The sequence below is a fragment of the Phodopus roborovskii genome, unplaced genomic scaffold (assembly GCF_943737965.1).
Source record: "Phodopus roborovskii unplaced genomic scaffold, PHOROB, whole genome shotgun sequence".
In the NCBI taxonomy this organism is placed as follows: Eukaryota; Metazoa; Chordata; class Mammalia; order Rodentia; family Cricetidae; genus Phodopus; species Phodopus roborovskii.
In genome coordinates, this window is record NW_026126417.1 from 5,458,414 (window position 1) to 5,519,361 (window position 60,948).

The 60,948-nt window shown below is 38.8% G+C and overlaps 1 protein-coding gene across 1 annotated transcript; it reads right to left on the reverse strand.

Annotated features, from left to right (window-relative positions):
• Positions 1-26,806: 26,806 nt before the first annotated feature.
• On the reverse strand, positions 26,807-60,392 carry Ccdc34 (coiled-coil domain containing 34). The gene is made up of 6 exons (XM_051183799.1): positions 60,002-60,392; positions 56,758-56,890; positions 48,753-48,860; positions 31,082-31,240; positions 30,407-30,548; positions 26,807-27,272 (listed from the first exon to the last, which is right to left on the reverse strand). Exons 1-6 carry the CDS (start codon positions 60,346-60,348, stop codon positions 27,058-27,060), a joined length of 1,104 nt encoding a protein of 367 aa, XP_051039756.1. The 5' UTR covers positions 60,349-60,392; the 3' UTR covers positions 26,807-27,057.
• Positions 60,393-60,948: the final 556 nt, after the last annotated feature.

A 60,948-nucleotide genomic window follows, 5' to 3' on the forward strand; every position in this document is an offset into this window, starting at 1 on the left:
TAAAAATATTTAAATTTACTTTCCACAAACCAAATTCAGATTCACCATTAAAAGTTAGAAGAAAGAATCCAAATGGCAAAGTTTTTTCTATTTAAAAAAAAGTATTGATGTGCACCTGGAGATAGCTTCCTGGTTGAGAATGTGTACTGCTCTTGCAGAGGACCTGAGTTCAATTCTCAGAGCCCACAATGGGAAGTTCATGACTGTCTGTAACTCCAGCTCTTTGGGGAATCTATTGCCTCTGGCCTCAGTAGGCACTGCTCAACATACACAAATGCACACACACACACACAGACTCTCACACACACACATAGGCACACACATACACACATAGACAGTCACATATACATTCACTCTCACACTCACACACACTCACTCCCTCTCACACACATATATACAAATACTGAAGCACACACACTCACTGTCACACACTCACTCACACACATGTACACACACAGAGGCACATACACTCTTTCACACACAGGCACACACACACACACACTTACTCTCTCATACACACTCTCACACACATATATACATAATCACATGTGCGCACACACACATACACACACCCTCACTCACACACAGACACTCACACACAAACACACAGAAGCATACACACACTCACTCCACACCACATTCACTCTCACATCCACACAGACTCTCACACACACATACACACAACTGCACACACACACACACACACACAGAGGCATACATACCCTCACCCTCTCTCATACACACAGAGGCAGATACACACACTCTCTCTCACACACACAGAGACACACACACTCTCTCACACACACAGAGACACACACACTCTCTCACACACACAGAGGCACACACACACACACACACACACACACAAGTACACATGCCACGGTGCACATATGGAGGTCAGAGGATGACTTTGTGGAATCCGTTCTCTCCTTCCACCTTCCCATGGGTTCCAGGGATGGAACTGTTAGGCTTGCATGGCAAGCCTTTGCCTGTTGAGCCACCTCACTAGTCCTAAAAGATATTTGTTTGAAAAATGCCAAAGTGAAACCTAAATTGTGTACAGTAAAGAGAATTACCATTTTAAAAAAGACAAATTCTGTGCGCTATTGGGGAGGAGTGCCATAAAAAAAAAAAAAGAACTGTAGCAGTATTTGCTTTTACAGACTTTTGACTGAACTCTAAAAATTTAAATGCCTCTTTAATAAACTGCATTTTTCTTTCAAAAGAAATGATTTTTGTAAAGGCCTTAAGCATTCAAGAATAGATACCATTGGCTTATCTCTCCCCTGAATCCTAAAGCTCCCTCTAGTGACCATGAACATGTGCCAACTGCAGGTCTGGATATTAAACACACTCTAAAGCTTCCTGCTTTAAATAACACCTTACTTCTATAGCATTTCCACAAATGTCAGCTCATTTAACACAAGTCTTGTGAACTGTCATTTCTCCTAGTCACCTTAGTGAGCTGAGGCTGAAATGGGGGTCGGTCCTGCACAGTCACTTGGCTGATGATAAGGAAATTAGTGCTGGAAGCTAGGCCTTCTGGAGCCTACCATGCTGCATTGTTCCATTTTCCACAGCAAGCACATAAAGTCATCCATGCATATTCTCACAGGCACTGCGATCCTTTCTCCTTAGTGGAAGCATTGTGAAGAGAGTTGCAGACATGATTCCTGACTTTCAAGATGGGAATTATGGACCTCTACTTACAAATGATTCTATGCAGTATCAGGAATCTGGGGACCATGTAGGACTCCAAAGACCCCAACTTAAGATGCTTTCAACATGTGAATGCAATTTTGAGATACTGAGAAGTTAAGAACGATAAAATTTGAAGTTCTTACGCTTTCCCTTAATTAACATGGTTTCCAGGCTTATCTAGTTGGCTTTTCAGCCCATTATTCAGACTACTTTAAATGATGAAACAAATTAGTATATATTTGCTAAGATTTAAGAAGTGAGTGGATGTTGCCATCAGGGAATCCAACATTCCCACAGGCATGTCTAGGATTAGCAGAAGACTAAGGCATTTCAAGAAAAATAGCAATTTGGAAGCATTTTTTCAAATGTAAGAGCATACCGCAGTCTAACCAGTTGGTTCCATCTAACTGAAACAACATCTCAAACACAGAAGGGCTTTATTTAGTGAGGAAAACTTAGTGTTGCCTCTAAATTCTTAGCTCTTTTCAATCTGATATTTCCAACAGCTCTGTAAAAGCCAGAATGAATAGCTGTGGCTCACTAATTCACCTAAATGTCTCCCCCCAAGATGCCTGAGTCCCATTTCAGTTTTTTGAAAGGTGGACAGAGTTTTGCCATGTAATCCAGACTGGCCTCCAACTTGCTTCCTATTGCCTCTGATTCCCGAGTGCTGAGATCATAGTGTGTGTTCTTCCCAAGTCTCTCCAGGTAAAGTCCATGAGAGGAGGGGCAATGTATTACAGCAGCTCCAAATGTCTCTGGCACTGGTACACATCCAACAAATATTTAATGATTGAATGTTTAAATGGCCTTTATGGGGTCAACTTCTCTGGGAGCCTGTTCATTTCCTTTCCCACAGCCAGTCAGTGATTCTTGATTACCTAAGCCATATCCCTAGAATCTGCCACATAGGTAATCTTAAGATATAGATCAGTGGTTCTCAACCCTCCTAAAGCTGTGACCCTTTAATATAGTTCCTCATGTTATGGTGACCCCAACTATAAAATTATTTTCATTGCTACTTCATAACTGTACTTTTGTTACTGTTATGAATGATAATGTAAATAGCTGTGTTTCCCATTGGTCTCAGCAACCCCTGTGAAGGGGTCATTTGACCCCCAAAGGTATCACGACCCACAGGTTGAGAACCATTGATGCAGCTACTTGGCCATGTTTATAAATAGGTCTGTTCTCAAGCCAGAGAGATGGCTCAGCAGAAAAAAGTGCTTGCTATGCATTCCTAAGGACCTAAATTCAATACCCACTACCTACATAAAGAGCCAGATGTGGTGACATGCATCTGTAATCCCAGTACTCTCCAGCAGAATGGGAGGTGAAAACAGAACTGCCCAGACCCTCAAGGACCAACTAGGAATATACTGTACAGCAGCAGAAACAAGACAGACTATTCTTCAACAAAGTAGAAGACAAAAGCTAACTCCTAAAAGTCAGCTTCTGCCTTCTATACTAATGCTATGACGTGCAAGAGCATATGCTTGTGTATCCCATCAACCCCCCCCACACACACACACATAAACTAACTAAAAACTTTAAAAAGTTTTCTTCTCTATTTTATGGCACACTTCTGCAGCCTAAATCAGGGGAACAAAACATACCTAGACAATAACCCCATCTTTCTTCTTTAAGCCATTCTATGCACAGAGCTGAAAACATACCTTTGCTTACTCCTGTCCTTTCCTCTTCCTGTTCTGTCCCAGGTAGAGGTCCCAGAAATGTAATACACTTAACATTGCACAGCCTCTGCCAAGGTGCTGCCTAATGGATTTTCCTCCACCTATGACCCCTCTTGCTTATAGATAGAAAATATGCAAATGACCATTCACATTAAATAATAAGCCAGGCATAGCATGCATATCTGTAATTCCAGGCTTTAAGGGTTGGATGCCATTGCATAACAGTTTTCTCCAAGAAGGAAATATTTTATCCTTAAACAGGAAGGTAAACAATTCAAAATACCTTCAGGAAGTCCCTGAAACTGACCAGATTCACTAGGCCCCTCCCTGCCAGGATGAGCAGTAGTAGCTGCAAAAAAAGATTCTCAGGAAGCCAAACCACAATGTAGACTCACACCAAAGCATCTGTCTGGAAAAAGCAGAACCTGCTGGATTGCCTGAAAGAGATTTAGTTCAACTGAGCCTCCTGAAAAGGACAGTCTCCAACCTATTGAGCTGCATGCAGGCTGTGTATCATGCTCCAGGTTCCCAGCTTTGCAAGTTGACATCCATGCATGGATGGGCTTTGGTGATGTAGCTGTCTTTCAGTTATTTCTGCTTCTGTAAGTAATGCCTCATCATATTCCTGTAGGTAGCTACAATAAAACTCATTGGTACACCAATTTGGACTTAGGTAGTTATTTGTACATTGGTCTGTCATGGTCTGGGGTGAGTTGATGTGTGTGTTGTGTCTCCCAAGGAAAAATTTTGTCACACAACAAATGCAGAAGATGATAAGAAGCACAAGATCATCTTCATGCATGTTAGGGACCTGGACATGTCCCATGAAAGACCACCAACCACATATGCAATGAGAAGAGTGTTTAGTATTCCAGCATGCAGGGGCCTGCCATCCCATGCAAAGGTAAGATGGCAAAGAACCCAAGAGGTACTCACAGTCTCCTTTTAAGCATAGCCAAGAGAAGGTCTTAAGGCAGTTAGGTCATTTTATCTACAATTGGCTTAAACAAATGACAATCATATTAGTTCTAATTGGCTAGGGCTAGTTAGGGGCTGGCCAGGGATATAGTTTTCCAGTTTGGGGCAGGTCTGGACAAGTCCCAGACTTTGCCCTTATTTGGTTGTTATCTTGAGCCTATTGATTGTAGAGGCTGGGTGGCCTAGTACTGTATATACCAGGCGTCCTTGTCCTTGCTGTCGGGGTATTGGAGATTGACTGTCCTTTGTTCTTGGCCCTTCCTTAGAAACTGCTTGCTTAGTCTCAGGAAACTGAAACTTAGGCCTGATCTCCAAGAGAAGATTGAGCAGCCCATTATGGCATCTGCTTAGTCTCTAAAAGTACATAGTAAATCTAAGGCCAATCTTGACTTCATGAGATCCTACCTCACAAAAAAACTAAAGGCAACAAATTACTGTCTATGATGATTGTGGTGGTGGTGGTGGTGGTGGTGGTGGTGGTGGTGCAGGCATATGTATACCAATAATCCAGTTCTTAAATCTTTCTTTGCATCTTTAAATGTGGTTTGTGCATATACATACATACATACACTTCCTGCTCCTTGGCAGACTCTAGCCTTCCTCTGTTCTTCCAACACTCACACATGTGGACTTAATAGATACATCATTTATCTTTTTTAGTTTTAAACTGTGTGTAAACATACCATAGAATATATCCAGAGGTTTGTCTTTGTCTCACTATATTTGGAATATTAGCCCATTTTGGTATCTATAGCATTAGTTTCTTTTTTTCACTTTTGCTAAATATAGCATTGCTAATCTACAATGTTTCTTCATTTTAATTTCTGTAGAAGATACCATTACATGGATAACCCACAGTCTGTTTATTATGTTACTGTTGTTGGATATTTGAGCTATTTTTACCTTTTTGTTATTAAAAGAAGTACTATCACAGACATTCTTGTCATTATGTCCTGGCGTATATGAGACTTTCTCTGGTAGAAGGTGTCTCTCAAAATTTTTTGAGCCTAATTAATGCTAGGAAATATTTTTACAAGGATTAATAGAATAATAGGAGCCACATTACTAGTATATTACAGACAAGAATCAAGAAAATGCTACGTGACCTCACATGTTAGCAATATACTGTGATCATCATTTCTATCTCTATTCTTACTTGTTTATTTTGGCTTTTTGATGTAGGCTCTCATATGATCCAGGCTGACTTGAACTCTTGATCCTCCTTTCTCCACCATCGCATTACTGGGATTCTGTATGTGCCACCATGCCTAGTTTGTTTTATTTAACTCTGTCCTATCTTATTCTAATTCATTTTTTAAAATGTTGGTTTAATCAGTCAATCTGACTATAATGAAAATAATTTAAAACTGCTTTGGTTTGCATGTAATGGAACTCCGAAAACCAAGGGAGGAGGAGAAGAGATTCTGGGGCAGTCTCAATACTTAGTGAGACTTTCTCAGGAAAACAAACAAAAAAAGCTGAGTATGGTGGCTCATACCTTTATTTCCTATATTGGAATGGCTGAGGCAGCAAGCTAGCTATGAATTCAATGTCAAACTTTTCTACTCAGTGAGTTCTAGGCCAGCCAGAACTACAGAATTAGAATCTTCTTTCTAAAGACAGTTTCAGGTAAAATGGTAGATTAGACGCTCCAAGTCAGTGAAAGAAAATGGTCAGGCTAATACTGAATGGTCTCTACGCTTGCAAGAGAAAATAGCCACACATGAATTTCCTAAGCCAGGTGTGGTCTCTGTGGGGAACCAAGCAAGGATAGCTGCAGACCTGTGCCCTTCTTCCCTGTACAGCTCTATGTAAGGTCAGTGGGCACCACTAGAGGAGTGTTCCTTCCCTATACATACTAGCACTGAAGGAACAGACAACTGATGACCAAGGGCTGGACAGACTTTTGATGGTGAGAGCAGGGCCAGTTCAGGGCTGTGAAGTCTGGAACTGAAAAGTTTAAAGCAGAGATTGAACCCTAGTGTGGGAGACTCTGACTGAGATCAGAGGGGACAGGAAGACAAAAACATGTACCCTCCTTCCTCTCCAGTACCAGTGCAAATAAGGAGAAAGGGATACTGAAAAAATTAAATTGAAATGTAATAAATGAACAATCCCAAGCTAAATAAAAACTCAGTAGAAAGCCATACCAACAGTACAAAGCAGACAGAAGCCAGACTACTTGAAATGGAAGCAAGATGGATGATTTAAAACATTCAAACACTCACAAATAACAAGAAGATCTGAGCACAAGATATGAGATATGTGGGGCATCATTAAAGAACACAGTTATGAATCATTGGGGTTTATTAAGAAGAACTGTAGATAAAACATAAATGATGTATTCCATAAAACCATAGCCAAAATGTTACTAAATCTAGGGAAATTGGTGACCATACAGCTTAAGGAGATATTTAGAATGCCAAATGTATGTGTTGGAAAAGAATCTTTACATGCCATATTGTAGTTGATACACAAAACATTGAGAACAAGCAAAAATATGAAAGCTACAAGAAAGAAGTAAAAAGCCACATATAACTGCATATTAATCAAAATCATATCACATTTCTCTAAATGCCAGGAGTACTGAAAACTCTGAAAGAAATAACCATCAATCTAGGTTACAATACCCAATAAAACTATCCTTCATAATTAAAGGAGAAAGGAAAAAAATTCCATGATAAACACCAAATGAATTCAAAGACAATAAGCCGGCACTGCAAAAGATACTTTAAGGGCCTATGACACTGAAGAGACAGATACACATAGGTAAGGGGTGTGGTGGTCTGAATAGGAATGCCCACCACAGGCTCATATTTGCATGCTTGGTCATTAGGGAGTGACACTACTTGACAGGGATTAGGAGGCAAGGCCTTGTTAGAGTAGGTGTGTCCTAGTTGGAAGAAATGTGTCACTGGTGGTAGGAGTTGGTGTTTCAAATGCTCAAGCTAGGCCCAGCTTCTCTCTTTCTGCTACCTGCAAATCCATATGTATATAACTCTCACCTCCTCCAACATCATGTCTGCCTACATGCCACCATGCTTTCTATCATGATAATAATGATCTAAACCTCTGAAATTGTAAGCCAACCCCAGTTAAATGCTTTCCTTTACAAGAATTGCTATGGTCATTGTTTGTCTCTTCACAGCAATGGGACACTGACTAAAACAAGAGACTATAGAAGAATAACCATATTAGAAGAGTAGACAAGCAAATGAAGAATGTGAAACCACCAGCTTGCAAAATAAACTAAATGACAGTGATTAAAACATACAGAAATTGATAAATATAATACACCACATAGACTCATGGACAGAAGACATACGACCATATTAATACAGAAAAATATTTTTGACAAAAATCTGACACCCTTTATGACAAAAGCTCTGAAGAAATATAAATAGAAGTATACTGCATAGAATAAAAACTATATATGACAAACCTATAACCACCATTACAAAAAACGGGGAAAGCTCATTTTCACGAAAAAAAAATCAATTAACAGTGCTAAATTTTCACTATCCTCAGTTATTCAATATATTCTCAAAATCTTGGCTAGAGCAATTAGACTAGGGAAAGAAATGAAAGGAAACCATTAAAGAAGGAAGAGGTAATTTTCTTTTCTCTAAACAACACAGCCTTATAGAAAAGGGGCACTAATAACTCCTCCAGAAAATACTTAAAGCTCATAAACACTTTCAGCAAAGTAGCAGAATGCAAAATGCATATGTAAGAAATATGTTGCTTTTATCTATACAAAATGTTGGACATGCTAAGAAAAATTAGGTAAACAATCTCATTCTTAAGAGTTTAAAGAAATACTTAGGAATAAATTAACCAAGGAAGTGAAGAACCTTAAGACACTGAGGAAATTAATGAAGCTTTTAGAAGAGAAGACCACCATACTCATGATTAAATTAAATTAAATTAAAATAATAAAAATGACTATTATTAAAAGCCATTTATAGATTCAATGTAATCTTCATAAAAATTACCAATTGTGTTCTTAAAAAGATAAATATCAGACTAAAATTCATGTGGAAGCACTTAAGACCCTGGATGGACAAAATGATCCTAAGGAGGAGAAAAAAAATAGAGATATCGCAATACCTAAATTCAATTCTACTTGAAAGAAATAATAGCAGAAAACATTATGGTAATGGTACAAAACAGATACTTTGATCAATGGAGTAAAACAGAGGGCCCAAAATTATACCTACATAGTTACAGACATATGAATCCTTAAAGTTTATTTCTTTATTCTATGACATAAGTGTTTTGCCTCCGTATATCTCTGTGTAAGTGTGTGCCCAAAAGAGGGCATCAGATGCCCTGGGACTGGATTCATGGATGGTTGTGAATCATATATGAGTGCTGGAAATATAACATGTGTATTCTGGAAGATGAGCCAGTGATGTAACCACTGAGCCATCTATCCAGCCCGCAGCCACCTGATTTTAGACAAAGTTGCTAAAAATACAAATTTTTAGGAATGACAACCTCTTCAATAAATGATGCTGTGTAAACTGGAATTTAAGAATGAAATAGGATCTGCAACTCATCTCAACTCAAAAATCAATTTGCAATGGGTCAGAGACCTTATTGCAAAACTTGAAAGCCTGAAACTACTGCAGGAAGAAAGAACACTGCAAGGTATCGGAATCAGTAAAGACTGAATAGGACCCAAGTCACACAGGAAAAAAAGCCAACAACTGACAAGTGGGAACTTATGAAGTTAGAAAAGTTTCTTCACAGTGAAAGAATCAGTCAATTAAGTGAACAGAGAACCCACTATTGAGAGAAAAACTTTGCTAGTAATAAATCTGATAGAGACTGATTATCTAGACTACATAAATAAGCTAAAATAAAAGAAACTAAACTCACATAGTGGAAGAAGAGAACCGACTCCCTTAAGTTGTTCTCTTTGCCACCACAAATGAGCCATGGTATGCAACTCACACACACACAAAACAATAATAAATAGATATGCTCAAGGATAGATTGTGTGGTCACTTCGATACTGAATTTTTTAAATAAAATCTAATATCTCTTCCTGTTCACCTGAGTTAACCCAGAATAGAAAAAAATGTAACTTAATATAATAAAAGTGACATATGACAAACCTGTAGCCAGTACTGTATTGTAGGAGGAAATTCAAAGCATTTCCACTAAAACTAGAAATAAGAGAAGGGTATCCATGTTCTCCAATCTTACTCAATGGAATAGTAGAAGATCTATCCATAACAAAAGCAAGAGAAGCAAATGAAAGGAGTACAGATCTCCCCAGCACTGGGATTGCAAATAGACGCCAGACTGGCTGACTTTCTATGTTCTGGGGATTGGATTCATGTCCTCATGCTTACAAGGCAAGCATTTAGCCAACTGAACTATCTTCCCAGCCCCTACACAGTGGAGTTTTGTTCAGATGTGAAGAAGAATGGAATTATGCCACTTGCTAGAATATGGATAGAACTAAAGGGAGTTTGATAAATTAAATAAGCCAAGCACAAAAAGACAAATATTGTAGGTTTTCTCTCCTTTGTAGATCCATGTTGGATATAGATATATAAAACCATATTCACATGAAAACAGAAGGGATACTCCAAGAAGGGGAGAGAGGAAACTAGCAGAGAGGCAAAGTGTGGGGACGGGGATGTCAGGTCTTCGGGTGGGTCTGGGGAGTGGATGTCATTGGAATATGTAGTGCAATGTTGTACTCTTTGGCCTTTTTGAAGGGCTGGCCACCTACATTCCAAATAAATCACACATGGAGGCTTATTCTTAGTGATTAATGCCTGGCCTTAGCTTGGCTTGTGGCTAGCCAGATTTTCTTAAATTAGCCCATCTACATTTGCCCTCTGGACTTTTATCTTTCTTACCTCTATCTTACTTTCCTTCTTACTCTGTGGACGGCTGGGTGGCTGGGTGGCTGGCCCTGGATGTCTTCCTCTCCTTGTTCTCTTGCTCTTTTCTCCTCTTCTTCAGTTCTTCTTTTGTTCATACTCTGTGCCTGCCAGACCGGTCTGTCCTTGCTCCTGCCTTGTTATTGGCCATTAGACCGTCAGGTGTTTTAGGTAGGCACAGAAACACAGCTTCACAGAGTTAAACAAATGCAGCATAAACAAAAGTCACACACCTTAAAATAATACTCCCCAACAGGAGTCTATGAAACATACTGTCTTTATGGAACTCATTATATAGCACAATATCTATTTACCCTGTGTGAAGATGTATCACTGTGATTGGTTTAATAAAGAGCTGAATGGTCAATACCTAGGCAGGAAGAGGTTTGGTGGAGTTTTGGGGACAGAGAGGTCTCAGGGAAGAAAGGCAGAGTCACCAGCCAGACACAGAGGAGGTAGGCCATGCAGGAGGTAAGGGCCACAAGTCACATGGCAGCAAATAGCTTAAAATAAATGGGTTAATTTACATTATAAGAGCTACTGTTTGACAAGCTTAGGCTAAGGACAAACGTCTATAATTAATAAGTCTCTATGTCATTTTGTGTGTGTGTGTGTGTGTGTTGTGTTGTGTGTGTGAACTGGCAGCATAAAGGAAAGTCAGCCACATACGTACACATAGGCCTGAGAAAGCTTAAAAGGTTGGAATACTGAATAAGACATAACTTCCCGGTGACCATGGTGTCTTGGATAGGCTGGGAGGTCTACAGATATGTGGCTCCCAGTCATTGCCTGTATTCCAGCCACCAGTGCCATGTGTTGATGCTATACTCTAAGCAGAGCCATGTGGTGGCTAACATAGTAGTTTAAGATTTGTCTCGCATGGTCAGAGAACACTAAAGGTGCTCAGTAAAGACAGATCCAAGTAGAAAAAAAAATGTGTGTAGACTTAAAATCAAAAGAAAATATGCATAAAATACAGAAAGTCTGGATCCTATATGATGTCTTGTTGACTTTTAAGTTTCTTTTATTGCTGATGAGTGAATGACAGGTGCTAAGAGATATGGGATTGTAAGAGGGACTGCTGAATTAAACCAGCCTAAATATTCTAGGACTTTTAAAATGGAATTTTAAAATTGTATAACATTGGGGGAGAGGTTATGCTTTGGTTTCCACAGGAAATGAAAGACTGGATTCTTTCAAGGCTTGATTAGGGCAGACCTGGAAATCTTGCTCACAGATATAAAGATATAAACAAACAGACAAACAAAAAAACTACAAAATAGGTGACATATATTTTACCTGATCAACAACAACAAAAAAAATCATCTTTGGTTGGCTTGTGTATAACACACAGTCCATTCTTGTGTTGATGCAGATATGTATGTTGCCTTTGAAATTTTGTGTGTTTTCAGAGCGAGGGGGCCAGAAAACAATGAAAGCAGGTAGTCCTGATGATCCAGCCTCTCTATGTGCCTCTGTTGAAGCATCCTCAGAATTCTATATTCAGGACAGCTTCAAGGCTCCTGATTGAGATAGTGTAGCCTCATACTATTCTATCCAGGACTGAAGGTAAGCCTTGCACTTTCCCTTTGTATAGAAACTGGACAAAAAGTTTTACAGATCCCATGATTTGACCACTATTTTAATTTTCTCAGGGTCCCCCAAAGATGCCATTTCTCACAGACAATAGAAATCAGTTTAGACAAAACAATACCCACATTCCCAAGAGGTGGAGCAGGTGGGTGGGTTTTGGTCATTTAATAGGTTTTAGATGTTTGTCATGGTTTAGGGGATTGTTCATAAAGTGTTATTGGTTATGGCCAAGAAGGAAGCTAAACAAATGAAATTATATTCAGGGATCTCGTTCTGAAGGGAAAAAGGGGGATATAGAAAAAAAGAAAAAGGATGAGAATAAAGGGTGGTTTGTTGAGTCTACTTTTGAACAACCACTAGTCTCAAATATTTTACATTGGTATGGATTTTTGTATGTTGATATAAATTTTAGGGTAATTTTGTTAAAGTGTGTATATGTCTCTATTCTTACTTAAGGTATTGTACCTATGCAGCTCTTTTAAAAAATATAATGTGAAATTTTAGTCCTTGAAAACTATTTAGGATAATTTAAAAATGCAGGTTAATAGCAATCTATAACAATCAAACTTATAGTCATATAAGGTATGTTTTTAAAGCCATAAAGGCATACATTTTATATGTATAGGTGATCTTCAAACACTTAAAAGACCTATAGCATATGACATTTTTAAATGTTATAATAATATAAGGTTTTTTTTTTTTTTATGATAGTGAGACACATCTGATCCTGGCAGCACCAATTTACTTCAAATAAAGATGATGGGCATCAAAGAATCTTAATATGGAGCTTGCTTTCTTTGTGTTAAAAGACAGTCATTAGGAAAGAAACTGCTGACAGTATGCTGTCCAAACTGAACAAACAGGACATGAAAGAAGGCGACTGTCGAACTTTGCCAAGACAGGATAGGACAGTCCTTTAAAAGTCCTGCTTTGCGGAAAATTCTATCAGATATTATAGGCCTGTAGGGGAAAGATGGATGCCCTAGTGTTATAGAGGAACCTTGGTGCGAGTGACCAGGCAGGCAGATGCCTCTGTCATTTTCTAGTTTTAGAATTTACTTGCTCTGCATTTCCTGTGTACACAGCTAATGTTATATCCTTCTCAGGTCTTTGATGGTTTTATAGACTAGATAGTTATAGTTACAGTTTCCCTTAGTCATGATAGATAGTAGAGTAGGTGCAAAACTTTGGACTCATCAAGAGAGAATAGATAACTGAGTATTTTTCTCTGAATTTGACAAATACAAATGGATTGGACATTGTAAACATAATTATTGCCTGATAATTTTTCTTATCATTTATAGTTTTATAATATTAGAATTAAACCTTTCCTTTTTATTTGGAAAAAAAGGGGAAATTTTGCTAATTATTCCTTTACTGTGCAAAGATGTATCACTGTGACTGATTTAGTAAAGAGCTGAATGGATAATAGCTAAGCAGGAAGAGATTGTGTGGAACTTTCAGGGATAGAGAGGTCTCGGGGAAGAAGAAAAGAGGGAGTCACCAGAGCCTGATGCAGAGGAAGCAGAATATGTAGGAAGAGAGGTAAATGCCTGGATACACATGGCAGCATGTAGATTAAAATAAATTATTTAGTTTAAATTATAAGAGCTAATGGGACAAGCCTAAGCTAAGGCCAAGCTTTCATAATTCATAAGAATTCTCCATACTTTTGTGAGCTGGCGGGGAAAAAAAAAAGGTCTGGCTACCATAAATATATGCCAATAAAACTAAAATATAAATAACATGAGCCTATTTTGTGCTTTTGTGATTTGACAAATCACTTGCTCTCTTTGAGATACACTTTTCTGTTTGCTCATATACTTAATTCTTGTCTTTTAAATTCCAATTCATGTATTAACTCAGTCAGTTTGCCTTGATGTCTAACCATCCTTTCTGTGTAAGTCCAGCCAAAATCATGTGGTGAATAAATGAAAATACATGTTGAGAAAATTAGTAAGTGAAACATAGTAGTTCAAATGATTTTCAAGAAACATTTTATTTTAAAACTGACAAGTTAAAAAAAAAATCTATTTAAGGCGGGTGTTGGTGGTGCATGCCTTTAATCCCAGCACTGGGGAGGTAGAGGCAGGTGGATCTCTATGAGTTCGAGGCCAGCCTGGTCTACAGAGTGAGTGCCAGGACAGCCTCCAAAGCAATACAGAGAAACCCTGTCTCGGGAAAAAAAAAAAAAAACAAGGAAAAAAATGTATTTTAAACAACTTCTGACAGATAAAATTTTCTAATCCCATGAACAGGCTAACAGTAGCAAGAATGAATAGATAGCATGAAATAGGGAAATAGTTTTTTGAAGGTGCTTGGAATATAATAAACATCCTGCTAATTTCAGTTCTCACAGCAATTGATATTATTAATGTATATTTATGTCATGAAGCACTGGAAATAGCTGATGAAGGTTACAGAACTCCTCTGGTGGTGGGAAGAACAAATCCCAAGGCAATTTAAGACATGGCAGTGACAGGAAATTTGTTTCACAAATGTGACTAACATGGAGTTTCCTTCCTGAGAATGAGTTCACTACATAGCTTCTCTGCATCATGAACACTGCCTGGGACTGGAAGATAGCTGTTCACTGGAGTGAAGAAATAAGGGTCACAAAGCTATGTGATCTTCTAAATGAAGATCCAAAAGTCTGAGTCTATTCAGAAAACTCAAGCTAGTTCAGCTTTGGTGTTTTCATGCACTTATGTAAGTGTATGCATAAGTGAGGTGATGAAGGAAGGACATGGGAGGAGGTCCGTAAGAATTCAAACAGCAGACACATTGTCTAGAACTTTCTTTGAGAGTAAAGGAATGATGGCTAACAGCTTACACACAGATGTTGGCACAGTAATTATCTTAACAATTGATCCTGGGTTCCCTGTTAATGCCCAAGATTCTTTTTTAGAGGGTGATAAACCTTTTTGGCTTCCACATACTGTTTCCAAACATTCCTTGGCTTTTAAAAGGTTTTTTTTTTTTTATCAGAATCATATGTTTTTAAAACTTTATTTTTGCATAGTCTCTCCCCCACTGTCTCCCTGCTCTCCTCTGCTCTCTCTCTCTCTCTCTCTCTCTCTCTCTCTCTCTCTCTCTCTCTCTCTCTCTCTCTCTCGTGTGTGTGTGTGTGTGTGTGTGTGTGTGTGTGTGTGTGTGTGTTATTAAAACCACAGAAAAGACAAAATAAGAGAACACAGACTTTGGAGAATGGTTGTATTTTAAATGTAAATTCAAGCAATAACTATTCAAGGGCCCAAAAGACAGACAACAAAATCTGCCAAAGGAAAACAGCCCCCAAATAGAATTCAGGATTCTTTACTAGCGCAATTCAAGTCAGTGACAAAGCTTGATCACACACAAGTATGTGGACACACATGAGGATATGATTATCTGTTGCTCACCATATTTTATTTAGGTGTGCTCATTTAGCTTGCCCCATTGATGCAAAACAGTGGAGGCTGTCTTAGTGAATCACTGCCAGAGTGGAAATAAGATTTGTTTCCCTCTGATTTCATCTTGTAGATGGATTTAGATCTCCTAGGCATCCAATGTTTTCTATACCCAAGGACTATCCTTGTTAGTAAATGTATTATGAGAAAGAACATTATGAAAGAATGGCCATGACTGACATAGTGCAAGCAATTCCCTTCTCCGGCTGCTGCTAACAGTTACTATTATCAAATGCCTTTGGACATTAGGTGTTATGCTAGGTATATGGAAAGCCAGTTCTGTTATTAACTAGCAAGTTAGCTTCTCTGTGCTAATGTTTTCTTGTTGAAAAAAAAAATGCTGATAAGAGAAAATATTTATGTAATAGGGTGATTGTAAAAACTTAGCAAGAAATGCTTTAAATAACAGGTACATAACAGATAATACGTTTCCAGTGTTCTGAATGTATGTGACAGTTGCGTAGCTTGGAGTGTTTGAGAGACTAATAGCAGTGGGATTAGTACCTGTCTCTAGCACTAGAGATGGTTTTTGGAAACTGACTCCCAATACTGGATTGTCTCAACCAGCTTTGATGCAGGGGGGGAGAACTTGATTGCCATACTTTGTTGATGCTGATGGGAAGCCTGCTGCTTTCTGAAGAGATGGAGGAGGGGTGGATGGGGCAGAAGAGATAGAAGAGAGGCAGAGAGGGAAGAAATAGGGAAGGGAGTGAAGGGAAACTGTGATTGGAATGTAAGCTAGATGAAAAATTAATCAATAAAAAGTGTCCAGTGTTACTATTACTTACAGCAATTTAATTCAACCACCCTTTGATGTAGAATTACTGATTCTATTTTACAGATGAGAGGATACTTAGCTTCAAACCTGCAGAAAACATGCTGTTACTAAGTAAATGATGGACCACTTAGACTCCAATCCATTTCTTCTTTCTTTTGACACTCTTTGCTTTTTTTTCTTTTTTTAGTATTTTTTATTATTATTTTCTTATTTTACATATTGTTCCCAGTTCCCTCTCCCTCCCGCCCTCTCATGCCCCACAACACCCCTCCCATTCCATTCCCCACCCACTCCCCAGGAAGGGTGAGGCCTTCCAGGAGGGATCATCTCTCCTGCTTTAGGCAAAGGGAGTATCCCTCCATGGGGAATGTACTCCTGAAGTCCTTTTGTGCACCAAGGATACATCCTTGTTCCACTGTCAGATGTCCAATAGACTGCCCAGGCATTCTAACTGAGAACCATGTCCAGAGAGAGGGTCTGGGTCGGTCCTATGCTGGTTTCCCAGCTATCAGTCTGGGGGTCTATGAGCTCCCCTTGTTCAGGTCAGCTGTCTGAGCAATAGTGGAGAGGCTACCTTAAATGTCCTTCCCTGATAATGAGATTGATAACTACTTTATATGCCATCCTAGAGCCCCTCATCCAGTAGCTGACGAAAACAGAAGCAGACACCCACAGCTAAACACTGAGCCAAACTCCTGGAATACAGTTGCAGAGAGAGGAGTGATGAGCAAAGGGGTCAAGACCAGGCTACAGAGACTACTTTTACAATGCTTCTTCAGTCTGATACATTTTCATTCTTACCTTGAATAGAATGACCTACGTTTCTGTGCCTCTGTTTTCTCATCTGTAATACCAGTGCCTAACTCCTGGATCTATTAGTGTCATTTAATAAATATCATTCTGAAGTTTGCCCCATCAGCATTCCTTTCTGAATGTAGCACTAGCTTCAGACATTATACACAAGGAAAACAAAGGTTTGGCTGCACAGTAAAGGAATAACCAGCTTGAACCTCATCTTTCACAGTGACAGGAACATTATATTGAAGGTCCTTTTAATCTGTTTAACATTTTATTTCTAAATCTCTCTTTGAACCTCTCTTGGAAAACCCTTACCATCTTTATGTAAGAACAACAGACTCAAACCACCTGAAATAACAGAAGTGGGGATTTTTAAGGGGAGATCTGTTTGTTCTGGAATACCATGAAAGCAGTCAGCTAATTCAGCAGATTAATAGCTTCAAAGCAGTGCAATTGGAGCAACTCAAAGCCAAAGCAATCCTCATGGTCAGCATGCAAATGTTAACTAACGGCTGGCCTGACCAGTACATCATAAAGCTTCATGAAATACAAGAGTAAAGTGAGGCCAGGGATCATATGGGGTCGTCTTGTGTCTGATTGTTTTAGCAGTTGTATTAGTAGTTGAGGCTCTGCAGTCCAGCTCAGGTTGTTAGTTCCAGCCAACTTTATCTTCCCCCTCCTCAGCCGACACTTTGAAATTCTTTTCTGAAATTCAGAGGACTAAACGGGGATACTGTCAAAAATAGTCTTGTCAGAACTAGCAAACCTCTTTATTTCTGCAGGGAATTAAACACCCAAGCCCTACTCAAAGGGCCCTCTTACCAAACATACCATCAGTGTTTGATTGAAAATGTTAGCAGAGGTGACCAGTGACCCAGATAATCCAAAAATAGTTTATTTGATTCTGAGATGTGTCCTGGAATTTGCATTTGATCCTGGATATATCTGGAGTTCTTGGAATAGGGAGCTGAAACAAAGTAATGAGCTCACTCACTGTTTAACCAGGATTTTGATTCCCTTTCTACCTTGAACTTGACCTCACCTCTACCTGCTTTCAAGTCCATCCAGAGTTGTGTTGCCCTATTCCAGACAAGCAACTTCAGTAGGCTAGGGTTTTGTTTTCTTTGTTTGTAACACATAAGGGAGGGAAATTTGCAATTAAGAATAGAATATGGCTGCACAATGTATAAAGCAAGAATCAGACAGGTAAGGGGTAAGCTTTGCTAGGTTTCTGTTGTTGCTTCCCCCCTGTGCAGACTAGTTAAGTGAGGTTTACACTGGTAAGGGATACACCGCATGGTGAGGCCGAGCATTCAGCCTATGGCTTGCTACACATTTATATTGAGGTTAAAAGAAGCCTTGCTATGTCAAGTCACAGGGTCAATTATCAATACTATAGAATCCCATAAAAACCATGTTTTAAGGGTATTTTCAGAAGAAAACACCAATGATTCATGACCCAGTGACAAACTATACATAGTTACTTTGTTGATATTGTTGCTGTTGAAAAAGAGTCTCATATATCCCTGGAATTTCTACATAGCACAGGATATTCTTGGACCTTTATGATCCTTCTGCCTCTACCTGCAAATAATTATAATTGTTTGCCATTAAGCTTGCTTTATATTGGTAATGAGGATCACACAGAGGACTTGATGCATGGTTGCAGGGTACTCTACCAACTCACCTGCATCTTTATCCCTACAGCATTGTTTTTAAAACTTCTGTTACATTTTTGGTGTGCATGTTTCCATGTGTGTGTGTTCACATGTACATGAACATGAATGCTTGAATAGGTCATAGAGTAACTTGGGAATTGGTTCTCCTGCTATGTGGGGGGTCATAAGAATAAAATTCATGTTGTCAGGCTTGGTGGTAAGTGCCTTTGCTGAGCTAGCTCACTGATTCCCCAAAGGGTTATTTTTAAGAAGCACACAATGTCTAATGGTCAAGAGATAGAAAACCATTTTGCTGTAACAGCCAGAAAACTCAATTTGACTATCAAAAAGCCCTTGGTCAATTGCCAGCAACATATTTCCTTATATTATCTAGAATATAACAAACACCAGCTGCTTGCTATCAGCAAACACCCCATGGTGGTACTTTTTAATGGTTATTTCATTATTCTATTCTATTATTTATCAAGAGCTTTCATGTTTAATTTCTAGGACTCATTGTCTATAACATCTGAATTCAATGCCTTGAAGAGCCTTGTCTGACCAAAGGCAAACACAAAACTTCATAGTAGCAGTAAATGATGCAGGGGATATTTTAACATTTATCAATACCAACAATAACTTGAAGGGTATAATTCAGTAGGTGTCTTCAACTACAGTGTTATCTTGAGGGTAATAGCACTATCATCTAATATTTGTGTTCTTTGGAGTGGCCTATGCATTGACCCGAGTTCAAATCCCCAGAACCAAAATAAAAAGCTAGGACAGTGTGGTGGTTTGAATGGAAATGGCCTCTAGGGGATCATGTATTTGCAGGCACAGCCCCCAGTTGATAAACTGTTTGGGAAGGATTAGGAAGTGTGGTGTTGTCAGAGTAGGTATGGCCTTGTTGGAGGGAGTGTGTCACTGGAGGTGTGTTTTGAGGTTTCAAAATCACAAGCAAGATCTAGAGTTTCTCTTCCTATTGCCTACAGATCAGGATGTAAATCTCTCTGGTACTCATGCTTCCCACCATGATGATAATGGCTTAACCATCTGAAAGTATAAACAAGACCCAATTAAATGCTTTATTTTGTAAGAGTTGCCTTGATCATAGCACAGCATAGAACACTTAAGACAGCATGGTTACATTTGCCTGTAACACTAACATTGGAGAATAGAGATAGGCAGAACCCAGAAGAATGGATAAAGAAAATGTGATTAATTTACACAATGGAGTACTACTCAGCGATAAGAAACAATGACATTGTAAAATTCACAAATGGACAGAACTAGAAAAAAAAAATCTTGAGTGAGTTAATCCAGAATTTATGTGGATTGCATTGAATCTGTAGATTGCTTTTGGTAGGATTGCCATTTTTACTAAGTTGATCTTACCTATCCAAAAATGTGGGAGATCTTTTCTGTTATCTTCTTTAATTTCTTTCTTTAAAGACTTAAAGTTCTTATCATACAGGTCTTTCACTTGTTTGATTAGAGTTACCCCAAGATATTTAATGCAATTTGTGGCTATTGTAAAGGGTGATGCTTCTCTGATTTCTTTGAAGGTGTTCATCAGTTGTAGGAGTTCCCTGGTAGAATTTTTGGGGTCATTTATGTAAACTCTCATATTATCAGCAAATAGGGAGAGTTTGACTTCTTCTATTCCAATTTGTATCTCCTTGATATACTTTTGTTATCTTAATGCTCTAACTAGAACTTTGAGTACTATATTAAGTAGATATGGAGCCTAGAAGAATCATCATTAAAGAGACCAGAGAGACTTTACCCAGCAACTGATGGGAGCAGACACAGAGCTCACAGACAAATATTAGGCAGAACTTGGGGAGTCCTGTGAAGAAGGGGAGGAAGGGTCAGAGGAACCAGAGTGGTCAGAGACACCACGAGAACATGGCCCATAGAATCAGCTGACAGGGACTCAGATATCAGGGAGCCTGCAGGGTTCTGAACTAGGTCCTCTGCATATGTATTATGGCTGAGTAGCTTGGTTTTCTTGTGGGGACTCCTAACAGTGGGAACGAAGGCTGTCTCTGACTCTATTACCTGCTTGTGGGACCCTTTTACTTCTACTGAGTTGCCTTGTTCAGCTATGATATGATGGTATATGCCTGTTTTTTTTTTTTTTTGTTTGTTTGTTTTTTTCCTTTGTAGCTTGTTATACTGTTTGGTTGATGTCCCTGGAGGCCTGCTCTTTTCTGAGGGGAAGGGGGAGTTAGTTCTGGGGGAGGGGGAAGGAGAGAAGGGAAAACCTGCCAACTGGATGTAACATATAAGGTTTGGCTTTGCAAAGCTTTGTATAAATGTTCCATAGTAGCTAAAAGACATAGGCTGCTGAAACTGACCTAAGTGTCTCATAATCATATTTGGAGGCCTATAGTTATATAGTCAAGAGGAATGAAATGAGACAATCTAAAAGCTGAGTACTTTTGCAGTTAACATACTGCAACTCATCCCCCAGGAGGAACAAGCATGCTAAAAATCATTGTACAGCACTCACCCAAGGATCTGTGTTATGATAGTCAATGCTGTGGTTGGAGCAAGGGGAAAACCTTAGAGGACCTTAGAAAGGTTGGAAGCAGAGCTGCCATGAAGATAAGTAGTAGGGGGATAAGATTAGACAGTGACCAGACAGGAAGCTCATGTGGTGATCTAAGTGAGAAAGGACTGGTGTGATAGCCGCAGGGGGAAGTGAGATCTGAAAAATACTTGTTGGTGGTATCATTTGAGAAGTTTCCAAAGAGCCTTGTGATTTCACGGGTCTGAAGTGTGGAGGCTAACAGTGCCAGTGTGCTGGTATGTGCAAGGAGTCACTGAGTTGGGGTATTAAAACACCAGAGATAAGTTACTAACTAGATGAAGGTGAGAAAGTAGGTGAAGGCACCAAAGACATACAAATTCCATCTTCCCAGCAAGGAAAATTTGGTGAAGCTGAGCCACTAAGTTATCAGGACCTTGTACTGCTGAAGGCCCACGGTATATACGGTATGCACAGTATAGCTCTGTTGAGATAACAAGATGACATGAAGGTGAGACAATTATTTTAGTCTGATATACTCTCAACTTGGAGGTATAGGTTCCTTTCCTAGATCTTAGGTTGACTTCTTTCCAAACCTACCTCATCTACCCTAGCTTGGCACTTGTTTCCTAACATACACTCACTCATTTGAGACCCTCTAAACTCACCCCCCACTGGCTCCATGCTACAAACCAATGTCAGATTAATTCTAAAATACAACTTTCATCTAGTCCCTTCTTGATTCAAAATCTTATTTAACATAATGTGTTGCTTAGGCCGATTTAGAAAATCATTTTGGCTCTGCCTTACTTTTCTAGTATTGTTTTCTACTCCTACCCTAAATACATCTAGTAAATGATGTTTCACCAGAGTTCACCAAATTGCATTAGGTTTTTCATGTAATCTTTGTTATCCATCTCCTAAGGACCCAGCATTATTAAGCTTGTGTTTTAGTTGTAAAGTGACGCTTAAAGAAGTTAAAAGCCCTGCCTAAGTTCCTGTAAAGCATATCATCCAACACAGATGAGTCTCCAGGGTTGTTCTGATCCTGGGAACCTCCTCCTGAGCATAGCTCATAAGATGACTCTGAGAGGCAACTGTTTCTAATTCTTGCTCATTCTTCTAAGGGGGAAATAATGTTCCCTACTGGCCTTACTGGATATAAGTAATGACCAATGTCTGCATCCCCAAATAAAATGAACCACACAGAATAGAAGAAAGTAAACAGTAAAAAGAGGCCTACAAGATCAATCATAAGGTCTTCATTGGACAGACAGATTGGTGAGCATTTCCTCTATTGAATGAATATCTCTGATGAACATTGATGCAAAAATATTCAATAAAATACATCAGAGAATACATCAGAGAAATCATCCACCATGACCAAGTAGGCTTCATCCCTGGGTTTCAGGGATGGTTTAACATAGGAAAATCTATCAATGTGATCCACCATATAAACAAACTGAAAAAGAAAAACCATATGATCATCTCCCTAGATGCTAAAAAAGCCTTCGACAAAATTCAACACCCTTTCATGATAAAGGTCTTGGAAAGATCAGGGATAACAGGAAAATACCTAAACATAACAAGATTTTATTATTAAAACCAAAGAGAATTCATGTTACACATGATGGTGTATTTTTGCCATCAAAATTCAAAGTGTATTTTCACTTGGAATTCTAAGTTTTCTTTGCAAATTACTAAGAATTTGGAAACCTCTTATAACTTTGGAGTAATGGGTCACTTGATTCAAGTTGCCTGAAAGATACTTTGATTCCAAATGTCTGACCTCCCACCTACAACTGGCCTTTGAAAGACTATATGTACAACCAACAGCACTCTAAACCTACTCTTTTACCCCCTAGTCTTCAAAATGATCACATTCTAAGTCTTGTTTATTTGGGAGTCGTTCAACCTGTGTTTCGGCTTGTTTCTTCCTAAGTGCTTATCTTGACCCCACAAAAAGGCTAGTCACCTCCAAATATGTCCTGATAGCTTGAGCTTCAGGTAAACACTACTTTAAATTTCACCTCAGCCAGCATGCAAGCTCCAACAGGTTTTAGATTAGTCAAAATTTTTAACCAAGAAAGTACTAGGAATGTGGTGCTAGAAGGTGTCACTTAGAATACCCAAGCCGTGAGCAGTAAGTACTAGATGTTACACTCTACCAGTCATTTCTCCGGTAAGCTAACCTGGCTGGTGGTGAGAGCCTTGGTCCTCTGCTCTCCCACAAGCCACCACTGCCATCGCTTCTCTTTTCTTGCATTTCATTCTAGTCCTGCTTTCTTGCTAGTAATATGCTAGGTACTTGAGAAACACAGGTTGAGTAAATAAATAAAGAATATCATAGTTCAGATTCAGACTCCTTGAATATGCTATTCATCTCCATAGCTTCAATAATTAAATTAACAAGGCCTAAGAATCTACCATTACAATACAAGTCTTTAATCCCAGCACTTGGGACACAGAAGCAGGCAGATCTCTGAGTTCAAGGCCAGTCTGGTCTACACAGCGAGTTCCAGGACAGCCAGGGCTACAGAGAAACCATGTCTCTAAAAACAAATCTATCAAACAAGAAATCCACCATTACACTAAATTTCTCACCTCAGCAACAAACCTGTAGTTCTACCAGCACCTTGATGTTGCTATGTTCACACTAAACACAGCACATCATTCTCACACAGGTATCTCTCTCTTCCTACTTTTCTAAAAATCTAACACAGGAATTTCTTTAAGAAAGTTGAAGTCCACATGGGCAAAGAGAAGAGGGTACAATCAATGGCTAACAACAGATCCCAACAGATATTTGAAAAGTAGGAAAGTAAATAATGACAGCATAATAACTGACCTTGAAGAGAGTATGGAAATAGACCTTTTCCTTATTTTTAAGAAAATGATGGTAGGTAAATTTTTTCTTTCTTTTTAAATTAATCATGGTTCCTCTAGTTGCCTATATTTTTATCTGTTCTTATTTACCATTTAAACATTTCTAGATACTGAATTAAATGCTTTTAAAATGGGGCAAGGACCAGGAAGATTGCTTAGTTGAGTGATTTGCTTGCTATACAAATATGAGGAACTGAGTTTTGATCCCCAACACCCAAACAAAAAGCAGAGCAAAGAGGCACAATCCCAGTGGTGGGAAACAAAGACAAGAGGATCTCAAAGCTCATTGGCCTGGTCAGTTTAGTCATTTGTTGAGCTCCCAGGTTCAGTTACAACCCTGTCTCAAAATAATAAAGTAGAGGGTCAATAAGATGGCTAAAAGTAAAAGCATTTGCTGTCAAGACTGATGGATCCAAGTTTGATTTCCCCCAGAATGCACAGTCAAAGGAGAGAAGTGACCTCTACAGGTTGTCCCTATGACCTCTACACTCAAACTGGTGGTTGCATGTATTTGTGAGCCTGTGTGCATATGCACACACACACACACACACACACACACACACATACACACACACACACACAACTTTAAAATAATAAAATAAATTAAGCCTATAGAAACCCCAAATAGCTTAGAATACAGATATCCCAACTCCCATCCCAGGAACCGAGGAGAGCATAGCTTATATACTAGCTAGAACGAAAACTAGGTAAAGTGCATTTGCGTAATTAGCTTTGATACACAGAAGCACCTCCCTAGGTCAGGCAGGCTTCTATCAGCAAATGAATACCCTTAGGAGGAAAGGCTTTCAGGTATTTGATGTCTCCAGAACAACCTGAAATCCAGCATCAATCAACCCTTCCCATACCTAGACACTTCTATTCAGCTCTTTCATTATTACATACTGGGGGGGGGGATTTACACTGTTGAGTGTCAAATGAGGTAGGGATTAACAAACATTTGAGGGAAATCTCCAAAAACAAAAATAAGAGTGATGAAAGAAAGACCAGGGTTCCAGAGGAAACAGATAATTAGAGAAATAAAAGAGTATTTTAGCTAATGTCCTTAGAGAAGATATGTCCACAAAGTAAGTACAAGTTATGACATAAAAAAAAAAAAAACAGAAGAATGCCTAGAATTTAAAATGAGGAAACATCAAAATTACTCAAGAATTAGAATGACCTTTAAAGAAGTCTCACAGAAAGATATTCTCCCTAAACACAGCAGGGTGGAGAGGAAGGGGCAATGAAGGCCTGGGTTTTCTTCTAATTTATCAGATGCTCATTTTTAGGATCTTTGGTAGCTACTTAATATCAGCTTCTTTTTACTGTCTTAAATTCTTCTTGGGTAACCTGATCAAGTTTCTTGTTGATATTGCTATTGCAAATTTAACAATATCTATGACTGATTTCTTAAAGGCCTCCCTAATTACCAAATCTATTCCCACTTATTACCATTTAGCTGCTGCCACCTTGATCCAACCATTATGATATATCCTGTAGATACTGCCAAGATCTCTTAAATGTCTTTTCCTGCATCTGTGCTTTATCCCACTACAGGCCAACTTCCTCATAGTAGCCAGTATAATCACAAAGTATACACAAGATCTTGCCAATATCCTGGATAATCTTCCAGAGACTTTCCATTACAATTAGAATATAATTAAGCTTCTGATTTAGTGACTAATAGCTAAATAACTTCTTGAAAAGTATTATGATTTATACTAAAGAGTTAGAGCTCAGAGGTATTCTAGGCTTTGAAAAGGTTTACAAATGTGTCTAAAATTTCTAGGAAGTCAGGTGCATGTATGTATGCAAGCACATGTGTTCAACCATAAGAATATTGCCACCCTGGAAAATTATTCATCTTTCATCTTCTCTATGAAAGTAAGTTTGTTCAAATAGGCCTCTAAAACATTGACCGAATAAAACTGATTCTTAACTATGTGTTCTTAGATCTGTGATGTGTTCTTAGATAGATCTGTGATGACATGAAGATACTTCAAAAATGTTACCGGTATTTCCTTACCAACTACTACTATCAACCACCAGAAACTTGACACTAGCAATCTAGCAAAAACAGAATATATTCCAAATAGAAATCACATTAAATAAATTTGTTATTTCTTGCTCATCCCCTTAAAAAAAAAATGGAGATTTTTTAAAAAAAACTTATCAGAAAGTTCTGAGTTTTATTTAACATTTAAGGTAGCCAGTAGTACAAATAATCTAATGATACTTACTTCAAAGCTAGCAATCCAGTTATAATTAGTTATAATTAGTATTTTATATAATGTGACAAAATATTATCAGTATCTGGACATTATGAAAGCATCAGTCTCAGAGCTACAGCACAAAACTGTATTTTACATTTTCTCTTAAGAACTCCAACCCTTATTTCTGTGTTGTAGTGAAGTCTTTCAGTTTAAAACAAAACAAAACAAAAACAAAAAACAAAATTTCTCCACAGGGTACCAGTGAATGAATGATTTGGATGCACAAATCTGACAACCTGAGTTCAATCCTTGAGACCCACAGTAGAAGTAGAGATCTGACTCACTCCAAGTCATTCTCTGATCTCACACTCACGCTGTAGCACATGCATGCCCACAATTATGCACATGGTCACAAAGAATAAATGTAAAAAATAAAAGACAAATTAAAAAATACCTTCATGGAAAACTGTACTAAAAACCATTAACAAACACTGCAAACACTGAAGTTTATTACTCTTGGTTTTTAGCCCATTAAAGTAAGCTTTAGAAGGGCTTGTGTGAACAAATTAATCTTATTCTCATAGGTATAAGTCACAAGCAAATAACAAAGAGTACAAAAGAACACAAGAAAAACTGTTGGTTTATTGATATTATAGTTAGTTTTAATATAAACTAAAACACAACCATTAATAAACCATAACAGCTTATAAAAATCAAAATGTAAAAACTATTTCTAGCTCTAAGGATCCATATACAAATTAAAAGTGGGGTACCTGTCAATTATCACATCAAATGTTGACTTACTGATTGAGAAGTGTTAACAAAACCCATTCTGAGTGAGCTTTAGAAGCTCCAGGTAGAAAGGTATATGCTCTATCTCTGTACTCGGCACAGAGTTCCAAGGGAAAGGCTGTTCTTAGCTTTATGAACTACCAGAGACGATGATGTGAGTGGCTGACTCGACGCAGATCGTTTACTCTTCTTTCCTGACCCACTCTTAGCTTCTTTTGGAGGGGGCATATGAATTGGCTTCCATGGAATTGGATTATAAAAAGTTGGTTCTGGGTAGGAATTTCCACTGTAAAAACCTATAATTATTAAAAAAATCAAAATGAACAAGAAAAAAATTAGATCAAAGAAATCAATTATTTTTAATTGCCAGAAAAATATTAAAATGGCAACAGGACAAAGTATCATTGAAAAATCAATATACTAACTTAAAACTTGAAGTCTCAAATGTTCTAAAAGAAATAACATTGTTCCAATATAGTAACCACTGTAGGAAACATTAAGATTTCAGAGATTTCGAATAATACTGTGAAAAGCCTATCCAAGTTCAAATGCTTTCAAAAGCTTTACTATACAATTTATTTTATAACTCTTAAAAACAAAAACGAAAAAAAAAATAACAACTTTATGCTCATTTCAGTCTTGGAAATAGCTACTTGTATGATAACTTCCCTTATCAGATACCAAAGTTTATAAAAAAATAAGAAGACTTTACTTTGTGTAAGTGTCCACAATAACTCAAGGCTCCTACTTAGAAACACTCAGCTTCTACATTACTGTCGAGTCTGGATTCTGACCACTAATTGGCATTCATTCTGCTAATGCACATGAAGTGTTTACAGAATGGTGACATCTGACAACTCATAATGGTGTGCAGGAAGAACATATCATGAACTGGCTTTGAGTCCTCCAGTCACTGTGGAGACAGAAATTCCTGTACTGTGCAATTTGTAACAATGACATGGACATAAAGGACGGAGACAAGAGAAGTACAGCGTTTGCTGAAAAACAGGCTTCATGTGAGAATTAAGTTCATTCAAATTCAAAAGCATTGAGATAATAATCCATTATTTTGGTAATTAACTTCTAGTCAGTATCTCCATTCTCACTTTATTATTTGGTCATTAGGTTAAAATAATTGCTTATCACCATTTTTCAAAACAAAAAAATTAATAAAACATTAAAGGAGAATGTCATGCCAGTACTCAGCATCCATAATAGATGACACTGTGACATACAGAGAGGCCTAGTCCTGACAGCAGGAATGTATCCTTCAGACACTCCCAGTCCACTGTGACTGCAAAGACATGTCAACACACACTTCACCAAGACAGTCAAAACAAAGTCTGCAGTATGTTCTAGTGTGTGAACAAAACAGAATGGGAGTATTTAATAATAAATCACTTAAACAAGTGAAGGCAGCTGTCAGCAAGGTATGAGTTTCCAACATGAAGCACAAAGAAAAACATGCACTGCCATTATAATCAGACCAAGCCTAAAGGCAAACTGGGTATGTTTGGTCATGTAGTATCTAGTAGTCTATTCTTCAAAAAGAATGCACTGGACCCGTACTGGTAGAAAAAGCAAAAGCAAAATGACCTCAATTTGAGGTTTGATGAAGTCCTGGGGCCTGAGCTCAGAGTCAAGTAAGTATATGCTAAAGGGATGCTCTTCCACTGAGCAACACTCCAACCATGAGAATTTTTGTTTGCTAACATTAGAAACCATTGCTTTAAAATGTAAGTTTGTGGCTAAGTGGTGGTGGCACACAACTTTAATCCCAGCACTCAGGAGGCAGAGCCAGGTGGATCACCGAGTGTTCCAGGCCTGCCTGGTCTACAGAGTGAGTTCTAGGACAACAAAGGCTACACAGAGAGAACGCTGTCTCAAAAAACTAAAAACAGGCAAAATAATGGAAGGAATAAAATCAGAGCCCCTTTTCTCAACTTGAGAAAAAACAAAAGAAAACAAAACAAAAACATCCAAAATGGACAAGAGGACTTAATGTAAAACCTGAAACTTTCACCCTGCTAGAGGAAAATAATACAACACTTTAGGATACTGGAATAGGCAAGGACTTCCTGAAAATAATATATCAGCCCAGGAAATATCCCAAGAATCAACAAATGGGATGACACAAAGTGAAGAGGAAATGAAGAGCACTGGGAACAAGGAGGGGGTGAAGAGGCAGCAAGCAGAGCAGGTACATTTCACTAACAACACATTGTACATGGAATATTCACAACTGCAATCTAAGAAGAATTACAAAAATAAATCACCCAAAGAACAAAACATTCAGTCAATAAATGGGCTGATGAACTGAATAGGGAATTCTCAAAATAAATACAAATAGCCACAGGGATTTGACAAAGCTGCCCCGCTTGCACATCTTAATTGCAGCACTTGGGAGGCAGAGCTGGGTCCTCTCTTCTCTGAATTCTAGGCTCACAATGAGACATTGTCTCAAAAATATCCTTAGTTTTGAAGCAATTAAAATCACTTTGAGATCTATCTTACTCTAGTCAGAATGGCTGCCATCAAGAAAACAAATGATGGCAAGGGAGTGGGGAAAGGATTCCTCTGACGGTAGCAATGTAAACTGATACAGCCAGCCATATGACCCAGCTCTGGAGTATACACCTAAACGATTTAAAGTCAACATACCATAGAGAATCTTGTATATCCATGTATATTGTTGTATGAATCACAGTAGCTAGGGAATAGAATCAGCTTAGATGTCCATCAAAAGATGAATGGAAATTTTATTCAGACAGAAAGGAAAATGAAGTCATGTTATTTTGAGGAAAAAGGATAAAACTAGAAATCATGTTAAATGAAACACACTATCCTAGGAAAGGCATACACCTCCTGTGAACCCTTAAATGTGAAGCCTAGATTTAAAACTGAGTATATGGGTCTGCTGTATACATACCCGAAAAGGTGATCATAAGAGAGAAGAACTAGATCTAAATGGGTGAGAGAGAGACAAAACAATGGAACACTTGTAACACAAAAGAAGAAAATGAGAAACAGGAACAAGGCAGGAAGATATCAGTGGGGACAAGGTATCATGATTCATATGTGTAAGCCAAGTACTCAGGAAGGTGAGGTAGGAAGGTCCTGAGTTTTAGGCCAGCCTGGGCAACAAAGGAAGACTGTCTCAAAGAAACATAAACAAACAAACAAAATAAAATAAAATGTAAGTGTGTGGTTTTGTAACTGTTGCCTTTGAGAAATATAGTTACATATGAAATGCAGAGTAATAAATTTATAGCACTTCTTCAGCAACATATAGTTAACAATATTCTAGAAAACAATAATCTCAAAGAAAAATACTTTTATGCATTTTTATTTCTATCAAAGGGAAACAACTTTTATATAGCATTCCTTCTGCAAACCATACTTATGGAAGCCACACGACATAAAAACTAACCTGTAAGCTTCCCACTGGCGTAACCATAGCTCTTGGCAGTTGGACGAGGTTTATTTTTTGCATTTTCCAACCATTCTTTAAACTTTTTCTCTGCTATTTCCTTTTTCTCTTGTAATTCTGCTTGCCGTTGCTTTTCTTTTTCCTTAAAATGACAAGACCAAAGAATTCCCTGGGATAGTCTGTAACTAAATATTCCAGCCAAGTCTTAACTGTTTGTTTGTCTTCCCCAAGTTGCTTTCTGCCCCAATAACACACTGGCCATAAAACTGAACTATGTTTCTATAATCAAAGAGCAAAAGTAAACATGATCAAAGGTTTGGCATTAAAGTGTCAACCAATGAACAACAATAAGATATCAAAACCATAAAACAAAAACTGCAAGTCTGTCTTAGAAGAACAACTTAACAACCAGCAAAATGTCTACTATAAAACTATCAAAAATGGTTAAAAGCAGTAACAAAACTTCTGAACTTAACTGATAAATAACCACAGGCTTACTAATAATTTTCAAGGAATACCACAAATGCATATTCAACTTTGAAGCGTAAACATAAAATAACAGGATAGTTTGTACATTTTGTACTAAAACAATGTTAACTAATTATACTTTTGTTTCTAAAACATACACATAAACACTAACGTATGTTTGTGTTTGGTCACTTCAACTAAAAATACCTTCTCTTTTTTCTTTTTCTCACATTCTTCAGCATTTTTTTTCTTCAACCATTCTTGATATTTTGCTTTTGATTTTTCTTGCAAATGTTCTTTCTCCAGTTTCTTTGCTGCTTTTTCTTCCATTTCTTTATTAATTTTTTGTTCCCTTTCTTTTCTTTCCTTCAATAAAAATGAAGGAATTTTAATTGAAGTATCTGTAATTATTTCTATAGAAGGAAGACTACTCAGAGCTTGGAAAAGTGAACGGCAGGTACTGGCTCCATTAATGCACAAAGACTACAATCTACTGATCATCCTGAATCGTACTATGGTTTCATGGGCATTCCTTGCACTCTGAATATGAATCACATATGCACATATTCCCTTAGCAGTCTGCCAGTGCAAATACTTGGGTAACTCATCACTATCAGTGAGGTACAAAAGACAAATCAACATTATTTATAAGGGCAGAAACAGGTAAATGGCTACACAATTCCTACGTAGATTCAAAGTCAACAGGCAGCACATTCTTGTGATCCCAACATTTAGGAAGCAGGGGTAGGACTAACATAAATCTGATGAGAGTCTGGGCTACATAGTAAGTTCTAGCCAAGCTGGGTTATAGAGTGAGATAGAGAAAGTAGGGGAGGGGAAGGGAGAAGAGGTTAGCAAACGAAGGCATAAAAGTCAAATTTAGTCTACAAGCCTCCTACAATTGTTTCATTGAAAACTGCTAGATGCAGACAAATAAACAATCACTAGATAAAAAGACAGCTTACAGAATGAGGAAAATCAAACTTTGTCAACTGCACACCAGATAGGAGATTCACAATCTAGAATCTATAAAGAAGTGCAAAACTGTAACATTCAAAGAACAAATCCAATCAATAAATGGGCTGATGAACTGAGCACACAGTTCTCAACAGAACAAATAAAAGTGACCAGTAAATACTTGAAAACACTTTTAAGCATCCTTAGCCATGAGGCAAATGGATTGCAACTGCCTTGAGATTATCTTATTCTAGTCAAAAATGGCTGTCATCAATGGCATTGATGGTGCATGCCTTTAATTCCAGCACTTGGGAGACAGAGGCAGGCCGATCTCTGTGAGTTTGAGACCAGCCTGGTCTAGAGGAGCTAGTTCCATGATAACCTCCAAAGTCACAGAGAAACCCTATCTAGGAAAAAAAGAAAGAAAGAAAAGAAAAGAAAAAGAAAAGGAAGAAAGAAAAAAGAAAAAAGAGACAAATGCTGGCAAGGCTGTGAGGAAAGAGGAGCCCTCCCTCATTGATGGTGGTAATGTAAATTAGTACAGCCACTATGGAGATCAGCTTGAAGACCTTTCAAGATACTAAAAACACAAGTAATATGACCATATCTGTAACTGCTGGGTATATACCCAGAAGTTTAAGTTAAAATACCTTAGAGATACTTGTACATTTATGTTTATTGCTTCACTATTCACAACAGCTAGAATATGGAACTAGCTTAGATGTCCATCAAAAGATGAATAGAAAAAGAAAATGTAGTTCATATACACAGTGGAATTTTTATTCCCGCATAAAGAAAGATACAATGTTTTCAGGAAGATAGAATTGGAAATCAAGCTAGATTCAGAAAGGGATTTGTAGCACAAAAAAATAAAAGACCCAGAGGCTAATACTGGCGTTTAAGCTTCAAGCTGAAGATCAGAGAAGCAAAGCAGACAAGCCAGTAGATCTTACCTCTATCCAGCTGAAATGGCAATCCTGTCTCCACAAATCCTCAGAGGCAAAAGCTCTCAGTTCCAGTCTCCTCCTGCCTTATATTCCTTTCTGCCCAGCCATATCACTTCTGTCTCCATCTCCCTAGTGCTGGGATTAAAGGCATTTGATACTACATTTGGGGATCAAAGGTGTAAGCTCTGTTTCTTTTAGACTGATTCAATCTGTGTAATCTTGGCTGGCCTTAAACTGTGAGAGCGCCATCTGCTTTTGTCTCCTGAGTCCTGGGATTAAAGGTATGTGCCACCACAGCCTGGTTTCTATGGCTAACTAGTATGGTTGTTTTATTTTAATCTCCAGTGGCTTTAATAAATCATAAACAATATAACAATATATCACTGCAGGCATTTATCACATGACAACTCTTATAAGTGGAACCTAGATGTAAAATCAAATAGGTAGAGGTGTGTGTGTGTGTGTGTGTAGAAAGGGGATCATGAGGTAGGAAGAATAACCTTAGGGGAGGAAGAAGAGAGACAGCAAGAGCAATAAATACATCTGATATGAAAGAGAAGTGGGTAATATGAAGAAAGCAAACCAACCAGAGGGCAGACTTAGGAGTAGAGGGAGGACAGTCAGGCAATGGGGATGAATTAGAACAACAGGCATTGACTCATATATATGAAAATAGTGTTAGGAGACCCATTATTTTGTATGCTAGCTTTAAAAATTAAAATAAAAATATAAACCAGGGGCTAGATTGATGACTCAGAGGTTAAGAGCACTGGCTGCTCTTCCAGAGGTACTGAGTTTAATTCCCAGCAACCACATGGTGGCTCACAAACCATCTATAACAAGATCTGGTGCCCTCTTCTGGTGTGCAGGTATATATGTAGGCAGAACACTGTATACATAATAAATAAATCTTAGGGGGGGGAAAAAAAACAAACCCAAAACCCACAAAACCATTAAACTTCAGATCTGGAGACACTAGCACTAGCTGTTTCTCCAGAAGACTCAGGTTCAATTCCCAGAACCCACATGGCAGCTCATAACTGTCTGTACTCATTTCAGTAGATCCAATTCTCTCTGCTGGCATCTGTAGCCACCAAACATACATGTGTTGTACAGGCATATATAAAGACAGAACACTCATATAAACAATATATATTACTTTATATATTAATATATAAGAATATACATTAATTTTAAAAGAAAAATTAAATAGTAGGAAGTATTTGCAGCACATATATTTGCCAAGGGACTTGTGCCTAGATAAAGACTTTCAGGGCCAGGGATCTCTCTCAGAGCCTGCCTGGCATGGGTGTATTAGAAAAACAAAATCCATATGAATTAACTCAGAGACAGCTATGGTAGCATGAATGTGTATAGTATAGCTGCTCAGAAGAGGAGGAGAACTGCTTGGGTGCAGGAGTTCAAAGACTACATGGGCAACATGGTAACTCTACCTCAAACAGTTACGTAATCCTGGTTTTATATCATGAGAGAGAGGGTGAGGCTGGTGATTAAATCTAGACCTTTATGCATGCTAAGTATAAGCTAAGTCACTCAGCCAAATTTTTACATGAATAACAATGTCTTAACACCTTCCAAATGAAGGCAAAGGATACACAAAACAAAAAAAAAAAAAAAAAAAAAAAAAAAACGAGTCAACTAAGTAAGAGACACTGTCAAAAAGTGTTATTGGCCCAATTTTGCTCCATTCCATTTCTGTGCTGCCATAATTCCCAGCATGATTACATTTAAGGTAACTGAGTTGAAATGAAGCCATAATGGTGGACTCTGTATCCCACAGTATTGGTACCTTTATAAGAAAAAGAAATGACATTAGGGTGTGTACAGATATAAAGCCATGCATGCAACAAAACCACAACTGTTTTTTCTGCAAATCAAGGAAACACATAATCAACAATCTAAAACTATACATCCTTTCCTCTTGATCTTTAGGCTCCCAAACAATAAGAAAATTAACTTCCATAAAACAAACAAACAAAACCACATAGCTAGACTAGTAAGATAAATCTCCCAGTGAGACTGATACAGTAAGAAAAGACGATAAAACACCATCACATCTCAGAGTGACAAAAACAGCAATGGCAAATCACTATACACTTACAGAGAAGGACTTAAAACCAATTGATAAAATCAAGTTTGACAAAGGCATAGACCAATTAGAACTTTCCTACATTAATAATAAGAACATAAAATGATACAAGCACTTAAGAAAGTTTGGTGATTCCCATAAACAGTTTCCATGTAGCCTAGCAACTGAGCTCTGGAGTGTTTGTCTAAGATAAATGGAAACAAACATCCATTTGTATGTGAGTACGAACTGAAAACAACTTAATTTCCTATTAGCTAGTGGATGAAAAAGCAGTTTGTGCTATTCCACAGGATATTAGAATAAAAAGGGATCGAAAACACTATGATAAAATTAAAAACAAGAAAATTAACTCAAAGGAGCACATAATCTATTGTTTTATTTAAAGAAAAGGCAAACCTAATTTCTACAACAGGATTACTTAGTTGTCTTGTTGCTGGGGCCAGCTTGGGGTAAGAGCAGAGTGCTGAGTGTAAGGGGACATAGGGAACTTTCTGGAATGACAGCAATGTTCTTATCACCTGACTGAAGTGCTGCTGGGTTGCTTGCACTCATGTATAAGTTTATCAAACTTCACAAACTTACAATTGATATATTATGTGCAAATTATATCCCAGTGATAGAAAACAACAGCTAGACTGCATGGGATGTGACAGTCATGCGAACTAGACAGGATCAGGTACAGTACAAGCACACAGAAAAATGACAAAATGTATCCAGAACTCTGAATAAACACACTAATAGAGCTTGGAAGTAAGGAATGCAAGCATACATACATTTTTAAAGATTAGACAGGCTGTCACCAGGACCTAAAGAGAGAACAGGATATCTGTGGAGAGCAGGGGGACAGAGCAGGTGCTTTCTGCCCACAGAGCGAAGCCCACTAAGTGGCTTCAGAGTTTTGTAGCACACTGATTCCTATACAACCAGGCACACAATACACTTTACTGAAGAAAACAAGACTACCTACAACTTTCTGGCTGTGAACTCTGTTTCCTCTAACACTGGCTGCCTCACACAGAAGGCTGAGCAAACATCAGCTGACAACATGAAGGACACAGTGATAGCACCACCATCAGTCACAGACCCCACTGAGCTGCAGCTGAAATTAACACAAAGTAGCACTTGTGTTTGCCAGTTAAAACTCATTTTATTTTTAAATAACTTAAAAGCACAGAAAATAAAGGCCTTTGCCACAAAATATTTATTAACACTGAGTCTAGAAAAAGAACTAGCATAACAACACAAATATAAAAGTTCCGGATGAGATATGCCCTTTGTTTAAAAAAGATTTAACAAATTATAGTTATAAGGAACTAGCTTTGCTAATGGATACATAAATTCTTTTTGTCTGACTTTCTGATAGAGTACAGTGAAAATGATAGAGGTGGCAGCGGGCTAGGGCTGAAGGAGCCTGAAGCTGAGGCAGCAGAAGACCACACACCATGAAATGTAAACAGAGGAGCAAACCCTAGATGCCAGACTGGAAAAGAAGCAGGAGAGCGTCTTTCCAAACAGAGGTAAGTGTAGGGGAGGCTGGAAAAAGAAACTCAGTAATTTCAAAAGAAAAAAAAAAAAAAGAAAGGAAGGAAGGAAGGAAGAAAGGAAGGAAGGAAGAAAAGAGCAATCAATTAAATCAATTATTCCTTAACAGGAACAAGGTTGCTATAGAATACTAGGTAAATTCAATTTTTCAGGTCTATTTTTAACCAGTTCTCGACCTTCTGGAACAGCAGTTTTATCAGGGCAAGCTACTTCTTGCCCCTGCTCCCCACCAAAAATAAACATATAAATAAATAAATCATTTTCCTCCAATAATTGGATTAGATTTTCTATCACAAATTAAAACAGCAAATATATCATTAACCTGTCAGTATTATCTTCTGTTCTTAGACAAATAAAAACTATGCATAATTGGCATGACAAAATTAGTTTAACGGAGTTGAAGATAAGAAAGGCTTTTAGATGAGGAAACAGCATTCTGCACAAGAAGAACTATTCTGATTGATAGTTATAAACTTCTAAAAGGTCATCCAAAGTTTTGCTATGGTCGCGTACTTATTTTGGTCTTTAGCATTTATTGACAGAGAACACTATTTTGTTATATTATGGAAGAAGCAAGCAAAAAAAATCTACAACTGACTTTTGAAGGAAGGAATTTTCAGACATACACAACTAAGCAATTCCTTCTTAAAATCACATCCACCTGCAACTTAGTCCTCTTAGTAATAAAAAAACTGGACATTAATTAAACTTAACAGTATAGACAGAATTATAATGAAACATTTCACATTTTGTCCTGTAAATTACTTATTCAATTCATAAAAGTAGACTTTAATAATGGAGCACCATTCCAAATACAAAATTACAAGAAAATTTTATAATAACATTTGTTCATTTATTCTCCTCCCCTCCCCCCGTCTGTCTCATTTGCTTGCTTTGTCATCTTGTCTGTTGAAGAGCTAACTCAGGGCCTACATACTCAGGCAAACATTCTATTACTGAAATACACCCTCAGTCCTAGTACTTTAAAAATGTCTGATATATGATCCAACACAAGTATGTATTGAAATTGAAATATAAGTGTTAGCTTAACACAAAGCCCTGGGTTCAATTCTTAGGGCCCTTTTTTATTTTTTCTAAATAATAATAATAACAAAAAAGAAAGAAAGGAAGGAAGGAGAGCTGGGAATGTAACTCAGTGGTAGAGCACTTGTCTAGCATGCATGAAGCCCAGGGATTAATACATACACGATATATACACATACAAAAGAAAGAAAAAACAATTTATTTAAAGCTCATATATCACACACAAAGCATTATGCTAAATCTAATAAAGGATAAAAATCATTCATGTTTTAAAGGATCTTAAAAATAAAAGAGAAGTGAAGGCATATATATATATATATATATATATATATATATATAATCTAAAAATGTTTTCTGGCAAAGTATATACATACACAGTGAGAATATATAGCAAAGTCACAAACAGTGATGCAAATTGAACAGACTCATAAGAAAGAAATTCTAACATATCAAGGCAGGTTTCTCCCTTAATGAGGTACTATGCATAGGCAGAATGTGCTGATCCCAACCAAAAACCTTGGATTATTCAAAGAAAATCCCAATGCTGGGCGTGAGATGTGTTTTGGGAAGGCCCCAGAAGCCTTCAAACTATTCAAATTGTGCCCACCAGAGTGGAATGTTAAGACCCTGTTGCTGGAGACATACACTTTGGTTGCAGAATACCAAGAAACAGTACTGGAACTGAGGTGGATGTGTCCTTCTGGTTGTCTAAGTTTCATAGTGCTAGAAGTTGCTATGCAACAGCTGGGGGAGAAAAGTCAGTAATGGTCATCCCCAGTGCTTGACTTCAAATGCTACATTACTGACTTGTCAGCTAAGGGGTGTTTACCAATAAAGTAGTTGTTACAAGTAGGTTTCCCCCCACACACACACGCCGGTCTGGACCCCCGCGGTGCCAGCCCCCAATAACACACTGAGACATCGTATTTGCTATAACGCTGTTGGCCAGTTACTTGTTTCTTATCAGCTAGCTCTATCTTAAGTATTAAACCATTTCGGCCCTACCCCACCTACGGTCCTGCCGCTCTGGTTGAGCACTGGGACAGAGGGTGGAGCCAACAGTCCATCCTACTTCGGAGACCTCTTGGAGCAACTCCGAACAAAGGAGACCTGACTATCCACGTGGGACCACCTGTAATTTCCACCTGCTTGGTCCCTGACCCCGCCTCCAGTCCTCTGCTGGAGTCCCAGGCCCCTCCCAGAGATCCGCCTATCTCTGCGGGTCCACTTGGAGTTCCTGCAGGCAAGATCCTTGACCCACAAATCCGGGTCCCTGCCAAAGAACGAGGTCTCAGCTGGAGAGCGCCAGTTTCCAGTGAGATCCCACTACCCTGCAAAACCTTCTCAAGTTCCAGCCCAGCCCTCGTCCTCTTCTGCCGGCTATTGGCCAGAGGTGAGTCTGGGCCCAATCGGGGCTGCCTGTCCCCTTCAACCTCTTTTCCCCCCTCCCCCGCCTGAACTCCCTGGATTGGCCCCTGATCCTGCTGCTCCTGTCTCCGGTCCCCTTTGAGAGCACCCTTGGAGCTCTGATACACCCCCACCCATCCCAACCTCCAGCCTAACCCCCCCACCCTGTGCCCTACCCCACCTACGGTCCTGCCGCTCTGGTTGAGCACTGGGACAGAGGGTGGAGCCAACAGTCCACCCTACTTCGGAGACCTCTTGGAGCAACTCCGAACAAAGGAGACCTGACTATCCACGTGGGACCACCTGTAATTTCCACCGGCTTGGTCCCTGACCCCCGCCTCCAGTCCTCTGCTGGAGTCCCAGGCCCCCTCCCAGAGATCCGCCTATCTCTGCGGGTCCACTTGGAGTTCCTGCAGGCAAGATCCTTGACCCACAAATCCAGGCCCCTGCCAAAGAACGAGGTCTCAGCTGGAGAGCGCCAGTTTCCAGTGAGATCCCACTACCCTGCAAAACCTTCTCAAGTTCCAGTCCAGCCCTCGTCCTCTTCTGCCGGCTATTGGCCAGAGAGAAGCCTCCTAGAGAGCTTGGACCACACAGAGATACAGACATTGAATCTTTGATCCACATAAGCCCATCTGGGAAGGACCATAGAGAGAGGGAAGAGACACCACCAACACCTACAGGAAGAAACTATGGGAAGAAGGCAATACAAGAGAACACCTAACAACAGAAAGACAAACATGACACCACCAGAATCTAGGGAATCTACACCAACTAGAATGGAACACAACAACAAAGCAGAGGAAGCAGAAGGGTACGACTTAAAAATCACCATCATAAAAATGATAGAGGCCCTCAAAGAAGATATGAGAAAATCCCTTAAAGAAATAGAGGAAAAAACAAACAAAAAAGTGGAAGAAATGAACAAATTCCTTAAGGAAAGTACAGAAAGCCAAGAAAAAACAATTAACCAGGTGAAGGAAACGGTTCAAGATTTGAAAACCGAAATTGAGAAAATAAAGGCAACACAAATGGAAGGAAAGCTGGAAATTGAAAAGCTGGGCAAAAAATCGGAAACCACGGACACAAGCATAACCAATAGAATTCAAGAGATGGAAGAGAGAATCTCAGGTGCAGAAGATAAACTAGAAGAAATAGATTCATCGACCAAAGAAAACCATAAATCCAACAAATCCTTAACACACAATATCCAGGAAATGTGGGACACCATAAAAGGCCAAACCTAAAAAAAAAGGGCCTAAGAAGGGGGGGGGGAGCCCCCCCCCAAAGGGCCGAAAAAAAATTCAAAAAAAAATCCCGGAAAAAACCCCCCCAAATGAAAGGGGGGCCCCCCCAAAAAAGAAAAAGAAGCCCCCCCCCCCCCAAAAGGCGGCACCAAAAAAAAAACCCCCCCCCTTAAAAAAAAAAAAAACAACCACCCAAAAAAAAAAAAAAAAAAATTAAGAGAGGGGAAGAAAAAAAAAAAAAAAAAAAAATAAAGAGACCCCTTTAAAATAAACCCCACCTCTTTTTTGAAACCCCCCCAAGCCAAAGGTCCTGGATAGATGTTCTAAAAGTATTAAGAGAACACGGATGCCAGCCTAGGCTACTATATCCAGCAAAACTCTCAGTCAATATAGATGGAGAGAACAAGATATTCAATGACAAAACCAGATTTTCCCAATATGTATCTACAAATCCAGCCCTACAGAAAGTATTGGAAGGAAAATTCCAACCCAAGGAAGGTAACTACGCCCACAAAAATGTAGGCAACAGATAATCCAACTACACCAGAAACCTAGGGTGAAGCAGAACAAATATATTCACAATACCACTGCCAACAACAAACCTAAATCAAACAACCATCAACAATCAATGGTCCTTACTCACCCTCAACATTAATGGTCTTAACTCACCTATAAAAAGACACAGATTAACAGAATGGATACGAAGACAGAATCCATCCTTCTGCTGCATACAAGAAACACATCTTAGCTCCAAAGATAGACATTACCTCAGGGTAAAGGGTTGGGAAAAGATTTTCCAATCAAATGGAAATAAGAAGCAAGCAGGCGTAGCTATCCTAATATCTAACAAGCTAGACTTCAAACCAAAACTAGTCAAAAGAGATGAAGACGGTCATTTCATATTCATCTCAGGAGAAATCCATCAACACAAAGTCTCAATTCTGAACATCTATGCCCCTAATACAAAGCCACCCACATTCGTAAAAGAAACACTACTAAAACTCAAAGCTCATATAAAACCTCACACACTTATAGTGGGAGACTTCAATACACCACTCTCAACACTAGACAGGACCACAAATCAGAAACTCAACAAAGAAACAAAAGAATTAACAGAAGTTATGCCTCAACTGGGGCTAACAGACATCTATAGAACATTCCATCCAAAGACAAAAGAATATACCTTCTTCTCTGCTCCACATGGAACCTTCTCTAAAATCGACCACATACTAGGAGACATAACAAACCTCAACAGATACAAGAGAATAGAAATAGTCCCCTGTATCTTATCGGACCACCATGCTTTAAAATTGGAATTCAACAACAATACAAATAGCAGAAAACCTGCAAACTCATGGAAACTTAACAATGTGCAATTGCACCACTCCTGGGTCAAAGAAGAAATAAAGAAAGAAATTAAAGACTTTCTAATATTCAACGAGAATGAGGATACAACATACCCGAACTTATGGGACACCTTGAAAGCAGTGCTACGAGGGAAGTTCATTGCACTAAGTGCCCATATGAAGAAAACAGAGGATAGTCACATAAATGAATTAACAGCGCAACTGAAAACCTTAGAACAGAGAGAAGCGAATTCACCCGCAGGAGCAGACGCCAGGAAATAATCAACTTGAGGGCTGAAATCAACAAAATAGAAACCAGGAAAACAATACAAAAAATCAATGCAACAAAGAGTTGGTTTTTCGAGAAAATCAACAAGATTGATAAACCTTTACCCAAATTAACGAAAAAGCAGAGACAGAACATGCAAATTAATAAAATCAGAAACGAAATGGGGAACATAACAACAGACACAGAGGAAATCCAGACAATTTTCAGGTCATACTTCGAAAATCTGTATTCCACAAAAATTGAAAATTCAAAGGAAATGGACAAGTTTCTGGATAACTATCACTTACCAAAATTAAATCAAGAACAGACAAACAACTTAAATAGACCTATAACCCGAAATGAAATAGAAGCAGTCATCGAAAGCCTTCCAACGAAAAAAAGTCCAGGGCCAGATGGATTCAGTGCAGAATTCTACCAGACATTCAAGGAAGAACTAATACCACTACTCCTCAAACTGTTCCACAAGATAGAAACAGAAGGTTTATTGCCAATCTCTTTTTATGAGGCCACAATAACTTTGGTACCCAAACCTCACAAAGACACAACTAAGAAAGAAAACTACAGACCAATATCCCTGATGAACATCGATGCAAAAATACTCAATAAAATAATGGCAAACCGAATTCAAAAAATACATCAGAGAAATCATCCACCATGATCAAGTAGGCTTCATACCTGGATTGCAGGGATGGTTTAACATACGAAAATCTATCAACGTGATCCACCATATAAACAAATTGAAAAAGAAAAACCATATGATTATCTCCCTAGATGCAGAAAAAGCCTTCGATAAAATTCAACACTCTTTCATGATAAAGGTATTAGAGAGGTCAGGGATAACAGGAACATACCTAAACATAATAAGAGCAATATACAGCAAACCAACTGCCAACATCAAACTGAATGGAGAGAAACTTAAGCCAATTCCTCTAAAATCAGGAACAAGACAAGGCTGTCCTCTCTCTCCATATCTCTTCAATATCGTACTAGAAGTTCTAGCTAATGCTATAAGACAACAAAAGGAGATCAAGGGCATCCAAATTGGAAAGGAAGAAGTCAAACTGTCTCTATTTGCAGATGATATGATAGTTTACATAAGCGACCCAATAAACTCTACCAGGGAACTCCTACAGCTGATAAACACCTTCAGCAAACTAGCAGGATACAAGATAAACTCAAAAAAATCAGTAGCCCTATTTTTTTCAGACGACAAAGAGGCAGAGAAAGAAATCAGAGAAACATCACCCTTTACAATAGCCACAAGCAACATAAAGTATCTTGGTGTAACGCTTACCAAACAAGTAAAAGATCTATATAATAAGAACTTTGTGACTCTAAAGAAAGAAATTAAAGAAGATACCAGAAAATGGAAAGACCTCCCATGCTCTTGGATAGGTAGGATAAACATAGTAAAAATGGCAATCTTACCAAAAGCAATCTACAGATTCAATGCAATCCCCATTAAAATCCCACCACAATTCTTCACCGACCTTGAAAGGATAATAATCAACTTTATATGGAAAAACAAAAGACCCAGGATAGCCAAAACAACCCTATACAATAAAAGAACATCAGGAGGCATCACCATTCCTGACTTTAAGCTCTACTATAGAGCTATAGTTCTGAAAACAGCCTGGTATTGGCATAAAAATAGACAGGTAGACCAATGGAATCGAATTGAAAATCCTGATATTAATCCACGCACCTATGAACACCTGATTTTCGACAAAACAGCTAAAATGATACAATGGGGCAAAGACAGCATCTTCAACAAATGGTGCTGGCACAATTGGATGAGGGTGTGTAGAAGACTGCAGATAGACCCATGTCTGTCGCCATGCACAAAACTCAAGTCCAAATGGATCAAAGACCTCAACATCAATCCAGCCACATTGAACCTCTTAGAAGAGAAAGTAGGAGGTACCCTTGAACAAATTGGTATAGGAGACCGCTTCTTGAACATAACTCCAGGGGCACAAACACTGAAAGAAACAATTAATAAATGGGACCTCTTCAAACTTAGAAGCTTCTGTAAGGCAAAGGACACAGTTGACAAGACCAAACGGCAGCCCACTGACTGGGAAAAGATTTTCACTAATCCTATATCCGACAAAGGGCTGATCTCCAAAATATACAAAGAACTCAAGAAACTAGTCAACAAAACACCAAATAACCCTATTAAAAAATGGGGTACAGAACTGAAGAAAGAATTCTCAATGGAGGAAATCAAAAAGGCTGAAAGACACTTAAGAAAATGCTCCACATCCTTAGCTATCAGGGAAATGCAAATCAAAACAACTTTGAGATACCATCTTACCCCTGCCAGAATGGCTAAAATTAGAAACACCAGTGATGACTTATGTTGGAGAGGATGTGGAGAAAGTGGAACACTCCTCCACTGCTGGTGGGAGTGCAAACTCATACAGCCACTTTGGAGATCAGTATGGCGGTTCCTCAGGAAAATGGGAATTAGTTTACCACAGGACCCGGCAATCCCCCTCTTAGGCATATACCCAAAGGATTCACATCAATGCAACAAAGACATCTGTTCAACTATGTTCATAGCAGCACTATTTGTAATAGCAAGAACCTGGAAGCAACCTAGATGCCCTTCAATTGAAGAATGGTTAATGAAGATGTGGCACATCTACACAATGGAATACTACTCTGCAGAAAAAAATAATGGTATCTTGAAATTCGCAGGCAAGTGGATGGCACTTGAAGAAACCATCCTGAATGAGGTAACCCAGTCACAAAAAGAGGAACACAGTATGTACTCACTCATATATGGATTTTAGACCTAGATCAAATGATCACCAGCCTATAATTCACATCACCAGAGGAACTAGGATACAAGTTGTATTCTAAGAGATTCATATAAAGTCCCTCACAGAACTGGGAAGGGACAAGTCCCCCAGACCTCAGGTATAGTGGGGGAGGACAGCTAATGGAGAGAGAAGTAGGAGAAAATGAGAGGGGAGGAGAGGAAGGCATGTGCGACCAGGAGGATTGAGCCTGGTTAGGAATGGAAAATAGGAAAGAGAGAGAGAGACAGAGACAGAGAGAGAGAACATAAAAGAGGGAGCCAATATTGGTTTGAAGATAAAGTTGAACACAAAGAAAGGTCGAGGGAACTACAAGACTGCTCCCAACTAACAATCTCAGCTTCCGTGGAAAGGCTATCATAAATGCCCTTCCCGGAGAGTGAGATCAACAACTAACTTCTCCATGGAGTCCTCAACTAATGCCTGTTGAAAACAGGAGCAAACACCCATACATAAACACTGAGTCAAACTAGAACCCAGAAGCAGATGGAGAGGACAAGACCATGCGGTAGAAGTACATAGAGACAGCTTACCTGAACAAGGAGGAGCTAAGGGCCACTAGACTGATAGCTGGGAAGCCAACAGGGGTCTGACTCGGACCCCCCTGAATATGGGTCTCAGCCAGAAGGTCTGAGCAGTCTAAGAGACCTCAGACAGTGGAGCCAGGATGTATCCCTGGTGCACAAAAGGACTTTGCAAACATATCCCCCATGGAGGGATAACTGCCTTATTCTAGAGATAGGAGAGAAGCCCTAGTCCCTACTTCACAGGACCTGTCAGATCTACATGACCCCAACTGGATGGCATTCCCCTACATATTGTATTGTGGTGGGGGGGTTGGGAGGGGAGGGTGTTTAGAGTGCATGGGAGAGGGTAGAGAGGGCAAAAGGGAGGGAAGGAGGGAGGGAGGGCTTGGGGGGAGGGAGGGAGGGAGGGAGGGAGAGGGAACTGGGATCGACATGTAAAATAATTAAAAAAAAAAACGCTTTGACTCCAAAATTTAAGTTGAAGAACAAGTTACTGGGGAAAAGTATTTCTATTTTTGTTTCCACAGAAAATGAAAAGATGTGGATTCCTTCCAGACTAATGTGGTTTGATCACACCAGACCGCCTGAAACAGAGTACAAGCTGATCCTACATTCCAAACAGCTGGACAAAACAGCCCTACAGACTACAGCTAGGATATCTGAATCTTCTTCGAATCCCCCAAGACAGCGCCCCTTACCAGCAGGAAGTAGTTTGGAAAGAACGACGCCCAAATTCCCAAATATTGTGTATAAATGTTTGTTTTCATTTAATTAGACTTTGTTATATAAAATTAAATAAAAAATACTCTATATGCATAAAAAAAAAAAAAGTATTAAACCATTTCTATTAATCTAAGTATTTCCATGTGGTCTTATCTTACCAGAGAGAGGGGGGCGGCGGTTTGCTCTCGCCAGTCTCTCCATGCTGACTCCTCCCTACTACTTCCTTGAATTCTCCTAGTCTCACCTATCTTGATTTCCTATTGGCCAACAGTGCTTTATTCATTAACTAATAAGAGAAACATATTTACAGAATGACATCTCCCATCAAGTAGTGATAGAACTGCTGTCAGGGAAACTAATTTACTTCTTCTGGGACTGAGGCTGGCTCCATAAAAAGAGAGTTGTGGGCTTGGTCACAACTATGGCTGGGAAGCTCATAGACACTGGGGATAAACCTATGATTTCTGTCTTATTAACTGGACATGACCTCAAACTGCCTCTTAAATATTAATGTTTATACCCATATGTTAGTGCTGTCTTAGCCTTTGTCAAAAGAAGTTTCTCTTTGTAGCTAACAGCAGTTAAGGAAAAGGCCCATCACTAATCAAGTGCTGAGAACAAAAGACTGTGAGTGCTCACTTTAAACAAGACACTCACATATGTATACATAGGCAACACTGAGCAAGAAGGAGTGCAAAGGATATAAGAGGTGAACTATAGTTAAGAGGGCTATGAAATGCTGTCTTATGTGTATGGCATGGCTGTGGCATGTATGAACACAAAGTAGCTGTGGCTGCCTGCATACAGACCATACAAGACTAAACTAGTAGTAGATGAGGGCAGGGCTCATGGGGCCTGTCCCACCCTGCCCAGGGGAGCTAAGAGCAGTTAAAGGATGCTAGAAGAGAGGGAGTCATTATTTCAATGATAGCAACTAGCTAGTTACTCATTCTTTAAAAGACTCAAGCCCATTTCTGTGACCCTTGTCAAAGCCAATGGGTCACAAAGAGAGATGAGTGTGACCGGAATGGGTTATCATGTATGAAATTGTCAAAAAGTAAATAAAATGGAGGAAAAAAATAAACTCAATAAAATCTGTTTTGTAAACACTTAAAAACAACCCAACAATAAAACCAAGGGTCCTCAAGAGATATCTCAGCAGTTAAGAGTGTATGTTACTTTTTCAGAGGGTCAGAATTCAGTTCCCAGCACTGCACTATCTTAAGCAGATTGCCACCACTTGTCTCTCCAGGTTCAAGGATTCTGATGACCCTCTTTTGGCTGCTCTCGCTCTCTCCCTCTCTTTCTCCCCCGACTAAGGGGGGAGAGAAAAACCCCTAAGGAAATGAAAAACAGTAAGAAATGATACATTTTCAAAATTTCTCAAGGGTATAGCTGGAAAACACTGCCAAAGCTCTAGACTAAATTTCTTTTCTTTCTTTTCCTTTTTTCTTTCTTTCTTTCTTTCTTTCTTTTCTTTTTTTTTTTTTTTTTTTTAAGAAAAGCTGATTATATCTCTGAAAAATAAAAAATTTAGGATAGGAGTATGGATCAATGTGGATAGTAAGACTTTTCCTAGCACATGTGAGGTCATGTGTTAAATCCTCACCATTGAAAAAAATAATAAATGCTCTATTTCTTGTCTGTGTTTGTTTGTTTTAATACAAGCTACCCTTTTACCTTTCAAAACTTTTCAGTAAACTATACTAAAAGAAGATTGGCTGATGCTACCTCATGAGCATCCCAGAGAAGCCCATCAAAAGCACACCAAAGATTAACGGAATGCACACATGGGAGAAATGCTTAAGGTTAGAAGTCTGGATCAGAGAGCATAGTGCAGTGCATTAGCCAGCCAGGCTGGAATTCTGAAAATCTCATTCAGAAGGCAGAGAGGAGACATGAGAACCAGGGGATGTCATTCAAATTCCAGCAAGAATAATCTGGCAGGGACAGAGATGACAATTCACTCAGTATTATTTCTGGGTAACTTATTTGTGGTGCTGAGCTGTACCATAAAGAAAGTTGCTGCAGTACAAGGCACAGGACCTTGAGCTTATGTTCTACAGTAGGGGAGAAAACAATGACATCCAAGAAGCAATGAGACTAGTCAGAAGTAATTATAAAAAGAAGATGTTCATTACAAAAATTCTGATTATGCCTCAGTGACTAAGGAGACAGAAATAGTAAGAAAAATAAAGAAGCTAGAATAAAGGTTCTCTGCTGGGATAATCTTTTTGTACACTGTATAAAGATGGCTGTTTAAGCTCATCTGCCTAAGATGTTTGTTTAACCTTACCTGCCTAAGGCACCTTCTGATTTAATAAAGAGCTGAACAGCCAATAACTAGGCAAGAGAAGACAAGTGGGCTATCCAGGGAGGGATGGGAACTCTGGGAAAGAAATGGAGGTAGGAGATTTGTCAACCAAATGTGGAGAAGCCAGATCTATGGTACTGAAGAGAGGCAATGAGCCATGTAGCAGAATGTAGATTAATATAAACAAGTGAATTCAAGTTTTAATAGCTGGGAACAAGCCAAGCTTTCATATTTATTAAGAAGTCTCCATGTCATTATTCGGAAGCTGGTGGTACAAAGAGAGTCTGACTGTGGTTCTATGAAGGGGCAATGGCACCTTGCCACTGACTGCTCTAGGTGTTCCAATTTAGAAGTGCCAGTTTGCAAGTCCAAGACCCTGAAATTCCACTAAAGATATAATTAGTGATAGCAGGGAGTTACTACTGGTAGCCACAGGAAGAGAAGTAGAAGGCATAGGACAGAAGACAGACACTTGTTAAGTATCTATGAAAGTAGGGATAAATCCAACAAAACAAAAACAAAAAAAGCAAAAGATAAACAGGGAGGAAGAAAGACTTTGTAAAGATGGGAAGTATACACATGCATTTGTTTTCTCTTTACCTGTTCATTCTTCTTCTGAACCCATTCCTTGTGCTTTTCTTCAGCAATTATCTTTCTTTTTTCACGTTCTTCCATTTCTTTTCTTTTTTCTATTTGTTGATTTAATTCCTGTGGGATTTTATTTAAACAAGAGCAACACTCAATAAAAATACCCAGATCACATAATTGAAAAAAGGCTGAGACTAAATGAAACAGGAATATAATTCCTCTTATAGGATATTTGCCATGAGTGACAATATCTTATTTAAGTAACTCTAGGATAAAAGTCAGCATTGGTACAACACAGAAGTCATTCTGCAGGAATACAAATCACTGGTTGGCAGCAAAACACTAGTTTCTTAGACTAAACTTCAGCAAAATTACCCGAATTAAAATCAACTGTCCCATACATAAATTTTGGCACCACTGTGAGCTATTGGCAGTAACTCAAAAGAATTATAACTTTCTTTTTTACAGTTATTTAAAAGAAAAAAAAACCTAGATTCTTGATGAAAATAAACGATAAGAATGAGATAATCCTTAAATTTTTAATTCATAGCTACACTAAAGAAATATAAAGAAACTTTTTACTTTTCTCAGAGAGAGAAAAAAAAGAATCTTGAGTTTTCTGAACAAAACCATGTTCAGATCCCAGATTACTTAATGGTTTTGCTGTCACTAGAATCAATGTATCTAGACATTTCTTCAGGAGGAAAAAAAAAAAAATGAAGATGGCATGGCCAATAAAATACAAGTTAAATACCATATAAGTTGCTGCTCATCAGTTAAATACATGCATGGGTTGAGAAAACTGCTAAAACTAGACTTCTCTAGGATTCTAAATGCAATCACTGTCTGTCTGTCTTCTCTTCTTTGTTACTAATAATCAGATACATTACACATCTTCTCTCTTTCAACTTTTTTACCAGGCCTCCCCTTTCGCTAAGATCTACCTATCTGAGCATACAGGCCAATAAAAGGACAATTTTCTATCAGACTAATCCCAGTACCTTTGATGAAGATAAAACAAACAAGAACAAAGTTTTTGCACTTTAGAACAAAATCACATGCTATCTGTCTTTTGTGAGTGCTTGTTCTAATTCTATCCACTAGATAGAAGACAGCTGCTTCCTTCACTCAGAAACACTGTTCTTCTAAAAGCAAGTTTCCATCTTGGTATTAAGACTTTTTCACTAACTAGCTATTATTCCTTGATTACTCATATAATACATTTTACAGAATGCTTGCTCTATAGCTAACATGAACTGGGTGGAGGTAGTTTTGTGTGTGTGTGTATGTGGGGGGTATGCATACAAGTGCTCACATAATATGTGTGAAGTATGGGCACATGCATGGCACTGTTTACATGTGTAGATCAGAGGACAACTTTCAGGAGTCAGTTCACCCTTCCACTGTGGGACCTGGGGATCAAATCCAGGTCAAATATAGGCTTGCAGGCAAGCACATTTATTCACTGAGCCAACTCACTGGCCCCACTGGCCCCACCTTGCTTTTTTAGGTTCCATCTCTGCTTCCCCAGCACTGGATTTATAAGCACACACTATCATGAGTGGTTTTTGTTTGTTAAGAGTCTTTTTTTTAAAAATAATTTTTATTTTATAAAAATTGGTTGGTGTTGTGCCTGCATGAATATTTGTGTTGACGATACCAGATCCTCTAGAATTGGAGTTACAGACAATTGTAAGCTGCCATGTGGTACTTAGGAAGCTGCCATGTGGTGTGGAAGAGCTGAAAGTGTTCTTTTACTGTCGTGAATGACTTTTTTGTTGTTTTTGTTTTTCAAGACAGCGTTTCTCTGTGTAACAGTTCGGACATCCTTAAACTTGCTTTATAGACCAGGCTAACCTTGAACTCATAGAGATCCGGCTGCTTCTGCCTCCTGAGTCCTGGTATTAAAGGTGTGCGCCACCACCACCCAGCACAAGTGGCTTTTTAATGGTCTGGGAAATCACACTTAGGGATGGGTGTTTTCACAGCGTACTTTATGGACATCTATCTCAACCAATAAACTACCTTTAAACATAAAATTAGGGCTGTTTTAGAAAATTTTGATTACATAACTATCAGATCTTTATGTAGAGGCTTATATACACATATGAATTTGTATGCACGCACATGTGTGTATATAGATATATTTCTCTCCTTTGTTTTCTGACATAACTCCAGATGATCTTCCCCTTACAACATGTACTACAATAATTTCCTAGTCAGTTTTTCTCAGAAGAGGTTTCAAGCCATAAATCACTGTCACCAGCGATTGTTATTGAGAACTCTAAATCACCCCTTTGCCATGAAGTCTTGCTTCATAGTATTCAATTTATGCTGGTTTTTTTCAAAGAGAGGAAATTGATACCACTTTCCACTTCTCTAACATCTCCACCCCACCATCTTTCCCTCTAAACCCATGTCCTCAGAGTTAAAAGCAGTTTTACAGTTTAAATGTACAACTAGGTGTGAATGGCCATATTTATATCCTTTTAAAGGGTCTTCAAATAATGAACAATTGCACAGGGGTGGTTGCTCAGATCATATAGCCTGTTTTATAGTTGTAAATTTTCAGTTAGTGTAAAGGCTAAAGAAGACCCAGTAGTACCTAGAAAATGCCACCATTAAGCTACATAGTGGTTTAATCCCCAAAGATCTGTTTAATAATTTGCCCATCTAAAATATAATTCACATTCTAGACATAAGAATCTCTCCCAAGCCTGCCCTTGAGTCCATCTGCTCATCACCAATGTAGGCTCTTCTTTCAAAAGCCCAATGTGATCTGATATACTACTGAATTTCAATAAGACTATAGAAAGAATGGAGCTAGAGAGATAGCTCAGTTGTTAAAAGCATGTTCTTGAGCTGGGTGGTGGTGGCAATACCTTTAATCGCAACACTTAGGATGCAGAGGTAGGCAGATCTATATGAGTTTAAGGCCAGTGTGGTCTACAAGATCTAGTGCTAGGACAAGCTCCCAAAGCTAAAGAGAGAACCCCTGCCTTGAAACATAAAAAATTAAAAATTAAAAAAAAAAAAGCATGTTCTTGCAGTGAATACGATTCACTTTCTAGTACCCATATCAGGTAGAGTACAACCAACTGTAACTACAGACCCAGGATGTCCAGCGCCATCTTTTGGACTCCACAGACATCTGTATTCATGTGCACACACACACACACACACACACACACACACACACAACACACAACACACACACACACACACACACACACACACAAATAAACCTAAAAGAAACCATAGATAATTTAAGCAGCTAGCTAAAGAATTACTCAAAGTAATAAAAATGTAAATAAAATACAATTAAACTACAGAGTCCAATATGCTGGCTTTTATAATATTGATGTTCAAAAAATAAGTATGTTTAAAATTTATAAATGAGTAGTTTTAATGAGTTAAAACAATTATAACTAACAAAAATGTCTGAAATGAGTATACTTGTTGATGGAAACAGAAACTCATGAATGAGGCTAAATTTTAATGGTGCAACTTACCACATAAAATTTCCTTTAATTTTAAAAGAAGAGAACAAGAATGCCAGAGATTTGAGACAAGACAACTAGTGAGAGGAGGAGGGATAAGACAGGGTGGTGGAGGTGGGTATGAAACATACTATATATTTGAACAAAAATCTCACTACAAAATCCATCACTTTGTATAAGTATGCACTAATTAAATAGTTAAATACTTAACTATTGGAGCCTACAATCCAAATCCCAACATTTGGAAGGTAAGGCAGGAAGTTTGACACCAGCCAGAATGACTAGCATATTTGAGGACATCCTGGGATATAAAAAAATATACTGACTCTAAACTGTCAAAATAATAAGGCTGATTCATGTATTTTTGAAATACATCTTGATATTATGGGAGAAGGCACTTATATTAGTAATCAATTTCTGTCCTAACTTTTCCACTAACTGCAGCCTCAACCAACTTACTTCTCTATCTTCCTGAATTTTAGCTTTCATATGGTCAGCCTATATGTTGATATTCCTGGTATGACTGGTACATAAGAGTCAGACAAAAATACCTTAGTCATGTCAGAGTTAAGTAATACAGTAGCACAAGAAATGCCAAGTAATACAAAACATGAAAAGGATTTAATCCTTACAAATAATTATACCCTTCTGAATGCTTAATCATTGTGGCATACACTTTATATTATTTTAATTTGTTCTCAAAACAACTTTTCATAGTAATTATCACCTTTCATACTCAATAATAGCTAACCTGTACTGAGTGCTTTCTATACACTCAGTCATATCCCAAAGGTTTGCTCTCCCCTTTCACTGAAGCATAGAAGAGTATGTTCAAAGTCTAAGTTTTGAATATAGAAAGTATGTCTCAAATGTATGCTATTAACTACTACTCTATTGCTAATATCTGACTTGTAGATAAAAAAATCTAAGACCAAGAGAATGTAAACAACTTTCCCAAGTTAAAATTTTAGCCTTACCAGGCAAGATTTCCAGTGGAGAGATTGGGACATGAACCTAGCCACAAAACCTTAGACCTAAAATGTGTCCTACCTACAAGATATGTTAGGGTAAAGATGGTATAGCAATTGTGGGGATGGCCAACAAATGGCTGGTCCCTTGAGATCCATATCATGGGTGTGAGCCCACCCCTTACACTGCCTGGAAGTCCAAGACCCAGAGGCTTGACAGCCCAGAGACCTGGGGTAGAACCAAACACTAATGAAAAAAAAAAAAAAAAAAAAAAAAAAGGTCAATGAATTGATTCCTAATGACATTCTGCTACACTCATAGGTTGGTGCCTAGCCCAGTTGTCATCAGAGAGGCTTCATCCAGCACCTGCTGGAAACAGATATACAGACCTACAGCCAACATTGGATGAGACTCCTCAGGAAATCCCGGTGAAAAGGGGGAGGAAGGATTGTAGGATCCAGATAATCAAGGATACCACAAGAAAACCCACAGAATTAACTAACCTGAGCTCATAGGGGCTCTCAGAGACTGAACTGACAACCAGGGAGCCTGCATGGGACTGAACTAGGCACTCTGTGTATGTGACAGTTGTGTAGCTTGGTCCTCTTTTGAGACTCCTAGCAGTGGGAGCAGGGGCTGTCTCTGACTTTGCTGCCTGCTTTTGAGATCCCTTTTTTTCCCTCCTACTGGAGTGCTTCATCCAGCCTTAATGGGAGAGGAGGGGCACAGCCTCACTGCAACTTGATATTCTATGGCTGGCTGATATGCATGAGAGGCCTACTGTTTCTGATGAGAAAAGGAGGAGGAGGAGTCAATGGCAGGGGTGGAGGGTGGGGGTGGCAGTGGAGGGAGCTACCTCGGGACACTGCAGTTGGGAGGTAAAAATAAAGAAAATTCATCCTTGTTCTATATGACTGCACAGGTCAGGTTTTCTTACCACTTTTCTCTAATTTAAGAAACTTCTTGTTTTGTATACTGAGTAAGAATGACTTGAAGTAACTCCTTTTTTCTTAAGAAATAATTTGTAGGGAGGGTCCAAACAAAGCCAAACGTACCACACTGGCCTCTGTTTTACCACAAGGTAGTAAATGAGACTGTCAGTCTAGTATCAATTCAAAGTGTTAAAAAAAAAAAAAAAAAACAAGCAAAACCAAAATACAGTACCAGTTGTTGCACAAAATTGAGATATTTCAGATACATGTATATACCCATATTCATTTTCTATGTGACAAAAAGAATACATTTGTTATTATGGACAAGTATTTCTACTGATTGTTTTTTTTTTTTTTTTCCTTTTTTAAACTCCCCCAGATGATCTTGAACTTCTGCTCCAATTCCACTTCCTAAATCCTGGAATTGCAGGTTGAGAAACAGGCATGTGCCATCATACCTGTAAAGTTTATGCCATTCTGGAAAAGAACCCCAGGGCTTCGTGAATGATGCTAGGTAAGCATTCTACCAATTAAGCTACATCTTCAGAGCTGAACAAATATTTTTAAGAGGCACTGGACTGAAACTATGGGTGTAGGTCAACAGTAGAGTCTTTGTCTAGCACATACAGGTTCCTAGATTTGACTCCCAATACTGGGGTGGGGGTGGGGGTTGGGGGCCGGTGGGAGAAAGAGACTAGGCTCAGAAGGTAAGATAAGACTCTTGCCTGGGGTCTGAAAAGTAGAATTAATATACAAAATAAAATTTAAAAGCATTGAGAAGATCATGATGACAATGATACAAATAATACCAGTAACAACAAAATCAGTCATCTTCATACTTTGTTTCATTTAATCTTTACAAAGTCCCGTGACAAGTATAATTTCATCCCTCTTGTATAGATGGAGAAATTGAAGAACAGAAGTTTAAATAACTTAGCTAATGTCAACCAGCAAGTGAAAAAGCTATAACTAAGGGCTCTTATTAATCCTTCCTGAGACCAAACCATAAGGTCTTTCTTAAGTCCTGGAACAGATTTACATTCTAGATTACAGAGTAGCATCTAATAGGAGTCAGCCAAATGGACTGGTACCTATAACCATTTGAGTTATGCTAAGCCTCCTAATTTGTGACTGTCTACCTAGCTAGAAATTTAACAAAGAAATAATTCATTTTAAAATTGATAAGGAATTATCCTAATACTATAAATGCTTTAGTTTTCATGATTTTTATGTTAACATGTTTACTAACAGATGAAAATAAACTAATATCTCCACAGTGAACAAATTTTGATACATATTTAATACATTTTATATACAATATTATCAAGAAACCACTTTAAAATGATACTGAAAATATTAAATAAGGACTGGGAGTGTAACACAAAGGCAAGAGTACTTGTCTAGCATGTTCAAGGCCCTTGGTCAAATTCTCAGAACAAAGAAGTGTATTCAGTGATATGGACAGTCAGGGCTACAAAGTGAGACTCTGTGTCAAAAAAAAAAAAAAAAAAAAAAAAAAAAAAGATAGAAAGATTGGACAATGAGTTTGGGAAATGTCAAATTACACAAGTCTAAAATTAATTTGTTTCTTGAGTTTGGACAGAGTTCAGAAAAAGATTCACACACAGAAAAAAATGTTCATGAGCAATGCTGAGAGCAGAGAAACATGAATGGCTTGAGAGAACAGCAAGTGCCCACACACACTCACTTCAGAATGTGCTCTTTGGGTAGTTGTCTCTCAGCTTCTTTATCATTTCTTAAAATGTGTATTCATTATACAGTTAAATTTATATTAGTTAAATGTCACTGTATGTACCTGTTTATACATATCAGAACACAGCCCTTTGTATCACCTGTTCATAATTATGAGTTCAACCAAGAATTGATCAAAAATGTTTGGAGAAAACTGTGCTCATATATCATAGTTTTTCTTATGTTATCCCCTAAATAATATAGCATAACAACTATTAACACAATATTTACATTATATTCAATAATATAAACAATCTAGAGATGATTTAAAGTATGAAAAATATATGTGTATAATTTATAAGTAAGTAATATGCCATTTTACATAATGGGCTTTCAGAGCTGGGAATCCAAAGAACTTGGAGCTTATCCTTTACTGATACCAACGAGTTACTCTTTTAACTTACACAAAGAAAACCTGGAATGCTACACACCATATTATCAGACTTGGATATCTACAGTTGCTGAATAAGTAGGACTCCTTTTTTTAATGATGCCTAGCTTGTTTCCTAAAGAGAAAATAGTCCTCTTCCCCTCACCCTTTCCCTCCCTCCACCCTTTTTTGTTTGTTTGTTTTGTTTTTGACACAGGGTTTCTCTGTGTTAACAGCCCTGGCTATCCTGGAAATCCCTTTGTAGACCAGGCTGGCCTCAAACTCAGAGATCCACTGGCCTCTGCCTCCCTAGTGCTGGGATTAAAAATGTGTACCTAGTGAAAAAATTCTATTTCTAAATAAGATTTATTAAAACTGATACAGTACACTTCCATGAAAAAGCACAAACATTATTTCAAGGAAAATAACATTAACATTTTAACTGATAAAGGTAGCTCAGTCGGGATTTAATTGAGATCATTTTTTAGTTTTACCTCTAGAACTTTCTGCTGTAGCCGGCCACGCTCTTCTTTTTCTTTGCCAACAAACCACATCTCCCACGGTGTCAGGCTGCTTTCCCGTAATTGCACCTGCTTCTGTTGTTTATCCTGTGACTCAACCTCACAGCTACAAGAGAACAAAATGTAGCACTTTCTACAGAGAATGCTTCTTCCCACTCAGAATCACTTAGATGTACAATGAAAGCAAAATGTGGTATTTCTAACAATTTGATTTTCACAAATCCATGTGAATTACACACAGCTCCTATTAAAATTACAGCCAATCTTTGAATTAGTTTATCATCAAACTGCCTTTATTTCTAAACCATGCTATTTAAGAAGTCATAGGAATATTCCAAACCCAACCTATCTGTCTCAATTTAAGCATCATTTTATTTTGTTTAATTCCTAAAAGTCCTATTTGGACAGCTAATTACTACATGTAATTTTAATCAGACCCTTTTCCCTATCACTTCCTTAAACAGTACATGGGAAAAAAAATCATGTGCATACATCCTGAGCAAATATTAAGCAAATGTGTTAACAATCAGGGATTCTGGATAAAGGGTAAACAGAAAATTTTAAGATTCTTTTTAATTTTTTGGTAAATCTAAAGTTGTCTTAGAGTACAACGTTACAAAGAAAATGACAGATTCTATTACTATGTGCTTTTCTATTTTCTCTAAATTTTGGTGCTGTGAATTGAGCCCAGGGCCTAGAGAGCACTAAGTATGCAGCCTGAACTACAAAGAGCTACACTGAACAGTTAATATGCCTGATTCCCTTTTTAGAGTGTCTACAACTCTCCAGTTTGGCAGTCTCCTGTCAGTCTCCATTTCCACCATGGGCATCTTCTGTGACTTCTGGGCAAGGAAATCTAGGAGCAGAGCAACATGGCTAGATGCACAAAGCTCACAGAACTTAGGGAAAGCTAACAACCAGGCTCCAGCGAAAGACTGCTCAGGATCCAAAACACCTCCAGAGACTAGGCTGTTCTGTGTTTGTTATTTCTTTATGTGTATATATGTATCTGTATGTACATGTATGTGTATAAGAGTACAGTGACAACAGAGGCCAGAATACCCTCTTGGATGTCCTGTAGCTGGGTTACAGGCAGTTATGATCATCAGCTGTGGATGCTGGGAAATGAGGTTAGATCCTTTGTGACAGCAGTATGTGTGCTCTTAACCACTGAGCCATCGCTACAGCCTTCTTTATAAGTTGTGTGTGTGTGTGTGTGTGTGTGTGTGAGAGAGAGAGAGAGAGAGAGAGAGAGAGAAAGAGAGAGAGATGCTTAAATCTAATGCTTAGACAGGCATTCTGCCAGACCCATCTCTTTCACTCCTCAAATCTAGTTTATTATACTTAGTTCTTTGTATCTTTTATACTGTTTACTAACAAACAATGGCCTCACCAACTACTTTACATAATTTTTTCTACCTCATAGATTCAGCTTACTCATTTTCCTGCTAGTACTCATTTATTCACACCTTGCTGGTGAAATCCTGCTCCTAGATTCTTCCTCCCACTTTCTCTCTCTGCCCAGAAGTCCCACCTATTCTCTCCTGCCTAGCTGTTGGCCATTTGGCTCTTCATTAAAAGTCAGAAGGTGCCTAAGAAGAAACACATTTTTATAGATGCAGTCTAACTATCCCTTTGTAGGTGTGTCTGTGTGAGGGAGTTGGATCCCAGAGAACCTGAGTTAGACAGTGTGAACTGCCATTTGAGTGCTAGGAATTGAATCTGGGTCCTCTGGAAGAAAAGCCAGGGCTCTGAACTGCTAAGTCATCTCCCCAGCCCCTCAAATTTACTTATAAAGTATGTGAAACCCACTCTGTTCTCAAAGCTCCTGAAATTCTAATTCAAAGTTCTATCAGGCTAATCAGAGAAGGCCTATTTCCTATTGTTATCAGCAGTCTGGAAAAGTGGCTTGTTTGTCTACTCTTCGTGACTTTCATCCTCACCAATGCACAGATGCCACCTCTAATTCTTACAAAGTTGTTCATGCCATTTGAGTGATTTTGTATGGGCTCACATTTAATTTACTAATTCTTATATGAATAACTTGGACTGAAGCCGGCTATCTTGCTACCTATACAAAAAGCATGGGATGGCTAGCATGGATTTCTTATTTCCTGTACTGTGCCTGACATGGCTTGACAATCAGAAAACATAAGGAACATATCCTAAAATGATGTATTGCAAATGTTCCTGCAAGGACAGGTTTTTTTGCTCCTATTTCCATATACCCCAAAATGAGTATATAGTATAGGAAAAGGGAACCTGACAAGGATAACTGAGTACTGAACCCTGGGCCGCTTGTAACTAGCTGTTTGCCTTGAGTCTGACCTGAAAACAACAACAAAAACAACACATTACCTTCCTTTCCCTTTTAAAAGGTTTATTTTTATTTATGTATATGTATATGTGCATCAAGTGCAAGCAAGCAGGTGCCAGCAGGGGACAGACGGTGTCAGATCTCCTGGAACTAAAGTTACAGGTGGTTATGAACCACGAAGGAGGAGGTACTTGGAACTGAACCAGCGTCCTCTGCAAGAGCAGTTAGCCCTCGTAAACACTGAGCTCTCTCTCTCTCTCTCCAGTCCAACTCGGAATTCTATCTGTATTCCCACAGTTTTGTTATCTGTAAGATGATTGATATGGACTTTCATTTCGATAGCAGAAGCTTTGTATATCTCCTTTATGTCCCCCAATACCTTCACTAGTACGGACAAAATAGTAAATGCTTGCTGAATGAATCAATGTAAATAAACGTATTAAGATGGTGTTAATAACCCCCTTGATGAACATTCACTATTCCACTAAATGCTCCTGCTCAAAAAAAAGAGTTAACTTGTCCCTGCAGAGTAGGCTGGCGACTCTACTCAGCTCTTTTATAAAAAAGCGCCTACTTTATACAACCTCGTACCTAGTACACATTTTGACAAGCACTCTGGAGTCAACCATGTGGTTGCTGAGGAGCTAAGTTTTGTGTGCTTGCTTCTGTACAGTAAGTTTCCATGGAGAGTGAGATTGCAATAGTGACAGTCTCGGGAAATGGGACGAAGATTCAGGGGAAATCAATGGTCCTTTGTAAGAATTTGCCCAACACTCCAGGATGGAGGTGCTTTGCAGCCTTTAAGTTGGAAGGCAGGAGGCGGGGGGGGGGGGTAAGGGGGGGGTGAGGGGCAAATCCCATCTCTAAGGACTCTCTGTGAATGCCAGGCCTTGAGTTTACCTCGAGTGCCCCGGTAACTCCATTCCTTCCAGGCTCGCCACCTTGGCCTCTGACTCACGGGCATCTTCGTCCACTGCGTCTTCATCCTCCCCTTCACTGTCGTCCTCGCCAAACGGAAAACTCTGGTGGCCAAGGGGAGACAACAGGGACAGGGTGGAGTTGCTGCAGCTCAGAGGCGGCGACGACAAGCACTCAGTCAATGCGACTTCCTCTAGCCCTGGGCCCCGGGAGTCCGCTATGAGGTCGGCGACAGCGCTCGAGGAGGGCCGGGAGCCCGGCCTACAGCGGGCTAGGAAGCGGGTGCACCGAACGGGAGAGACAGCCCGCCATGGCCCGGCCGCCCGCATCAGGCCCGCCAAGTTTAAACGGCCCGAGAGGGGCCAGAGGCGAGTTCTCCCAGCAGGCGCCGCGCGCGGCCGTCAGCCAATCAGCGCGGGTTCTGGCCCGCGTTGTCATAGCGACGCTTGGAGACTGCACAGTGTTTTGTCCGGCCGGTGGAGCGTGGCTTCCGCCATCTAGGGCTCGCGGGTTCCCACTGACAGCGTCAGCTCCGCGCCTCTCCGGGTCGCCCACCAGGTCCTGATGCCCTCCAGACTGCTGTGTTTGCTGTGGTGCTGCAAGGCCATTCGGTACTTGTCTGTGTCACTAAGGCAGATTCTTTTCAAGGAAAAGGCAGAAGAGGGAAGCCTTGCCCTCATATAGGGTCACGATCATAAAAAATTAGCAATCGTGATTAGTTTTGTTTGTTTTTGTTTTGTTTTGACACCAGGCTGCATTCTAGGAAAAGAGAACTTTATCCAACCAAGAATCCAGTTTAGGCACAGTCTTTCACTATATTGGCAGCACCTGTCAACTTAAACAGTTTGTCAGGGCTTGTGAACTTTTTGGCCTTTTAAAGCATCTGTGTCCACATTCCAGCAGGTCCATACCAGAGCAGACCATGAACC

What these genes read in the sequence shown, in the direction of transcription:
- Ccdc34 (XM_051183799.1), bottom strand. Translation starts at nt 60,348, where the DNA reads ATGCGGGCGGCCGGGCCATGGCGGGCTGTCTCTCCCGTTCGGTGCACC. An exon ending in TTCAGAAGAAGAATGAACAG is followed by an intron (nt 31,241 to 48,752) that starts GTAAAGAGAAAA and finishes TTTTTATTGAAG; the next exon opens with GAAAGAAAAGAAAGGGAACA. An exon ending in AGAAAAAGAAAAAAGAGAAG is followed by an intron (nt 30,549 to 31,081) that starts GTATTTTTAGTT and finishes TGTCATTTTAAG; the next exon opens with GAAAAAGAAAAGCAACGGCA.